Raw genomic sequence first — 72,089 nt, 5'->3', positions numbered from 1 at the left:
AATTAGTTGCTCGTCAACCTACTGCACCTACTTAAAATATTTATTATGAAATTCCCTAAGGTATGATAGAGAAACTACTAGCTAATCCTTATGCAGGAGATGGAACATTACATCCCGATATGCCCCTAATCTATGCGGATGAAGTTTGTGGATTATTTAAGCTTGCAGGTATCCCCGAGGATGTTGTCAAGCAGAAGGTCTTCCCTTTATCTTTGAAGGGGAAGGCATTGGCATGGTATAGGCTATTGGATGATATTGGATCATGGAACTACAACCGATTGAAATTGGAATTTCATCAGAAGTTTTATCCTATGCATCTGGTTCATCGTGATCGGAATCATTTATATAATTTTTGGCCTCGTGAAGGAGAAAGTATTGCTCAAGCTTGGGGAGGCTTTAGTCAATGTTATATTTATGCCCCAATCATGAGCTCTCAAGAGAAATTATTATTCAAAATTTTTATACTCGGCTTTCTCATAATGATCGATCCATGCTTGATACTTCTTGTACTGGTTCCTATATGAAGAAGGATATTGAATTCAAATGGGATTTATTGGAAAGAATTAAAAACAACTTTGAGTATTGGGATCTCGACGAAGGTAGGGAGTCAGGTATAAACCTAAAGTTTGATTGTGTTAAAGCTTTTATAGATACCGATGCTTTTCATGATTTTAGAACTAAATATGGCCTTGACTCTGAGATAGTGGCTTCTTTTTGTGAATCTTTTGCTACTCATGTTTACCTCCATAAGGAGAAGTGGTTTAAATAGTATCCTCCCATTTGAGATAAAGTAGTTGAACCCATTAAAGTTGAAGAATAAACTATTACCTATAATGTTGATCCCATTATTCCTACTGCTTATATTGAGAAACCACCATTCCCTGTTAGAATAAAGGATCATGCTAAAGCTTCAACTGTGGTTAACAAAAGACATATTAGATCACTCAAACCTTCCGAACAAATTAAAGTTGAACCTAGTATTGCAATGGTTAAAGATCTCTTGGCTGATAATGTTGATGGGCATGCTATTTATTTCTGTGATGAAGCTGCTAGAATTGCTAAACCCGATATGAAAGGTAAACATAGACCTGTTGTTGGCATGCCTGTTGTTTTTGTTGAGATCATTGTTATCATGGCTTATGTGATGTGGGTCCTAGTCTAAGTGCAATTCCTTATAACTCATATAAAGAAATTAGGAATGATATTGCACCTGCTGAGATAGAAGATATTGATGTTACGATTAAGCTTGCTAATAGAGATACTATATCACCAATTGGGATTGTTAGAGATGTTGAAGTCTTGTGTGAGAAAATTAAATATCCTACAGATTTTCTTGTTCTTGGTTCCCCACAAGATAATTTTTGTCCCATTATATTTGGTAGACCCTTCTTGAATACTGTTAATGCTAAGATAGATTGCGAGAAAGATACTATTAAAGTTGGTTTAGGGGATATGTCTCATGCTTTTAATTTCTCTAAATTCCGTAGGCAACCCCATGATAAAGAATTGCCTAGTAAGGAAGAAATTATTGGTCTTGCTTCTATTGCCGTGCCTCCTAATGATCCTTTAGAACAATATTTGCTAGACCATGAAAATGATATGTTTATGAATGAAAGAAGGGAAATAGATGAAGTATTCTTTAATCAATGACCTATTTTGAAACACAATTTTCTTGTTGAAATCCTTGGGGATCCTCCTCCACCTAAGGGTGATCCCGTGTTTCAGCTTAAACCATTACCTGATACTCTGAAATATGCTTATCTTGATGAAAAGAAGATATATCCTGTTATTATTAGTGCTAACCTTTCAGAGCATGAAGTAAAAAGAAATTATAAACTCTGAAGAAGCACCGTGCCGCTATTGGATATACTCCTGATGATCTTAAGGGAATTAGTCCCACTCTATGTCAGCATAAAATTAAATTGGGGAAAGATGCTAAACCAGTTGTTGATCATCAACGACGGTTAAATCCTAAGATGAAAGAAGTGGTAAGAAATGAAATACTAAAGCTTCTGGAGGCAGGTATAATTTATCCTATTGCTGATAGTCAATGGGTAAGTCCTGTTCATTGTGTCCCTAAGAAGGGAGGTATTACTATTGTTCCTAATGATAAGAATGAATTTATTCCTCAAAGAATTGTTACAGGTTATAGAATGGTAATTGATTTCCGCAAATTAAATAAAGCTACTAGAAAAGATCATTACCCTCTACCTTTTATTGATCAAATGCTAGAAAGATTATCCAAACATACTCAGTTTTGCTTTCTAGATGATTATTCTGGTTTCTCTCAAATACCTGTGTCAAAAGAGGATCAAGAGAAAACCACTTTTACTTGCTCTTTCGGTACCTTTGATTATAGACGTGTGCCTTTTGGTTTATGCAATGCACCTGCTACCTTTCAAAGATGTATGACGGCTATATTCTCTGACTTTTGTGAAAAGATTGTCGAGGTTTTCATGGATGATTTCTCCATTTAGTGAACTTCCTTTGATGATTGCTTAAGCAACCTTGATCGAGTTTTGCAGAGATGTGAAGAAACTAATCTTGTCTTGAAATAGGAGAAGTGCCACTTTATGGTTAATGAAGGTATTGTCTTGGGGCATAAAATTTCTGGAAGAGGTATTGAAGTTGAAAAAATGCAGTGTCCTAAAGATATCAAAGGTATAAGAAGTTTCCTTGGTCATGCTGGTTTCTATAGGAGATTTATTAAAGACTTCTCTAAAATTTCTAGGCCTCTCACTAATCTCTGGCAAAAAGATGTTCCTTTTGCTTTTGATGATGATTGCGTAGAAGCTTTCGAAATACTTAAGAAAGCCTTGATTTCCGCACCTATTATTCAGCCACCTGATTGGAATCTACCCTTTCAAATTATGTGTGATGCTAGTGATTATGCGGTTGGTGCTATTCTAGGACAAAGGGTTGACAAGAAATTAAGTGTTATTCAGTATGCTAGTAAAACTCTAGACAGTGCCTAGAGAAATTATGCTACCACTGAAAAGGAATTTTTAGCAGTTGTATTTGCATGTGATAAGTTCAGACCTTATATTGTTGATTCCAAACTAACTGTTCACACTGATCGTGCTGCTATTAAACATCCTATGAAAAAGAAAGATGCTAAACCTAGACTTATTAGATTGGTTCTCATGCTACAAGAATTTGATTTGCATATTGTTGATAGAAAGGGAGGTGAAAACCCCGTTGCAGACAACTTGTCTAGGTTAGAATATGTTCTTGATGACCCACTACCTATTGATGATAGCTTTCTTGATGAACAATTAAATTTCATAAATGCCTCTCATAACACTCCATGGTATGCTGATTATGCTAATTACATTGTTGCTAAATTTATTCCACCTAGTTTCACATACCATCAAAAGGAAAAAAAATCTATGATTTAAGACATTACTTTTGGGATGACCCACACCTTTATAAAGAAGGAGTAGATGGTGTTATTAGACGTTGTGTACCTAAGCATGAACATGAAAATATCCTATGCAAGTGCCACTCCGAGTCCTACGGAGGACACCACGCGGGAGATAGAACTGCAAATAAGGTATTGCAATCCGGTTTCTATTGGTCCACTCTCTTTAAGGATGCCCGTAAGTTTGTCTTGTCTTGTCAATGTCAAAGAATTGGTAATATTAGTAGACGTCAGGAAATGCCTATGAACTATTCACTTGTTACTGAACCATTTGATGTTTGGGGCTTTGATTATATGGGACCTTTTCCTTCCTCTAATGGGTATACACATATTTTAGTTGCTGTTGATTACGTTACTATGTGGGTAGAAGCTATTCCAACTAGTAGTGATGATCATAACACTTCTATTAAGATGCTTAAAGAAGTTATTTTTCCGAGGTTTGGAGTCCCTAGATATTTATTGACTGATGTGGTTCACATTTTATTCATGGTGCTTTCCATAAAATGCTTGCTAAGTATGATGTTAATCATAGAATTGCATCTCCATATCATCCTAAGTGTAGTGGTCTAAGAAACTTGATGATGCTTTGTGGGCTTATAGAACGGCTTATAGAATTCCTACGGGTATGTCTCCGTATAAAATGGTTTATGGAAAAGCATGTCACTTGCCTCTTGAGGTAGAACATAAGGCATGCTGGGCTATTAAAGAGATCAATTATGATTTCAAACTTGCCGGAGACAAGAGGTTATTTGACATTAGCTCACTTGATGAATGGAGAACTGAAGCCTATGAGAATGCCAAGTTGTTTAAAGAAAAAGTTAAAATATCGCATGATAGGAGGATTCAAAAGCGTGAGTTTAATGTTGGTGATCATGTTTTGCTATACAACTCTCGTTTAAAATTTTTTGCAGGAAAGCTTCTCTCTAAATGGGAAGGCCCTTACATTATCGAGGAGGTTGCTACCTGTTGAGCATGCAATGGTTTTCCCTTGAAGAGGAAAGGGTGATGCAGCAAAGTAGCGTAAGTATTTCCCTCAGTTTTTGAGAACCAAGGTATCAATCCAGTAGGAGGCCACACGCAAGTCCCTCGTACCTACACAAACAAATAAGAACCTTGCAACCAACGCGATAAAGGGGTTGTCAATCCCTTCACAGCCACTTGCAAAAGTGAGATCTGATAGAGATGATAAGATAATATTTTTGGTATTTTTATGATAAAGATTAAAAGTAAAGATTGCAAAATAAACGGCAACAGAAATAGGTAGTTGACGGGAGATTAATATGATGGAGAATAGACCCGGGGGCCATAGGTTTCACTAGTGGCTTCTCTCAAGATAGCATAAGTATTATGGTGGGTGAACAAATTACTGTCGAGCAATCGACAGAAAAGTGCATAGTTATGAGAATATCTAAGCATGATCATGTATATAGGCATCACGTCCGCGACAAGTAGACCGAAATGATTCTGCATCTACTACTATTACTCCACACATCGACCGCTATCCAGCATGCATCTAGAGTATTAAGTTCATAAGAACAAAGTAACGCATTAGGCAAGATGACATGATGTAGAGGGATAAACTCAAGCAATATGATATAAACCCCATCTTTTTATCCTCGATGGCAACAATACAATACGTGTCGTTTCCCCTACTGTCACTGGGATCGAGCAATGCAAAATTGAACCCAAAGCTAAGCACTTCTCCCATTGCAAGAAAGATCAATCTAGTAGGCCAAACCAAACTGATAATTCGAAGAGACTTGCAAAGATAACAAATCATACATAAAAGAATTCAGAGGAGTTTCAAATATTGTTCATAGATAATCCTGATCATAAACCCACAATTCATCGGATCTCGACAAACACACCACAAAAAGAGTTACATCGAATAGATCTCCAAGAGAATCGAGGAGAACTTTGTATTGAGATCCAAAGAGAGAGAAGAAGCCATCTAGGTAATAACTCTGCACCCAAAGGTCTGAGGTAAACTACTCACACATCATCGGAGAGGCTATGGTGTTGATGTAGAAGCCCTCCGTGATCGATTCCCCCTCCGGCGGAGCACCGGAAAAGGCCCCAAGATGGGACCTCAAGGGTACAGAAGGTTGCGGTGGCGGAAATAGGGTTTCGTGGTGCTCCTGGATGGTTTCGGGGTATATGGGTATATATAGGAGGAAGAAGTAGGTCAGTGGAGCTGCGAGGGCCCCACGAGGGTGGGGGGCGCGCCCAGTGGGGCAGGCGCGCCTCCCTGCCTTGTGGCCTCCTCACTTCTTTCTTGACATCCACTCCAAGTCTCCTGGATCACGTTTGTTCCAAAAATAACGCTCCCGAAGGTTTCATTCTGTTTGGATTCCGTTTGATATTCCTTTTCTGTGAAACACAGAAATAGGCAAAAAACAGCAATTTGCACTGCGCCTTCGGTTAATAGGTTAGTCCCAAAAATAATACAAAAGTGCGTAGTAAAGCCCATTAAACATCCAAAACAGATAATATAATAGCATGGAATAATCAAAAACTATAGATACGTTGCGGACGTATCAAGCATCCTCAAGCTTAATTCCTGCTCGTCCTCGAGTAGGTAAATGATAAAAACAGATTTTTGATGTGGAATGCTATCTAGCATATTCTCAATGTAATTTTCTTTATTGTGGCATGAATGTTCAGATCCGAAAGATTCAAGACAAAAGTTTAATATTGACATAAAAAAATAATACTTCAAGCATACTAACAAAGAAATCATGTCTTCTCAAAATAACATGGCCAAAGAAAGTTATCCCTACAAAATCATATAGTCTGGCTATGCTCTATCTTCATCACACAAAGTATTTAATCATGCACAATCCCGATGACAAGCCAAGCAATTGTTTCATACTTTTGATGTTCTCAAACTTTTTCAATCTTCACGCAATACATGAGCGTGAGCCATGGACATAGCACTATATGTGGAATAGAATGGTGGTTGTGGAGAAGACAAAAAGGAAGGAGAAGATAGTCTCACGTCAACTAGGCATATCAACGGGCTATAGAGGTGCCCATTAATAGATATCAATGTGAGAGAGTAGGGATTGCCATGCAACGGATGCACTAGAGCTATAAGTGTATGAAAGCTCAACAAAAGAAACTAAGTGGGTGTGCATCCAACTCGCTTGCTCACGAAGACCTAGGGCATTTTGAGGAAGCCCATCATTGGAATATACAAGCCAAGTTCTATAATGTAAAATTCCCACTAGTATATGAAAGTGACAAAACAAGAGACTCTCTATCATGAAGATCATGGTGCTACTTTGAAGCACAAGTGTGGCAAAAGGATAGTAACATTGTCCCTTCTCTCTATTTCTCTCATTTTTTGGGCCATTTTTTATGGCCTCTTTTTTTCTTTCTTTTCGTCCGGAGTCTCATCCTGACTTGTGGGGGAATCATAGTCTCCATCATCCTTTCCTCACTTGGGACAATTCTCTAATAATGATGATCATCACACTTTTATTTTCTTACAACTCAATACTTAGAACATAATATGACTCTATGTGAATGCCTCCGGCGGTGTACCGGGATATGCAATGAATCAAGAGTGACATGTATGAAATAATTATGAATGGTGTCTTTGCCACAAATACGATGTCCACTACATGATCATGCAAAACAATATGACAATGATGAAGCGTGTCATAAACGGAACGGTGGTAAGTTGCATGGCAATATATTTTGGAATGGCTATGGAAGTGCCATAATAGGTAGGTATGGTGGCTGTTTTGAGGAAGGTATATGGTGGGTGTATGATACCGGCGAAAGGTGTGCGGTATTAGAGAGGCTAGCAATGGTGGAAGGGTGAGAGTGTGTATAATCCATGGACTCAACATTAGTCATAAGGAACTCACATACTTATTGCAAAAATCTATTAATTATCGAAACGAAGTACTACGCGCATGCTCCTAGGGGATAGATTGGTAGGAAAAGACCATCGCTCGTCCCCGACCGCCACTCATAAGGAAGACAATCAATAAATAAATCATGCTCCGACTTCATCACATAATGGTTCACCATACATGCATGCTACGGGAATCACAAACTTTAGAACAAGTATTTCTCAAATTCACAACTACTCAACTAGCATGACTCTAATATCACCATCTTCATATCTCAAAACAATTATCAAGTATCAAACTTCTCATAGTATTCAATGCACTTTATATGATAGTTTTTATTATACCCATCTTGGATGTTCATCATATCAGGACTAATTTTAGAGCCAAAGCAAACTACCATGCTGTTCTAAGAGACTCTCAAAATAATTTAAGTGAAGCATGAGAGATCTATAATTTCTATAAAATAAAACCACCACCGTGCTCTAAAAGATATAAGTGAAGCACTAGAGCAAAATTATTTAGCTCAAAAGATATAAGTGAAGCACATAGAGTATTCTAATAAATTCCGATCAATGTGTGTCTCTCCCAAAAGGTCTGTACAGCAAGGATGATTGTGGTGAACTAAAAATCAAAGACTCAAATCATACAAGACGCTCCAAGCAAAAGACATATCATGTGGTGAATAAAAATATAGCTCCAAGTAATGTTACCGATGGACGAAGACGAAAGAGGGGATGCCTTCCGGGGCATCCCCAAGCTTAGACTTTTGGTTGTCCTTGGATTTTACCTTGGGGTGCCTTGGGCATCCCCAAGCTTAGGCTCTTGCCAATCCTTGTTCCATAATCCATCAAATCTTTACCCAAAACATGAAAACTTCACAACACAAAACTTAACAGAGAATCTCATGAGCTCCGTTAGTATAAGAAAGCAGACCACCACTTCAAGGTACTGTAATGAACTCATTCTTTATTTATATTAATGTTAAACCTACTGTATTCCAACTTCTCTATGGTTCATAACCTCCGATACTAGCCATAGATTCATCAAAATAAGCAAACAACACACAAAAAACAGAATCTGTCAAAAACAGAACAGTCTGTAGTAATCTGTATCAAACGTATACTTCTGGAACTACAAAAATTCTAAAATAAATTTCTGGACGTGAGGAATTTATCTATTAATCATCTGCAAAAATAATCAACTAAATAGCACTCTCCAGTAAAACTTTGTAGCTAATCTCGTGAGCGCTAAAGTTTCTGTTTTTTACAGCAAGATCAAAAAGACTTCACCCAAGTCTTCCCAAAGGTTCTATTTGGCACAAACACTAATTAAAACATAAAACCACATCTAAACAGTATATAGATGAATTATTTATTACTAAACAGAACCAAAAATCACGAAAAAAAATAAAATTGGCTTGCCTCCCAACAAGCGCTATCGTTTAACGCCCCTAGCTAGTCATAAAGGCAAGGATAGATCTAGGTATTACCATCTTTGGTATGCAATCCATAAGTGGCTCTCATAATAGATTCATAAGGTAATTTAATTTTCTTTCTAGGAAAGTGTTTGATGCCTTTCCTTAACGGAAATTGGAATCTAATATTTCCTTCTTTCATATCAATAATTGCACCAATCGTTCTAAGGAAAGGTCTACCAAGAATAATTGGACATGTAGGATTGCAATCTATATCAAGAACAATGAAATCTACGGGCACATAATTCCTATTTGCAACAATAAGAACATCATTAATTCTTCCCATAGGTTTCTTAATGGTGGAATCCGCAAGGTGCAAGTTTAAAGAACAATCATCAAATTCACGGTGTGACGCCCGGATAATGAAGCTACAGTAAACCCATGTTAATGGTGCCATGTCATCACATTACTGTTGCTAATCCTCACTTGATCCAAATCATTATTCATATTCAAATTCAAAATTTTCAAACATGAAAGCTAAAATGTTCGCAGTGTGGCAAATAATCCCTGGATATTTGTCATGTTGGGAACAACCTCCTTTTGATTCCCAAAGTGCCCCTGGAAATTATTTAGTGGTCCAACAGCATTTAAATTGGCCTTTTCAATTTCTATAAATGGTTAGACATCTCCTTTTGACTCCATACTTTTTTGTTCCATCTCATCATATTGTCTTAGAGTTATGTGCCAAGTTTTGTTCAAAACAAAACTAATTTGTTACTAAATGAAAATGCAACGCCGAGGCTCAAATTAATAAAAAACAAGTTAAAGGCAAGTTATAAATTTTAAAACAAAGAAAACCCCCTCCCCCTAGTGGACCTTGGCCCAGTTGGCCACAGCCGACCAGGCCGGCCCACTCCCAACACCCCCCTGGCCTATAACCCAAACCGAACCCTAGAACCAACCCGACTCCCCCACGATCTCCACCCTCTCCCTCCAGCGCCGTCACAGGAGAGAGCGCTCGACCCCCCCCCCGATCCACTTCCCCACCCCCACGATCCCCTCTCTCTCTCGCACGACCCCCCTGCCCGCTCGATCTGGACGCCCGCCCGCACCCAGGGCGCCCGTCCCCGTCACCGTCGCTGCCGCAGCTCGCCCCGACTCTCGTCCACGCGTCGCCTCGTCCCCTCCGACTAGGGCTCGGCCTCGACGCCGCCGCCGCTCAGAGCCCCCCTAGCCGGAACCATGACGCCGCCGGACCGTCCCCATCGTCCTCCCCAACGGCTCACTCGAGCTCGCTGCCACCTCCCTACGGCTCCGATGTGAGCCGCTGGTCGTTTCCCCCTTTCCTGCTGAAGGAAATATGCCCTAGAGGCAATAATAAAGTATTATATATTTCCTTATATCATGATAAATGTTTATTATTCATGCTAGAATTGTATTAACCGGAAACATAATACATGTGTGAATACATAGACAAACAGAGTGTCACTAGTATGCCCCTACTTGACTAGCTCGTTAATCAAAGATGGTTATGTTTCCTAGCCATAGACATGAGTTGTCATTTGATTAACGGGATCACCTCATTAGGAGAATGACGTGATTGACTAGACCCATTCCGTTAGCTTAGCACCCGATCGTTTAGTATGTTGCTATTGCTTTCTTCATGACTTATACATGTTCCTGTGACTATGAGATTATGCAACTCCCGTTTACCGGAGGAACACTTTGTGTGCTACCAAACGTCACAACGTAAATGGGTGATTATAAAGGTGCTCTACAAGTGTCTCCAAAGGTACTTGTTGGGTTGGCATATTTCGAGATTAGGATTTGTCACTCCGATTGTCGGAGAGGTATCTCTGGGCCCACTCGGTAATGCACATCACTATAAGCCTTGCAAGCATTGTGACTAATGAGTTAGTTGCGGGATGATGTATTACGGAACGAGTAAAGAGACTTGCCGGTAACGAGATTGAACTAGGTATCGAGATACCGACGATCGAATCTCGGGCCAGTAACATACCGATGACAAAGGGAACAACGTATGTTGTTATGCGGTCTGACCGATAAAGATCTTCGTAGAATATGTGGGAGCCAATATGGGCATCCAGGTCCCGCTATTGGTTATTGACCGGAGAGGTGTCTCGGTCATGTCTACATAGTTCTCGAACCCGTAGGGTCCGCACGCTTAACGTTACGATGACAGTTATATTATGAGTTTATATGTTTTGATGTACCGAAGGTTGTTCGGAGTCCCGGATGTGATCGGACATGACGAGGAGTCTCGAAATGGTCGAGACATAAAGATTGATATATTGGACGACTATATTCGGACACCGGAAGTGTTCCGGAGAAGTTTCGGAATAAACCGGAGTGCCGGAGGGTTACCGGAACCCCCCGGGGAAGTATTGGGCCTTAGTGGGCCTTGAGGGGAGAGAGAGGGCAGCAGCCAGGAGGTGGCGCGCCCCCTCCCATGAGGAATCCTAGTTGGACTAGGAGAGGGGGGCGCAGCCCCCTTTCCCTCTCCCTCTCCCTCTCTTTCCTCCCCCCTCTTTTCCTAGTGGGACTAGGAAAGGGGAGTCCTACTCCTACTAGGAGGAGGACTCCCCCCTCTCTCCTTGGCGCGCCTAGGGCAGCCGGCCTCCCCCTTGCTCCTTTATATACGGGGGCAGGGGGGCACCTCTATACACAATTGATATACGATATTTTAGCCGTGTGCGGTGCCCCCCTCCACCATATTACACCTCGATAATACCGTTGCGGAGCTTAGGCGAAGCCCTGCGTCGGTGGAACATCATCATCGTCACCACGCCGTCGTGCTGACGAAACTCTCCCTCAACACTCGGCTGGACCGGAGTTCGAGGGACGTCATCGAGCTGAACGTGTGTAAAACTCGGAGGTGCCGTGCGTTCGGTACTTGATCGGTCGGATCGTGAAGACGTACGACTACATCAACTGCGTTGTGATAACGCTTCCGCTGTCGGTCTACGAGGGTACGTAGACAACACTCTCCCCTCTCGTTGCTATGCATCACCATGATCTTGCGTGTGCGTAGGAATTTTTTTTGAAATTACTACGTTCCCCAACACTGGCATCCGAGCCTGGTTTTATGCGTTGATGCTATGCACGAGTAGAACACAAGTGAGTTGTGGGCGATATAAGTCATACTGCTTACCAGCATGTCATACTTTGGTTCAGCGGTATTGTGAGATGAAGCGGCCTAGACCGACATTACGCGTACGCTTACGCGAGACTGGTTTCACCGTTCGGAGCACTCGTTGCTTAAAGGTGACTGGCGGGTGTCTGTCTCTCTCACTTTAGTTGAACCGTGTGTGGCTACGCCCGGTCCTTGCGAAGGTTAAAACAGCACCAACTTGACAAACTATCGTTGTGGTTTTGATGCGTAGGTAAGAACGGTTCTTGCTAAGCCCGTAGCAGCCACGTAAAACTTGCAATAACAAAGCAGTGGACGTCTAACTTGTTTTTGCGGGGCATGTTGTGATGTGATATGGTCAAGACATGATGTGATATAATTTGTTGTATGAGATGATCATGTTTTGTAACCGAGTTATCGGCAACTGGCAGGAGCCATATGGTTGTCGCTTTATTGTATGAGATGCAATCACCATGTAATAGTTTTACTTTATCACTAAGCAGTAGCGATAGTAGTAAAAGCAATTAGTTGGCGAGACGACAACGATACTACGATGGAGATCAAGGTGTCGCGCCGGTGACGATGGTGATCATGACGGTGCTTCGGAGATGGAGATCACAAGCACGGTGCTTCGGAGATGGAGATCACAAGCACAAGATGATGATGGCCATATCATATCACTTATATTGATTGCATGTGATGTTAATCCTTTATGCATCTTATCTTGCTTTGATTGACGGTAGCATTATAAGATGATCTCTCACTAAAATTTCAAGATAAAAGTGTTCTCCCTGAGTATGCACCGTTGCGAAAGTTCTTCGTGCTGAGACACCACGTGATGATCAGGTGTGATAGGCTCTACGTTCAAATACAACGGGTGCAAAACAGTTGCACACGCGGAATACTCAGGTTAAACTTGACGAGCCTAGCATATGCAGATATGGCCTCAGAACACGGAGACCGAAAGGTCGAGCGTGAATCATATAGTAGATATGATCAACATAGTGATGTTCACCATTGAAACTACTGCATCTCACGTGATGATCGGACATGGTTTAGTTGATTTGGATCACGTAATCACTTAGATGATTAGAGGGATATCTATCTAAGTGGGAGTTCTTAATTAATATGATTAATTGAACTTAAATTTATCATGAACTTAGTACCTGATAGTATGTTGCTTGTCTATGTCAATTGTAGATAAATGCCCCGTGCTGTTGTTCCGTTGAATTTTAATGCGTTCCTTGAGAAAGCTAAGTTGAAAGATGATGGTAGCAATTACACGGACTGGGTCCGTAACTTGAGGATTATCCTCATTGCTGCACAGAAGAATTACGTCCTAGAAGCACCGCTAGGTGCCAGGCCTCCTGCAAGAGCAACGCCAGAAGTTATGAACGTCTGGCAGAGCAAAGCTGATGACTACTCAATAGTTCAGTGTGCCATGCTTTACGGCTTAGAACCGGGTCTTCAACGATGTTTTGAACGTCATGGAGCATATGAGATGTTCCAGGAGTTGAAGTTAATATTTCAAGCAAATGCCCGGATTGAGAGATATGAAGTCTCCAATAAGTTCTATAGCTGCAAGATGGAAGAGAATAGTTCTGTTAGTGAGCATATACTCAGAATGTCTGGGTATAATAATCACTTGATTCAACTGGGAGTTCAACTTCCGGATGATTGCGTCATTGACAGAATTCTTCAATCACTGCCACCAAGCTACAAGAGCTTCGTGATGAACTATAACATGCAAGGGATGGATAAGACAACTCCCGAGATCTTCGCAATGCTAAAGGCAGCGGAGGTAGAAATCAAAAAGGAGCATCAAGTGTTGATGGTCAGTAAAACCACTAGTTTCAAGAAAAAGGGCAAAGGGAAGAAGAAAGGGAACTTCAAGAAGAACAGCAAGCAAGTTGCTGTTCAGGAGAAGAAATCCAAGTCTGGACCTAAGCCTGAAACTGAGTGCTTCTACTGTAAGCAGACTAGTCACTAGAAGCGGAACTGCCCCAAGTATTTGGCGGATAAGAAGGATGGCAAGGTTAACAAAGGTATATGTGATATACATGTTATTGATGTGTACCTTACTAATACTCGCAGTAGCACCTGGGTATTTGATACTGGTTCTGTTGCTAATATTTGCAACTCGAAACAGGGGCTACGGATTAAGCAAAGATTGGCTAAGGACGAGGTGACGATGCGCGTGGGAAATGGTTCCAAAATCGATGTGATCGCCGTCGACACGCTACCTCTACATCTACCTTCGGGATTAGTTTTAGACCTAAATAATTGTTATTTGGTGCCAGCGTTGAGCATGAACATTATATCTGGATCTTGTTTAATGCGAGACGGTTATTCATTTAAATCAGAGAATAATGGTTGTTCTATTTATATGAATAATATCTTTTATGGTCATGCACCCTTGAAGAGTGGTCTATTTTTAATGAATCTCGATAGTAGTGACACGCATATTCATAATGTCGAAGCCAAAAGATGCAGAGTTGATAATGACAGTGCAACTTATTTGTGGCACTGCCTTTTGGGTCATATCGGTGTAAAGCGCATGAAGAAACTCCATACTGGTGGAATTTTGGAATCACTTGATTTTCACTTGGTACTTGCGAACCGTGCCTCATCGGCAAGATGACCAAAACACCGTTCTCCGGAACTATGGAGAGAGCAACAGATTTGATGGAAATCATACATACAGATGTATGTGGTCCGATGAATATTGAGGCTCGTGGCGGATATCGTTATTTTCTCACCTTCACAGATGATTTGAGCAGATATGGGTATATCTACTTAATGAAACATAAGTCTGAAACATTTGAAAAGTTCAAAGAATTTCAGAGTGAAGTAGAAAATCATCGTAACAAGAAAATAAAATTCCTACGATCTGATCGTGGAGGAGAATATTTGAGTTACGAGTTTGGCCTACATTTGAAACAATGCGGAATAGTTTCGCAACTCACGCCACCCGGAACACCACAGCGTACTGGTGTGTCCGAACGTCGTAATCGTACTTTATTAGATATGGTACGATCTATGATGTCTCTTACTGATTTACCGCTATCATTTTGGGGTTATGCTTTAGAGACGGCTGCATTCACTCTATATAGGACGCCATCAAAATCCATTGAGACGACGCCTTATGAACTATGGTTTGGCAAGAAACCAAAGTTGTCGTATCTTAAAGTTTGGGGTTGCGATGCTTATGTGAAGAAACTTCAACCTGATAAGCTCGAACCTAAATCGGAGAAATGTGTCTTCATAGGATACCCAAAGGAGACTGTTGGGTACACCTTCTATCACAGATCCGAAGGCAAGATATTCGTTGCTAAGAATGGATCCTTTCTAGAGAAGGAGTTTCTCTCGAAAGATGTGAGTGGGAGGAAAGTAGAACTTGATGAGGTAACTGTACCTGCTCCCTTATTGGAAAGTAGATCATCGCAGAAATCAGTTTCTGCGACACCTACACCAATTAGTGAGGAAGTTAATGATAATGATCATGAAACTTCAGATCAAGTTATTACAGAACCTCGTAGGTCAACTACATCAAGATCCGCACCAGAGTGGTACGGTAATCCTGTTCTGGAGGTCATGTTACTAGATCATGATGAACCTACGAACTATGAAGAAGCGATGGTGAGCCCAGATTCCGCAAAATGGCTTGAAGCCATGAAATCCAAGATGGGATCCATGTATGAGAACAAAGTATGGACTTTGGTTGACTTGCCCGATGGTCGGCAAGCCATTGAAAATAAATGGATCTTCAAGAAGAAGACTGACGCTGATGGTAATGTTACTGTCTATAAAGCTCGACTTGTTGCGAAAGGTTTTCGACAAGTTCAAGGGATTGACTACGATGAGACCTTCTCACCCGTAGCGATGCTTAAGTCTGTCCGAATCATGTTAGCAATTGCCGCATTATATGATTATGAAATTTGGCAAATGGATGTCAAAACTGCATTCCTGAATGGATTTCTGGAAGAAGAGTTGTATATGATGCAACCAGAAGGTTTTGTCGATCCAAAGGGAGCTAACAAAGTGTGCAAGCTCCAGCGATCCATTTATGGACTGGTGCAAGCCTCCCGGAGTTGGAATAAACGCTTTGATAGTGTGATCAAAGCATTTGGTTTTATACAGACTTTTGGAGAAGCCTGTATTTACAAGAAAGTGAGTGGGAGCTCAGTAGCATTTCTGATATTATATGTGGATGACATATTACTGATTGGAAATGATATAGAATTTCTGGATAGCATAAAGGGATACTTGAATAAGAGTTTTTTAATGAAAGACCTCGGTGAAGCTGCATATATATTAGGCATTAAGATCTATAGAGATAGATCTAGACGCTTAATTGGACTTTCACAAAGCACATACCTTGACAAAGTTTTGAAGAAGTTCAAAATGGATCAAGCAAAGAAAGGGTTCTTGCCTGTACTACAAGGTGTGAGATTGAGTAAGACTCAATGCCCGACCACTGCAGAAGATAGAGATAAGATGAAAGATGTTCCCTATGCTTCAGCCATAGGCTCTATCATGTATGCAATGCTGTGTACCAGACCTGATGTGTGCCTTGCTATAAGTCTAGCAGGGAGGTACTAAAGTAATCCAGGAGTGGATCACTGGACAGCGGTCAAGAACATCCTGAAATACCTGAAAAGGACTAAGGATATGTTTCTCATTTATGGAGGTGACAAAGAGCTCATCATAAATGGTTACGTTGATGCAAGCTTTGACACTGATCCGGACGATTCTAAATCGCAAACCGGATACGTATTTACATTGAACGGTGGAGCTGTAAGTTGGTGCAGTTCTAAGCAAAGTGTCGTGGCGGGATCTACGTGTGAAGCGGAGTATAGCTGCTTCGGAAGCAGCAAATGAAGGAATCTGGATGAAGGAGTTCATATCCGATCTAGGTGTCATACCTAGTGCATCGGGACCAATGAAAATCTTTTGTGACAATACTGGTGCAATTGCCTTAGCAAAGGAGTCCAGATTTCACAAGAGAACCAAGCACATCAAAAGATGCTTCAATTCCATCCGGGATTTAGTCCAGGTGGGAGACATAGAAATTTGGAAGATACATATGGATCTGAATGTTGCAGACCCGTTGACTAAGCCTCTTCCACGAGCAAAACATGATCAGCACCAAGACACCATGGGTGTGAGAATCATTACTGTGTAATCTAGATTATTGACTCTAGTGCAAGTGGGAGACTGAAGGAAATACGCCCTAGAGGCAATAATAAAGTATTATATATTTCCTTATATCATGATAAATGTTTATTATTCATGCTAGAATTGTATTAACCGGAAACATAATACATGTGTGAATACATAGACAAACAGAGTGTCACTAGTATGCCTCTACTTGACTAGCTCGGTAATCAAAGATGGTTATGTTTCCTAGCCATAGACATGAGTTGTCATTTGATTAACGGGATCACCTCATTAGGAGAATGACGTGATTGACTTGACCCATTCCGTTAGCTTAGCACCCGATCGTTTAGTATGTTGCTATTGCTTTCTTCATGACTTATACATGTTCCTGTGACTATGAGATTATGCAACTCCCGTTTACCAGAGGAACACTTTGTGTGCTACCAAATTTCACAACGTAAATGGGTGATTATAAAGGTGCTCTACATGTGTCTCCAAAGGTACTTGTTGGGTTGGCGTATTTCGAGATTAGGATTTGTCACTCCGATTGTCGGAGAGGTATTTCTGGGCCCACTCGGTAATGCACATCACTATAAGACTTGCAAGCATTGTGACTAATGAGTTAGTTGCAGGATGATGTTTTACGGAATGAGTAAAGAGACTTGCCAGTAACGAGATTGAACTAGGTATCGAGATACCGACGATCGAATCTCGGGCAAGTAACATACCGATGACAAAGGGAACAACGTATGTTGATATGCGGTCTGACCGATAAAGATCTTCGTAGAATATGTGGGAGCCAATATGGGCATCCAGGTCCCGCTATTGGTTATTGACCGGAGAGGTGTCTCGGTCATGTCTACATAGTTCTCGAACCCGTAGGGTCCGCACGCTTAACGTTACGATGACAGTTATGTTATGAGTTTATATGTTTTGATGTACCGAAGGTTGTTCGGAGTCCCGGATGTGATCACGGACATGACGAGGAGTCTCGAAATGGTCGAGACATAAAGAGTGATATATTGGACGACTATATTCGGACACCGGAAGTGTTCCGGAGAAGTTTCGGATTAAACCGGAGAGCCGGAGGGTTACCGGAACCCCCCGGGGAAGTATTGGGCCTTAGTGGGCCTTGAGGGGAGAGAGAGGGCAGCAGCCAGGAGGTGGCGCGCCCCCTCCCATGAGGAATCCTAGTTGGACTAGGAGAGGGGGGCGCAGCCCCCTTTCCCTCTCCCTCTCCCTCTCTTTCCTTGCCCCCTCTTTTCCTAGTAGGACTAGGAAAAGGGAGTCCTACTCCTACTAGGAAGAGGACTCCCCCCTCTCTCCTTGGCGCGCCTAGGGCAGCCGGCCTCCCCCTTGCTCCTTTATATACGGGGGCAGGGGGGCACCTCTAAACACACTTGATATACGATATTTTAGCCGTGTGCGGTGCCCCCCTCCACCATATTACACCTCGATAATACCGTTGCGGAGCTTAGGCGAAGCCCTGCGTCGGTGGAACATCATCATCGTCACCACGCCGTCGTGCTGACGAAACTCTCCCTCAACACTCGGCTGGATCGGAGTTCGAGGGACGTCATCGAGCTGAACATGTGTAAAACTCGGAGGTGCCGTGCGTTCGGTACTTGATCGGTCGGATCGTGAAGACGTACGACTACATCAACCGCGTTCTGATAACGCTTCCGCTGTCGGTCTACGAGGGTACGTAGACAACACTCTCCCCTCTCGTTGATATGCATCACCATGATCTTGCGTGTGCGTAGGAAATTTTTTGAAATTACTACGTTCCCCAACACCCGCCTCTTCCCCGTTCCGTGTCTTTTCGTGCATGCCACGACCGCGCCCGTGCCGCGCCGGCCACGCTCGACGCGCGTGCCCGCTTACCGCTGCCCTCCCCGGCGCGCTCACCGCGTCCCCGCAGCCCCCGCGCTTGCCGACGTCGCCCCGTGCAGCAGTCGTGCGTCGTCCTCCCGCTCCACCACAACCGCCTGCCCGTCTCCCCCTAGCGCCGCGCCGCCCCTGCCCTGCAGCCCCGCCGCCGCCGCTGTTGCTTCGCCGCGCCGGCCGCCCCTCCTCGCGCCGCCTACCTGCGCCTCCCCTGCTGGCCTGGGTGTGCGCCCATTCGGGTGTGCGCCCGAACGCCAACGCCCGTTTGGGCATCGCCTGCATCCGTCGCCCGGTAGCCCGCTTGGCCTATGACAGATGGAGCCCACGCCCCAGTAGTTTAAAAAAGGGAGAAATGAAATAAAAATTAGTTAAAAATAATTAATTAATTAATTAACGAGTTGATTAACTTAATTAACCCTGACAATTAGCTTGCTAATTACCTGTTAATTCAACTATGGCAATGACAGCAGGACCCACATGTAAGTTTGACCCTGTCAACAGCCTTGTTGACTGCTGACATCATGCCGATGTCATGATGATGTCATAACCCTGTTTTCCATTTATTTAAATCTGTTAATTCCAAAATGTTTTAAAAACTTTAGAAAATCCTAGGAAATAATCCGTAGCTCGGATGAAAATGTTTTGTACATGAAAGTTGCTCAGAACGACGAGGCGAATCCGAATACGCAGCCCGTTCATCTGCCACACATCCCTAGTATAGAGAACATGCAACTTGCCCCCTCCGTTTCATCTGTTCGAAAAATGCCAAACTTCGGCAAGACTTTCCCGGATGTTATCCCCCTTCGCCGGTATCGTGTAGCATTGCGTTAGAACACCCCTAACGCTGCTTTTTGTCTTGTCATGCATCTGTGTGCTTTGTATTTACTGTTTCTTCCCCCTCTTCTTCTCTGATAGACCCCGAGACCGCTGCCGATGCTGCTGTGATCGACTACGTCGACGACGAACCCTTCTTCCCTTTCAACGAAGCTTCCAGGAAAGCCCCCCCTTGATCATCCCGATATCGCCCATTCCATTCTCTCATGCTTGCATTAGATTTTGTTACTGTAATTGATTGCTCCTATTCTGATGCATAGCCTGCTTTTGTAACCTGCTCATTTTACCTTACCTACTTATCCTAAACTGCTTAGTATAGGTTGGTTAGTGATCCATCTGTGACCCCCACCTTGTCCTTGTTGCCCTGCTTCATCATCGACGACTCGATCAACATGATCGACGACCAGAGCCCGACACCTCACATCACATCACGCCCCTTTTGTTGCTCAACTCTGCAGAGCTACTATCGAGTGCCGAGGGTGATCCCTCATAACGCACTCCTGATGATAATTCTGTAGTGTAGCTATTCGGTCGTGGTCATCGAGGGTGATTTCCTCTTTCACCATTCCCAATACGGCTCTGTCGTTCAACACCTCAAGTGTGAACCTCGAGGGTGGTCCCTCTTACATTCACCTTGATGATTACATTGACTGGAATCCACCGGGGGTGATTCCTCGGGTTTTCCCCTTGATGTCTGAACACACGGTTACCTTGACTTTACTTGAGACCCTTGCGAAAGTCGGGCGGGCCCGGAGAGCACCCGCAAGATGGTTACGAGGCACGGCCGGGCAGGCAGGCCGCCCCCGAGTGGGCTGGGCTAGCCCTTGCCGTATTTCCTCGAGACGGGGCGACGGGGTCACATTATCGTGAGTCTCTGCTCGTCTCCGCAAGCTAATAATACACTATGGTTTGGGTATTTGTTCTGAATTGGCCTTTGGCCTTTACGCACTAACCAGCACACGAGAATAGTTATGGGCCTCGACGTCGTAGTATCAGCCGAAGCTTTGTCAGACGTCCAGTTCAGCATGGCGGCACGCCTGGGCTGGCACCATCCTATAGTGGTGGAGCCTGGACCCGCCCTGCGCGCAACGACCCAGAGTGCACCGGGCGAGGGGCCCAAGAACCCGGAGAGCTTAGGATGTAGACCGGCTGGGACCTCTCTGCTGAGCCTAGGTAGGGCTACGACGTGTTGATCTTTCGAGGCCGGGCATTGACCTAGAAAAGTGTGTCCGGCCAGAGTAATCAAGCATGTTGGAAAATGTGGTGCACCCCTGCAGGGAAGATTATCTATTAATAGCCGTGTCCACGGTAACGGACGTTCAGAGTTACATCCTGATCTTTTACAACTAGAAATGGATACTTGAGATATGTGGCTCCGGGATTGCTTTCTCGCACGGAGTCGAGGAAGGATCTCTAGGCATTAATGTTACAACATGCTTGTTGAATATAAACTGCTATTCTGGCATTCTGCAGTTCAGTCCACAGATACAACCCTTCCATTTGATAGCAATGCATACTTAGTATAGATCTGATGCTTGCGAGTACTTTGGATGAGTACTCACGGTTGCTTTGCTACCCCTTTCCCCCCTTCCTTCTTCTTTCCGGTTGATGCAACCAGATGGTGGATCCCTAGAGCCAGATGCCACCGCCGACGAATACTACCACGTGAAGACCGCCGACGATCAGGAGTAGTTAGGAGGTCCCAGGCAGGAGGCCTTGCCTCTTCGATCGTTGATGTTTGTGTTTGCCTTCTTAAGGCAGTCTTGTCTAACTTTATGTCTGTACTCAGATATTGTTGCTTCCGCTGACTCTTGTGCTTTCGAGCTTCTGTATTCGAGCCCTCGAGGCCCCTAGCTTGTAATATGAAGCTTGTATTATTTTATTTGTGTCTAGAGTTGTGTTGTGATTGTCGGTGTCAAAACCGGCGGATCTCGGGTAGGGGGTCCCGAACTGTGCGTCTAAGGCGGATGGTAACAGGAGGCGAGGGACACGATGTTTACCCAGGTTTGGGCCCTCTTGATGGAGGTAATACCCTACTTCCTGCTTGATTGATCTTGATGATATGAGTATTACAAGAGTTGATCTACCACGAGATTGTAGAGGCTAAACCCTAGAAGCTAGCCTATGGTATGATTGTTGTCGTCCTATGGACTAAACCCTCCGGTTTCTATAGACACCGGAGGGGGCTAGGGTTACACAGAGTTGGTTACAAGGGAGGAGATCTACATATCCGTATTGCCAAGCTTGCCTTCCACGCCAAGGAGAGTCCCATCCGGACACGGGACGAAGTCTTCAATCTTGTATCTTCATAGTCCAACATTCCGGCTAAAGGATATAGTCCGGCTGTCCGAGGACCCCCTAATCCAGGACTCCCTCAGTTGCCCCTGAACCAGGCTTCAATGACGATGAGTCCGGCGCGCAGATTGTCTTCGGCATTGCAAGGCGGGTTCCTCCTCCGAATATTCCATAGAAGATTTTGAACACAAGGATAGTGTCCGGCTCTGCAAAACAAATTCCACATACCACCGAAGAGAGAATAATAATATTTCCACAAATCTAATCTGCTGACACATTCTGCAGCATGACACCACACCACGGCCCGGTCATTATTCGAACCGTTTTTCTCAACCAGCCACTGCACATATTGCGAGGCGCTTTTCTTGGCACGTCTTGTCAAAGAAGAGATCGTGTCCCCCTTATCACGGGATTCTCATCAATACGGGTATGGGTAACCCAACCGCGCCATCAATTACGGCGCTTGGGGAATAAGCGAGTTTACCAGGTAGGTGGGGAGGCGCATAGTTTCTTCCGCCTTTATAAAGAGACAATGATTCATCTTTTTCACCCACGCCCTCCTCCTCTTTGCTCATCCATTCTCGCACACTCGAGCTCCAGCGCCCAAGTTCGCGTTTTCTCCTCAAAACCGCTCCAAGCATGTCCGGAGCGGGAGGCAAGTGGATGGTCTCCTCCGTTACGGAGGAGGACATCACAAAGCTCTGAGGAGCCGGATACCTGGCCGCGGATATCGCGCACTGGCTTCCAGATGCGGGGCAGATCGTCCCTACTCCAGAACCCCATGAGAGGGTGGTTTTTCTTACCCACTTCGTCCGCGGACTGGGATTTCCCCTCCACCCGTTTGTCCGCGGGCTCATGTTCTACTACGGGCTGGACTTTCACGATCTGGCCCCCAATTTCATCCTCAACATCTCGGCGTTTATCATCGTGTGCGAGGCCTTCCTCCGCATCAAGCCCCACTTCGGCCTGTGGCTGAAGACCTTCAACGTTAAACCGAAGGTGGTGGTCGGCCAGCAAGCGGAGTGTGGAGGCGCCATGGAGGGAAAAATGCCCTACGTTACCTGGCTCGAAGGCTCCTATGTGGGGACCATAAAGGGGTGGCAATCGGGGTGGTTCTACATCACCGAGCCGCGCGACACCAACTGGGTGGCGGCCCCCGAATTTCGATCCGGAATCCCCATGCGGCTCACCTCCTGGAAAGAGAAGGGCCTATCCTGGGGTTCCTCGGTAGAGCTGACCGGAATCTAGACCTGCGTCAAAAACATGATGAGCAAGAAAATCAAGCTCACCAACATGGTCCAAGTCATGCTCTTCCGCCGGATCCTCCCGTGTCAAAGACGGGCATTCAATTTGTGGGAGTTTGACCCGGCCGAGCACCAGACGCTGCGAGAGCTCTTGGACACGACGCACAAGGATGTCTGGAAGGTGCTGTTCAAGGGCGCCGAGGTACCTCCTCCCCTTACCGAGGACCGCGGACTCAGCGCAAAGCGCCCTGCCAATCCGGTAAGTCTTTTATATCTCATTAGATGTTCATTTTCCCCAGTTTAACCATGCGCGGGATCTAAGCCTCCACGCCAATTAACAGGATTGGGTAGCGACAGCGGAGCAGATCGATTGTCCAGCCCCCCTGCCCGAAGATCTAGCAGATGCTCTCCTAACGGAGATGCTGGTTCCGACGCCTTATGAGGTGCCGGCGAAGAAGGCCAAGAGGAAGGCCATGGGGACCAGGAAGGGTCTCCGGCGCAAGGTTTTATCGGACTCATCGTCCGAAAACACCGAGGCGCACTCCTCCCACGAAAACAAGGAGGACGAAGAGGAAAGTTCTCCCCCCAGCCGGGGGGGACAAGAAAAGGAAGGCCGCCACATCAGGGGAGGCCGAAGGGTCCAAGAAGGAAGGACCCTCCTCCCGGACTGCTCCACGACGGCCGCTTTCTGCGACGAGGAGTGGTTACCCAGGGACAAGCCCCTGGCGAAGTCGTGAGTATCCGGATACCATAACAATTCTTGTTACGTCTTATTGTACTGTTTCTTATCACACCGCGCACGATTATGCAGCCCATCCCGAGCCCACATCGACGTATCTTGGTCGGATGATTCTTTGGGCCCGTCGGATGTGAACAACGATTCACTCCCGACCGCCTCCTCCCCCCGCCCTACGGACAATGCCGAGGTGTTGTCTCAAAGGGCACTGAACCAAGGGGAGACAGTTCCGGAGGCGCTTCAAGGCGACATTCCAGGCGCTGGGCGCACGAGGGGCAAGACTCCTCTGGGCCCTAACGCCGGGGGCAGTAAGTCTAGCCCCAAGCCGAATACGGCGCCGGAACCTCCAGTGGTTCCGGATTTTGTCAGGCAACCCGTCGCTAAGGGGGGCAAGCCGCCTGTGCTGATGGCCTCTGTTCATCCCGAGGCATCGGACAACTTGCTGGAAGTGCTTCGTGGCGCTTCCATTGACGAAGACCACCGCACCATTATGAGTGGACTGACTGAAGCTTGTGCCAGCCTCCTAACAGGCTTTGAGGTAAGTAACCAGATTATAAGAGAATATTACCGCATAGACAGTAGCCCCTGATGCTCTGTTTGGCGTTCGCGAAGAAAGGCCGAATAGAGGATCAAATAATAACCGCAGGAGTCTAATAGGAATATGTCTATGTGCATATGCAGGCTTCACTGCTAGCCGCTGCCGCACGTACTGCGGAGGTCGCCGCACTGAAGCTGGACCTTGAGCGGTCCAAGGAAGAGCTCGGCCTTACCAAGAGGCAACTCGAAGAGAAGAAAGGTAAGTGATACCCCGTCTGTATATTTAAAAAATTGGTCTTAGAATAATAGGATCGTCATGAATTTTGCTAGGGGCCACGACCGAAGTGGCGGCCTTGGGAGAAGGCGCTATCCGAGGCCGAAGACAAAGCGGCCAAGGAGCACATCGAGCGAGAAAAGCAAGAAGCCCGAGTAGGTGAGGTGCAGCAAGAGCTCCAGGCTCTCACTAAAAAACACGAGTCCTTGGAGCTTGACTCTAAGACGCAAGGGTCCGAGCTTGCGAAGGCCCTCGAAAGCGCACAACATGCCAAGGCCAAAGCCCAAAAGGCCCTCCGGGAAATTGAGGCGGTTAAGAACATAGCGGCGGGTAAGGCTTTCATTATGCAAAGCAAGCATGTGAAAGAAACTTTCTTTTTACTTACTCGAGTTCGGAGCTCTCCAGGAGCGTTCTCAGATCTACCCCGCAGTGTGTCGGATGCCGCGGAGTTCTACCGGGCTGAGGAGGGGAGCTCGACGGAGAAGTTGTTCTGGTCTCAGTATACTCGGACCGAACACCCAATGCCCTTGAACGACCAGCTGAAGCAACTAGTCGAGCCCCACAAGGCGGCCGAGCAGGCCATGAAGGGTCTTATACTCCGGATGTGTCCTGGCGAGCCCCTACCTGATAGCTACTTCGGTTTGGTGAGGCGGCTTGTGAATGCCTGCCCACGGCTTGAAGTCATAAAGCGGTCCGTCTGCATCGAGGGTGCGCGCAGGGCTTTTGCCCGGGCGAAGGTGCACTGGGCGAAGCTGGACACCGAAAAGCTGGTGAGGGAGGGGCCGCCGGAAGGCAAGGAGCATCGCCACCCCGAAAAGTATTATGACAGTGTCCTGAAGGGTGCTTGCCTTGTGGCAGAGGAATGTGCTAAGGATGTAATATTCGAATGAATGTACTCATGTGATCCTGTAATATGAAACGAGTTCATTTGCGCTATGCAACGCTTGTTAATTTAAAATATTACCTTCTGTGCGGCCGTTTATGAAATCTGAGAGTTGGCCAGTCGCCGGCTTCTGCCCCCATGTAACTAGTACTGAGGTGTTCGGGATAAACCTGAGCAATCTTTATCCAAATTTTGGGTCCTTCGAAGGAGGTGTTCAGCACAGCGAACCAGGCAATCGGACTATAAAGCTTTATCACTCTCACTTAGCCATAGAAGTCTACAATTTTAAATTTTGGCGAAGCCCCTAGTATTCGGAAGACCGAATTTGGGGCGCTATATACGCCTAAGTCGGGCAAGGCCGACTCCTCGCCCGAAGCGGAAAAAGTCTTTAAGGACTTGAGACCTCTCGAACAACGACCAGCTCTCGCCTCATCATGACAGTCAGTTTTCGGATTTCTCTACTGAGGTGCTCGTCCGGAAGAACTGGGACACAATCGCCGTAGTTCTCCCAGTGCTACCTTAGCCGATATTGCTTAACGTAAGGTACCAAAACATGGGAGCCGGGCAAACCCAACTATTGACCCAAGACAGGATTCGGAGCTGATGCATATAATGCTATAAGTTCGGGGTGCCGCACTGTCGAAAGTGTTCAGACTTCTCACGCCGTGTTATGGAGTATACTGAAGCCCCTGGCGCACTGGTCGTACCAGAATGTACGGGTGCAAGTTGTCGTAAATAGGCAGACAAGGAAAAGAAAGAAAAAAAGAAAGGGGAATGCAATAATAGGCTAACGCTATGCATTGTTATTAAATAATACGTCAAAGCGTACGGATACAAGTAGTGCAATAAGCAAAAAATAGGACCATTTGACATGTCCTATCCAAGGGCAAGCTGCGTACGGGTATGTAAAACAGGTATTTCGATCGTTATCAGAGACCACCTGGGGATTCCCTTATACGTCAGACCGTCTTGCTTCCTTTGTATTTCCTTACCGCGATGAGTCCAACAATTAAACTGCCGGAAAGGGCTTCCAGAGAGTAAGGTCCTGAAAGTGAGAAAATGATAAAGGTATACAACCCCTGGGGCGGTTGAGCCGCATTGTGGGACGTGCCGTAGTGGTGCCTCCGCCTATGCCCATGGTATCTTGAGTGCATAGTTATGTACGCATGGCAAAGATTTCGCCACTTGACTGGGACTAGGACGGAGGCCGAATTGCTAGTCAAGCTCAAAACGTGCCTGCCGATCCGCCTGCGGGGTACTCCGGACTCGCTTGAAGGTGTCCGGGGTCTTTTTCACCGAATTGGCGGTTTGCCTAATAAGGCTGCCTTGCGCTTCTGCTGCGAGGGCCACAATGGGCTCCTCCGTGCGGAGCGAGCGCTCTGTGTTTCCATTAACTGTTATAACCCCGCATGGTCCTGGCATTTTGAGTTTGAGGTATGCATAATGCGGTACCGCATTGAATCTGGCAAATGCGGTTCGTCCGAGCAGTGCGTGATAGCCGCTGCGAAAGGGGACGATATCGAAGATTAACTCCTCGCTTCGAAAGTTGTCCGGAGATCCAAAGACCACTTCCAGTGTGATTGAGCCCGTGCAACAGGCCTCTACACCTGGGATTACACCTTTAAAGGTGGTTTTGGTGGGTTTGATCCTCGAGGGGTCTATGCCCATTTTGCGCACTGTATCCTGAAAGAGCAGGTTCAGGCTGCTGCCGCCGTCCATAAGGACTCGAGTGAGGTGAAATCCGTCAATGATGGGGTCGAGGACCAATGCGGCAGATCCGCCATGACGGATACTAGTGGGGTGGTCCCTGCGATCGAAGGTGATCGGACAAGAGGACCATGGGTTAAACTTTGGGGCGACTGGCTCCATCGCATAGACATCCCTTTGTGCACGCTTCCGTTCCCTCTTGGGAATATGGGTTGCGTATATCATGTTCACCTTTTTCATTTGTGGAGGGAACCTCTTCTGTCCTCCTGTGTTCGGTAGCCGAGGCTCCTCCTCGTCATCGCTATGCAGCCCCTTGTCCTTGTTTTCGGCATTCAACTTGCCGGCCTGCTTGAACACCCGACATTCTCTGTTGGTGTGATTGGCTGGCTTATCGGGGGTGCCGTGAATTTGACACGAGCGATCGAGTATGCGGTCCAAACTGGACGGGCCCGGATTGCTTCTTTTGAACAGCTTTTTCCGCTGACCGGATTTAGAGCCACCGAATCCGGCATTGACTATCGTGTCTTCGGCGTTATCGCCGTTATTACGGCGCTTGTGTCTGTTACGACGTGGTCTGCCGTTAGTATCTTTGGCATCTCAAGTGCCAGGATTCCTTGATGTGTTGTTGCTGCGAGCCAGCCAGCTATCCTGGCCCGCGCAAAAGCGGGTCATGAGTGTCGTGTGGGCTGCCATGGACTTCGGCTTCTCTTGGCCGAGGTGTCGGGCGAGCCACTCATCCCGGATGTTATGTTTAAATGCCGCTAAGGCCTCGGCATCCGGACAGTCGACGATTTGGTTCTTTTTAGTTAGGAACCGAGTCCATAATTTCCTGGCCGATTCCCTAGGCTGTTGGGTTATGTGGCTCAAGTCATCAGCATCTGGTGGTCGCACATAAGTGCCCTGGAAGTTGTCAAGGAATGCATCTTCCAAATTCTCCCAACTGCCAATGGAGTTTGCTAGCAGGCTATTCAGCCAATGCCGAGCTGGTCCTTTGAGTTTTAGTGGGAGGTACTTGATGGCATGTAGATCGTCACCGCGGGCCATGTGGATGTGGAGGAGGAAATCCTCGATCCATACCGCGGGGTCTGTTGTGCCATCGTATGACTCAATGTTCACGGGTTTGAATCCTTCTGGGAATTCATGATCCATTACTTCATCGGTGAAGCATAGGGGGTGTGCAGCGCCTCTATGCCGGGCTATGTCACGACGCAATTCATACGAGTCTTGTCTGCTGTATTCGGCCCGGCCGGATTTGCTTTTAGTGTATCCGGCATGACGATCATCATCGCGCGTTGGGGCGCGACCCCATGATCCGTAGATCGATCTTGTATGTCCTGCTTTGTTTTCCAATACGTCTCGCAGGTCCCGCGTGTTGCCCCGGGCCTTGGTGTTTTTGTTTGTCTGGCGACGGGGTGCGGGCTGGACTTCGGGCTGATATGCCCCTCTGTCTCGGCCACGAGGTGGCCGATCAGCCGCATCATACGCTGGTAATGTAGGTTCTGATGCTTCCTCCTCGAGTTGGGGTAGCAACCTGCGCTTTGGGTAACTCTTGGTTGGGCGTTCGAGTTCGTATTCCTCGGCCGCAAGGACTTCAGTCCATCTGTCCGCTAGCAGATCTTGATCAGCTCGAAGTTGTTGCTGCTTTTTCTTCAGGCAGTTTGCTGTGGCTATAAGCCGGCGCTTGAAGCGCTCCTGTTCGACGGGATCCTCAGGCACGATAAATTCTTCGTCGCCGAGGCTCACCTCGTCTTCGGAGAGAGGCATGTTATTGTCATCCTCCGATTCTCCGTCTGCTGCCTGTTCCGGAGGGCTAGCTTGTTCATCCTCCCGCTCTAGGTCTGGCTGGAGGGGATTGTCGTCGTCCTCGGCACTATCCGGAGCGTTATTGTCTCTTGTGCTGGTATCGCTGCTTTTGCTATGGCGGGACTTAGAGCGGCGCCGCTGACGTCGGTGCTTGGATTGCTTCTTGGAGGGATTATCATCCGCTGTCTTATCGCCATCGCCTTCTTTGGGGGTGTCCACCATGTATATGTCATATGATGAGGTGGCAGTCCAGCGCCCTGTGGGTGGTGGTTCTTGCTCGTCTCCTGCATCGTCGTCCATGCCGTCGATGTCTTCGGAGCCGAAGTCGAGCATGTCGGTTAAATCGTCGACAGTGGCTACCAAGTGGGTGGTGGATGGGGAGCGAATTTCTTCGTCGTCCGCATCCCATTCTAGCCGGACATAGTTCAGCCAAGGGTCTCCTGACAGGGAGAGAGACCTCAACGAGTTTAGCACGTCGCCGAAGGGCGAGTGCTGAAAGATATCCGCGGAGGTAAACTCCTTGATCGGTGCCCAATCGGATTCGATAGGCACAGACGTAGGCGGCTCGAAGCCCATGGCCGGGGACGAATCCAATGGTTCGGCAACACGGGTCTCGTAGGAGGTGAAGTCAGTATTCGCCTCTATCGCCACTGAGTGTGCGGCCTCCGTGGCGGGGTCCATCCACCCGTCCTCATATGGCGCAATTTGTTCCGGATTGAGGGCCGGAGTAGTTGCAGGTGTGATCTCCCGAACACTGTCCGAGGGCAGAGCTAAGTCATGCTCGTCGTGATTGTGCGGCGCACCTGACATGGGCTCGAATCCGTCGAAGATCAAGTCTCCGCGGGTGTCGGCAGTATAGTTCAAGTTTCCAAACCTGACCTGATGGTCAGGGGTGTAGCTGTCGATCTGGTCCAGATGGCCAAGCGAGTTGGCCCGCAGTACGAAGCCGCCGAATACGAAGATCTGTCCGGGCAGGAAAACCTCACCCTGGATCGCATCGTTGCCAATGATCGAAGGAGCCATCGAGCCTTACGGTGATGGCATAGTGGAACTCTCAATGAAAGCACCAATGTCGGTGTCAAAACCAGCGGATCTCGGGTAGGGGGTCCCGAACTGTGCGTCTAAGGTGGATGGTAACAGGAGGCGGGGGACACGATGTTTACCCAGGTTCGGGCCCTCTCGATGGAGGTAATACCCTACTTCCTGCTTGATTGATCTTGATGATATGAGTATTACAAGAGTTGATCTACCACGAGATCGTAGAGGCTAAACCCTAGAAGCTAGCCTATGGTATGATTCTTGTCGTCCTACGGACTAAACCCTCTAGTTTATATAGACACCGGAGGGGGCTAGGGTTACACAGAGTCAGTTACAAGGGAGGATATCCACATATCCGTATTGCCAAGCTTGCCTTCCACGCGAAGGAGAGTCCCATCCGGACACGGGATGAAGTATTCAATCTTGTATCTACATAGTCTAACAGTCCGGCTAAAGGATATAGTCCGGCTGTCCGAGGACCCCCTAATCCAGGACTCCCTCAGTGATATCTTCCCATGAGTCCCTGATCTTGATCGTACACATTTGCGTGTATGATTAGTGTACGGTCGAATCAGGGGCGTCACAAGTTGGCATCAGAGCCGATTGCCTGTAGGAACCCCCCTTTCCAACTCCTTGGCCGAAGTTGAGTCTAGTCTTTGAAAAACTTTTACTAACATGGATGTGCGGCTTATGGGCCCACATCGCCATTGGGTGGTATTAGGATATTTTATTCCTCGTCTATACTCTGGGAATCTGATCTCTCTTCTATTCGGGTTAAATGATTTTATTAACTCTAAACTCTAGGTTCTCGTAAATACTTTCTTCCGGAGAGCCCCTCACAGCAGATGATTGCTTGGTGCACCAGAAGATTCTGAAGATACTCTCTGCTGTTTTCCCGAGACCCTTGTACCCTTCGCCGTTGCGATCCTTACCACCGATAAATCCTTATGAGTAACTACCTACATTGTCCTTCATACATTCATCCCCAGTTGCTCTGGTTATTGCAAGATGCCCCGAAGTACTCTCTGTTGTCCTGAGAATCCGTTGAGCCCACTACCATGCAGTTCTTTGCCACATGAATACCCCTACGGATAACTACTCGCGCTTGCCGAGTATCCGTTCATCCACAGTTGTTCATGTGTTTCACAAATTTCTTTGGAATGCTATTCGATCTTCCGAAAATCCTCAGTAGCCTATTACTCTTGTTCATCCTTATCTGCTTGCATTATGGTTACTTCCATATGTCTAGCAATACTCATTAGCATCCCTTGTCCTCATAATTTCGAGCATTTGATTCGATTTGTTTGTGAATGCTGGCGATCATCAATCCTATATAAAATTCTTCCCTTGGTTCAGACGTCACTCCGGACATGAGCTGGTGCTCGGCGAATCAAGCCTTGGTTGATTGTCGATCTATGTCTATTCAACTTACTTGTCTTTGATCAGAGCCTTGCTTCTGATCCCCCAATCTGGAATTCGTAATTCCATTACATTTGAGCTTTGAATTAGTCAATTGTTTCTATAATCCGATCTCCTTGCATGCTTTCTTCTTCTGGGTGAGTATCGATACTCACATTAGGTCCCTTGTGGGCCGCAAGGTCCTTTGTTGGATTTCATCCGACAACGTCCTTCATATTCAGTAACCTTGTGAGTTTTACCTCGGATACATAATGCCGTTGGTAAATTGTATTCCCTGCTTTTGTCAACCATGCTCTGCATTCGATCTTGAGTTATTTATTCCTAAAGTTTGTGGTATATGTTCCTATGATACCCCAGGGGGTTGAACCTACGCCTTCCCTAATCCATGTGAACTCGAAAGTTATGTGGGTTATACTCTACTGGCTTTTCATCAGGTAAGATTTCAATGCTACAACTTCTTCGAAAGCTAGAAGTGAATGGAAAGTTGTGCATTAGAGAAGTGGGAGTCGACCTTGAACCTTTGTGTTCATGCCCATGGACCCGATGTGGAACTTATCATTGGATCTTCTAGTAATAATAATAATCCCCTTGTGATAAGTTCATCTTGTATCTATGCTTGGTCCTTTGCAACCGTGGTTCCGGCCATATTTTTCTTCTTTGATACCATTTCTCGGACAAGTTAAAGTACTTGTCTTTTGCAGATCTTTTCATCTAACTAACCTCTATCTGGTTCTACCTTCGAGTATTACCCTCTGGTATCTCGAAAATATCACCGAACTACATAACTTCTTATGAGTTCTTCATCAATTGTTAATTCTCGCCGATTCAAATTTTCCATGGGTTATGAGTTTTTAGACACTCGAGAACGCCGATAACTTATTCGAGTCTACACTTTCCTTTCCATTGTTTTGCTTAACCTTTCTTGTAACCTAATATACCTGAGCAGTGATAATTCCCTGCTTATGTAACACCTCGGTGTACAAACTCTGTCAGTAAGACCTTGTTACTATTGTTGATGACATTTTGGTAGCCACCGATGGACGAGAACTTTGCGTATTGGTCTGCCTCGTTTAACGAGCAGGAAAATGTTTCTCTTCGTCCCTCGCCCTTGGCACCAAAGTTGTTGCCAACATAACTGATAGTCTATGCTCTGACATGCCTTGCTATCAGCGCCGTTCCTACTTTTAACCCACATGGTGGGCCCATAACCCACAGTACCACAGGATCGAAACCTGACTCTCCTATACATCCCTGTTTTCTATGTTATCCCTCACGCTTGACTTTGTATGTAATTCGCGAGCCACCTTCCTTGTGATTTGTTCTGTTATCAGATGCAATACTTATTCTCGATGCTCTGAACCCCTTTCACCCTCTGTTTCAGGCAACGAACGATTGACTACCCAGTTGAAGCTTCTTATTGCACCTCCTTACCTTGCTCTCGACGTCTTTCTTAAATTTTGACTCGAGAGATGCCTCCGTGCCACGTTCAGTAACATAGCCCCCAGGTACCTATCTTGTGTTGAGCTCCGTCCTTCCCGAGTCCCCCCCCTTACTCCAACCCTTAAATCTCGGGACGAGATTTCTTGTAGTGGAGGAGAATTGGTGACGCCCGGATAATGAAGCTACAGTAAACCCCTATTAATGGTGCCACGTCATCACATTACTGTTGCTAATCCTCACTTGATCCAAATCATTGTTCATATTCAAATTCAAAGTTTTCAAACATGAAAAGCTAAAATGTTTGCAGTGTGGCAAATAATCCCTGGATATTTGTCATGTTGGGAACAACCTCCTTTGGATTCCCAAAGTGCTCCTGGAAATTATTTAGTGGTCCAACAACATTTAAAATTGGCCTTTTCAATTTCTATAAATGGTTAGACATCTCCTTTTGACCCCATAATTTTTTGTTCCATCTCATCATATTGTGTTAGAGTTATGTGCCAAGTTTTGTTCAAAACAAAACTCATTTGTTACTAAAAGAAAATGCAATGCCGAGGCTAAATAATAAACAGAAAGTTAAAGCAAGTTATAAAACTTAAAACAAAGAAAACCCCCTCCCCCTAGTGGACCTTGGCCCAGTTGGCCACAGCCGACCAGGCCGGCCCACTCCCCACACCCCCTGGCCTATAACCCCAACCGAACCCTAGAACCAGCCCCACTCCCCCACGATCTCCACCCTCTCCCTCCAGCGCTGTCACAGGAGAGAGCACTCGACCCCCCCGATCCACTTCCCCACCCCCATGATCCCCTCTCTCTCTCTCTCACACACACACGACCCCCTGCCCCGCTCGATCTAGACGCCCGCCCGCACCCAGGGCGCCCGTCCCTGTCACCGTCGCTGCCGCTGCTCGCCCCGACGCTCGTCCACGTGTCGCCCCGTCCCCTCCGACTGGGGCTCGGCCTCGACGCCGCCGCCTCTCAGAGCCCCCCTCCCCGGAACCATGACACCGCCGGACCGTCCCCGTCGTCCTCCCCAACGGCTCCCTCGAGCTCGCTGCCACCTGCCTACGGCTCCGATGTGAGCCGCTGGTCGTTTTCCCCTCTTTCCCGCCTCTTCCCCCTTCCGTGTCTTGCGCCGTTGGACGTCGTTCGTGCACGCCTCCACCACGCCCGTGCCGCGCCGGCCACGCTCGACGCGCGTGCCCTCTTACCGTTGCCCTCCCTGGCGCGCTCACCGCGTCCCCGCAGCCCCCGCGCTCGCTGACGTCGCCCCGTGCAACCGCCCCGCATCGTCCTCCCGCTCCACCAAAACCGCCTGTCCGTCTCTCCCTAGCCCCGCGCCGCCCCTACCCTGCAGCCCCGCCGCCGCAACTGTTGCTTCGCCACGCCGGCCACCCCTCCTCTCGCCGCCTACCGGCGCCTCCCCTGCTGGCCTGGGCGTGCGCCCGTTCGGGTGCGCCCCCGAACGCCAGCGCCCGTTTGGGCATCGCCTGCATCCGCCGCCTGGTAGCCCGCTTGGCCTATGACAGATGGAGCCCACGCCCCAGTAGTTCAAAAAAGGGAGACAAAGAAAAAAATAGTTAAAAATAGTTAAATATTAATTAATTAATTAATTAATTAACGGGTTGATTAACTCAATTAAACCTGACAATTAACTTGCTAATTACCTGTTAATTAAACTATGGCAATGACAGCAGGACCCACATGTAAGTTTGGCCTAGTCAACAGCCTTGTTGACTGCTGACATCATGACGATCTCATGATGATGTCATAATCCTATTTTCCATTTATTTAAATCTGTTAATTCCAAAATGTTTTAAAAACTTTAGAAAATCATAGGAAATAATCCGTAGCTCGGATGAAAATGTTTTGTACATGAAAGTTGCTCAGAACGACGAGGCGAATCCGAGCAGTCCGTTCGTATGCCACACATCCCTAGCAAAGCGAACATGCAATTTTCCCCTTCGTTTCATCTGTCCGAAAAATGCCAAACTTCGGGAAAAACTTTCTCGGATGTTATCCCCCTTCGCCGGTATCGTGTAGCATTGCGTTAGAACACCCCTAGCGCTGTTTTTTGTCATGTCATGCATCTGTGTGCTTTTGTATTTACTGTTTCTTCCCCCTCTTCTTCTTCGATAGACCCTGAGACCGCTGCCGATGCCGCTGTGATCGACTACGTCGATGACGAACCCTTCTTCCCTTTCAGCGAAGCTTCCAGGCAAGCCCCCCCTTTGATCATCCCGATATCGCCCATTCCATTCTCTCATGCTTGCGTTAGATTTTGCTACTGTAATTGATTGCTCCTATTCTGATGCATAGCCTGCTTTTGTAACCTGCTCATAGTACCTTACCTGCTTATCCTAAACTGCTTAGTAGAGGTTGGTTAGTGATCCATCTGTGACCCCCACCTTGTCCTTGTTTCCCCTGCTTCATCATCGACGACTCGATCAACATGATCGACGACCAGAGACCGACACCTCACATCCCATCACGCCCCTTTTGTTGCTCAACTCTGCAGAGCTACTATCGAGTGCCGAGGGTGATCCCTCATAACGCACTCCTAATGATAATTCTGTAGTGTAGCTATTCGTCCAGGGTCATCGAGGGCGATTTCCTCTTTCACCATTCCCGATACGGCTCTGTCATTCAACACCTCAAGTGTGAACCTCGAGGGTAGCCCCTCTTACGTTCACCTTGATGATTACATTGAGTGGAATCCACCGGGGGTGATTCCTCGGGTTTTCCCCTTGATGTCTGGACACACGGTTACCTTGACTTTACTTGAGACCCTTGGGAAAGTCGGGCGGGCCTGGAGAGCACCCGCAAGATGGTTACGAGGCACGGCCGGGCAGGCAGGCCGCCCCCGAGTGGGCTGGGCTAGCCCTTGCCGTATTTCCTTGAGACGGGGCGACGAGGTCACATTATCGTGAGTCTCTGCTCGTCTCCGAAGCTAATAATACACTATGGTTTGGGTATTTGTTCTGAATTGGCCTATGGCCTTTACGCACTACCACCACACGAGAATAGTTATGGGCCTCGACGTCGTAGTATCAGCCCAAGCTTTGTCAGACGTCCAGTTCAGCATGGCGGTACGGCTGGGCCGGCACTATCCTGTAGTGGTGGAGCCTGGACCCGCCCTGCGTGCAACGACCTGGAGTGCACCGGGCGAGGGGCCCAAGAACCCGGAGTGCTTAGGATGTAAAACGGCTGGGACCTCTCTGCTGAGCCTAGATAGGGCTACGACGTGTTGATCTTCCGAGGCCGGGCATTGACCCAGAAAAGTGTGTCCGGCCAGAGTAATCAAGCGTGTTGGAAAACGTGGTGCACCCCTGCAGGTAAGATTATCTATTAATAGCCGTGTCCACGGTAATGGACGTTCAGACTTATATCCTTATCTTTTACAACTAGAAATGGATACTTGAGATATGTGGCTCCGGGATTGCTTTCTCGCAGGGAGTCGAGGAAGGATCTCTGGGCATTAATGTTACAACATGCTTGTTAAATATAAACTGCTATTATTTATTCTTCTACATGCTGCGAGATGCTTGGAGCTGCTTGAAGATGCTAGTCTTCGATAGGCTAGGCCTTCCCGCTCTATTCTGGCATTCTGTAGTTCAGTCCACAGATACAACCCTTCCATTTGATAGCAATGCATACTTAGTATAGATCTGATGCTTGCCAGTACTTTGGATGAGTACTCACAGTTGCTTTGCTACCCCTTTCCCCCCTTCCTTCTTCTTTCCGGTTGATGCAACCAGATGGTGGATCCCTAGAGCAAGATGCCACCGCCGACGAATACTACCACGTGAAGACCGCCAACGACCAGGAGTAGTTAGGAGGTCCCAGGCAGGAGGCCTTGCCTCTTCGATCGTTGATGTTTGTGTTTGCCTTCTTAAGGCAGTCTTGTCTAACTTTATGTCTGTACTCAGATATTGTTGCTTCCGCTGACTCTTGTGCTTTCGAGCTTCTGTATTCGAGCGCTCGAGGCCCCTGGCTTGTAATATGAAGCTTGTATTATTTTATTTGTGTCTAGAGTTGTGTTGTGATATATTCCCGTGAGTCCCTAATCTTGATCGTACACATTTGCGTGTATGATTAGTGTACGGTCGAATCGGGGGCATCACACACGGAAACCTAACATATCACACAAAATTTTTGGAATCGTGGAAACACTAGCACCTATGATCTTCAATTTTAATTTTAATAGTAGGTTCCCACTCATCATAAAGTTTTCTAGGGATAGAAACTTCTAATTCAAGCTTTTCTTCATAGGATTGCATTAAAGCTTCAACGATATGTTTGGTAAAAGCCTTATTTTGACTATAAGCATGCGGAGAATTTAGCACAGATTGCAACAAGGAAATACAATCTATTAAAGAACAATTATCATAATTAAATTCCTTGAAATCCAAAATAGTGGGTTCATTGCTATGTAAAGTTTTGACCTCTTCAATCCCACTTTTACCAATTTTGGCATCAAGATATAAAAACTCCGAATCATTGGGACGCCTTTTAACTAAAGTTGACTCATCTCCAGTCCCATCATTATCAAGATTCATATTGCAAAACAAAGATTTAATAGGAGACACATCAATCACTTTTAGATCTTCATCCTTATTATCATGAAGACTAGAAGAACGCGCTTTTACCAAAGCAATCTTTCTTAGCACGCATCCTAGCGGTTCTTTCTTTGCACTCATCAATGGAAAATTCTCATGGCTTTGAGAGACTCATTGATATCATGCTTAGGAGGAATAGATCTAAGTTTCAAAGAATCAACATCAAGAGAAATTCTATCCACGTTCCTAGCCAACTCATCAATCTTAGGCAATTTTTGTTCAAGCAAAGCATTAAAATTATTTTGAGAAATCATAAATTCTTTACTAGTCCCAAAATCAGAGGGCATCTTATTAAAATTTCCATAAGAGTTGTTGTAGGAATTATCATAATTATTAGAGGAATTACTAGGATACGGCCTAGGATTAAAGTTTCCTCTATAAGTGTTGTTACCAAAATTGTTCCTACCAACAAAATTAACATCCATAGATTCATTATTATTCTCAATCAAAGTAGACAAAGGCATATCATTGGGATCAGAAGAAACACTCTTATTAGCAAACAATTTCATAAGTTCATCCATCTTTCTACTCAAAACATTAATCTCTTCAATTGCATGCACCTTTTTACTAGTAGATCTTTCAGTGTGCCATTGAGAATAATTAACCATAATATTATCTAGGAGTTTAGTAGCTTCTCCTAAAGTGATTTCCATAAAAGTGCCTCCCGAGGCCGAATCTAAAAGATTTCTAGAAGCAAAATTCAATCCGGCATAAATTTTTTGTATGATCATCCATAAGTTCAAACCATGTGTAGGGCAATTACGTATCATTAATTTCATCCTCTCCCAAGCTTGTGCAACATGTTCATGATCAAGTTGCTTAAAATTCATAATATCGTTTCTAAGAGAGATGATCTTAGCGGGAGTATAATACTTAGAGATAAAATCATCTTTGCACTTATTCCATGAATCAATACTATTTTTAGGCAAAGACGAAAACCAAGTTTTAGCACGATCTGTAAGCGAAAAAGGAAATAGTTTCAATTTAACAATATCATTATCCACATCTTTCTTCTTTTGCATATCACACAAATCAACAAAGTTGTTTAGATGGGTAGCGGCATCTTCACTAGGAAGGCCGGCGAATTGATCTTTCATGACAAGATTCAACAAGGCAGCATTGATTTCACAAGATTCAGCATCGGTAATAGGAGCAATCGGAGTGCTAAGAAAATCATTGTTGTTGGTATTGGAAAAGTCACACAATTTAGTATTATCTTGAGCCATCGTGACAAGCAAGCAATCCAACACACAAGCAAACAAGAAGCAAGCGAAAAAGAGGCGAACGGAAAGAGAGGGCGAATAAAACGGCAAGGGTGAAGTGGGGAAGAGGAAAACGAGAGGAAAATGGCAAATAATGTAATGCGAGGGATAAGAGTTTGTGATGGGTACTTGGTATGTCTTGACTTGTGTGTAGACTCCCCGGCAACGGCCCCAGAAATCCTTCTTGCTACCTCTTGAGCATGCGTCGGTTTTCCCTTGAAGAGGAAAGGGTGATGCAGCAAAGTAGCGTAAGTATTTCGCTCAGTTTTTGAGAACGAAGGTATCAATCCAGTAGGAGGCCACACGCAAGTCCCTCGTACCTACACAAACAAATAAGAACCTTGCAACCAACGCAATAAAGGGGTTGTCAATCCCTTCACGGCCACTTGCAAAAGTGAGATCTGATAGAAATGATAAGATAATATTTTTGGTATTTTTATGATAAAGATTAAAAGTAAAGATTGCAAAATAAACGGCGACAGAAATAGGTAGTTGACGGGAGATTAATATGATGGAGAATAGACCCGGGGGCCATAGGTTTCACTAGTGGCTTCTCTCAAGATAGCAAAAGTATTACGGTGGGTGAACAAATTACTGTCGAGCAATTGATAGAAAAGTGCATAGTTATGAGAATATCTAGGCATGATCATGTATATAGGCATCACATCCGCGACAAGTAGACCGAAACAATTCTGCATCTACTACTATTACTCCACACATCGACCGCTATCCAGCATGCATCTAGAGTATTAAGTTCATAAGAACAAAGTAACGCATTAGGCAAGATGACATGATGTAGAGGGATAAACTCAAGCAATATGATACAAACCCCATCTTTTTATCCTCGATGGCAACAATACAATACGTGTCGTTTCCCCTACTGCCTCTGGGATCGAGCAACGCAAGATTAAACTCAAAGCTAAGCACTTCTCCAATTGCAAGAAAGATCAATCTAGTAGGCCAAACCAAACCGATAATTCGAAGAGACTAGCAAAGATAACAAATCATACATAAAAGAATTCAGAGGAGATTCAAATATTGTTCATAGATAATCTTGATCATAAACCCACTATTCATCGTATCTCGACAAACACACCGCAAAAAGAGTTACATCGAATAGATCTCCAAGAGAATTGTTGAGGATATAGACCTTAGAGTCACCCGCCAGGAGGGGCCGGGTTACTCGTATGGTCGTTGCCAGAAGCCCGGAGCCAAGCTTGAAGACGATGGGCCAGAGATGGGCTAAGACCCGGATACGGCTTAAGGCCCGTAGTTACAATCATTATTATGGTAGAACTTGTAGTGTAAGGCAAGTATAGTTGAGAGTCCGAGCCGGACACTCTTATGAGCCGGCCGGGACTCTAAGGGCTGCGGGGCGTCAGCCTCCCTATATAAAGGGACGACCCGGCAGCGGTTTAGAAACGACAACAATCTCATCGAGAGCCGGGCATAGCTGTTTAGCTCCCTGGTGATCGTAACCCTAATCAATACCACCTCAAACTGGGCGTAGGCTTTTACCTTCACCGTAAGGGGCCGAACCAGTATAAACCCTCGTGTTCCTTGTCCCATACAACCCCTTCAAGCTTCCTAGTTGCGATGGCTCCACGACTAAGTCCTAGCTCGAGGACATCTGCCGTGACAATTCCACGACAGTTGGCGCCCACCGTGGGATGAGACTACGGAGAATGAGCCGGCGATGAAATTTAAATCGGCGGATGAGACTAAACTTGTTCATTTTGTTCCAGGTGACTCATCCCAGCAGTTTAGCATCAGTGCAAATCTGGATCCAAAATAGGAAAGCGCGCTCATCGAGTTCATCCGTGAGAATAGGGACATCTTCGCATGGAAACCTTCTGACATGCCAGGTGTACCTAGAGAACTCGCTGAGCATACTCTCAATGTTGATCCGAAATTTAAGCCGGACAGACAGTTCCTTCGGCGGTTTAATGAAGAGAGGCGGAAAGCTATTGGTGAAGAGGTGGCCCGGCTCTTGGCAGCCGGGTTTATCGTTGAAGTCTTTCACCCAGAGTGGTTAGCTAACCCGGTGCTCGTACTCAAGAAGAACGGCACCTGGCGGATGTGTGTGGACTACACGGACTTGAACAAGGTGTGTCCGGCTGACCCTTTTGCCCTCCCCCGTATTGATCAAATCATTGATGCTACGGCAGGTTGTGCACGTTTAAGTTTCTTGGATGCTTATTCCGGTTATCATCAGATTAAGATGGCAGTTAAGGACCAGGAGAAGACGGCGTTTATCACTCCCTTTGGAGCCTTCTGCTATGTGTCTATGCCCTTTGGACTCAAATGTGCATAGGCAACTTACCAGCGTTGTGTACAGAACTGTCTTCATAAACAGATTGGGCGCAATGTTCACGCTTACGTGGACGATATTGTGGTTAAGTCCATAAAAGAGGAAACCCTGATAGTTGATTTAAGGGAAACCTTTGATAATCTCCGGGTCTATAAGATGATGCTTAACCCAGCCAAGTGTGTCTTTGGTGTTCCTGCAGGCAAACTCTTGGGCTTCTTGGTTTCTGACAGAGGCATTGAGGCTAACCCGGAGAAGATCAAGGCCATCACCTCCCTGGCTAAGCCGGCGTGTATAAATGATGTTCAGCGCTTGGCGGGTCGCATCGCTGCTTTAAGCTGGTTTATAAGCCGTTTGGGTGAGAAGGCCATGCCCTTATATCAGTTGATGAAGAAGACTGATAACTTTGTCTGGAATGATGCAGCTAATACCGCCTTTGAGGATTTGAAGAAGCAGCTGGCAGAGCCCCTAGTCCTTGTTGCTCCGGTTGATAAGGAGCCCTTACTGCTGTATGTGGCGGCAAGCGCACGAGCCGTCAGTGTGGCTATTGTGGTGGAGCGCAAGGAGGAGGGTAAGGAGCATCCGGTTCAGCGGCCGGTTTATTATGTCAGCGAAGTGCTCATTGAGTCCAAGCAGCGGTACCCGCATTGGCAGAAGCTGGTATATGGTGTGTTCATGGCGAGCTGGAAACTTAAGCATTATTTTCAGGGTCATCCCATCACTGTGGTCAGTTCTGCCCCCCTTGGTGATATCATTCAAAACAGAGAGGCCACAGGGAGAATTGCTAAGTGGGCTATAGAACTTGGACCTCATGGTCTCAAATATGTGCCACGCACTGCTGTTAAATCTCGGGCCTTGGTGGATTTCATCAATGATTGGACAGAGTCACAAGTGCCTGAGCAAAAGCCGGATAACACATATTGGACTATTCACTTCGATGGGTCCAGGCAGTTGGAGGGCTCGGGGGCTGGCGTTGTATTGGCGTCCCCTAAAGGTGACAAGTTCCATTATGTGCTACAGTTGATGTTTCCTTGCACTAACAACGCGGCTGAGTACGAGGCTTTGCTCCATGGTCTTCGGATGGCTAAGGAGATGAGCTTGAGCCGGGTAAGGTGCTTTGGTGACTCAGACTTGGTGGCTCAACAAGTATCAGGCAAGTGGGATTCTAAAGATCCTCTGATGGCGGCTTATCGCCGCGAGGTTGATGCAATTGCTGGGCACTTTCAGGGCTACCAAGTAGAGCACATTGATCGCAGGAAGAACGAGGCGGCTGATGCTCTAAGCCGGCTAGGCTCTCAGCGAAAGCCGGTGCCTCCTAACACTTTCCTGGACGTCCTGTATAACCCTTCGGTTAAGTTGCCTACAGAGGAAGATTTGGCTGTCCCTGACCCGGAGGCACGACTGGTGGCGGCTCTTCATGTCATACCAGACTGGACAATGCCATATCTGGCTTATATGACCCGGGGCGAGTTGCCTGAGGATGAGACTTTGGCCAGGTAAATAACCCGGCGGGCTAAGTCAATGATCGTTATCGATGGCGAATTGCATCATCGCAGTGTCACGGGAGCGTTTCAGTGTTGTGTCTCCCCTGAGGAGGGTCAAGAGATTTTGCGTGAGATCCATGAAGGGGATTGTGGCCATCATGCCGGCTCAAAGTCCCTTGTGGCCAAGGCTATCCGTCATGGTTTTTATTGGCTGACGGCTCATGCTGATGCAGAGGACTTGGTCAGCAAATGTGATGGTTGCCAGAGGTTTTCACGACGGGCTCATGTGCCGGCTCAGGAGCTGAGGATGATCCCAATCACTTGGCCCTTTGCGGTCTGGGGGCTTGATATGGTTGGGCCTTTTAAAAGGTCCAAGGATAAGAAGACCCACCTCTTGGTGGCAGTTGATAAATTCACAAAGTGGGTGGAAGCTGAGCCAGTTAGCAAGTGCGATGCAGCCACGGCGGTTCAATTTATGAAAAAGGTGATTTTCCGCTTTGGTTTTCCGCACAGCATTATAACTGACAATGGCACCAATCTCTCCAAAGGCGCCATGGAAGAGTTTTGTCAACGAGAGCATATCCGACTTGATGTTTCTTCAGTGGCTCATCCTCAATCCAATGGTCAAGCTGAGAGAGCTAATCAGGAGATTCTGAAGGGCATCAAGCCCCGGCTTTTGGTCCCTTTGCAACGGACGCCGGGTTGTTGGGTGGAGGAGTTGCCCTCCGTGTTATGGAGCATCAACACTACTCCTAACAGGTCTACAAGCTTCACGCCTTTCTTCATGGTTTATGGAGCAGAAGCAGTCCTCCCCAGTGACATCCGTCATGACTCACCTCGCGTGGCGGCTTATGTGGAGACGGATAATGAACAGGCGCGCCAAGATGCTCTTGACTTGTTGGATGAACAGCGTGATGTGGCGGCAGCCCGTTCAGCGATTTACCAACAAGACCTGCGCCGTTATCATAGCCGCCGGGTCAAATCCCGGGTCTTCCAGGAAGGCGACCTCGTGCTCCGGCTCATCCAGGATCAAACAGATGCTCACAAGTTATCCCCACCTTGGGAAGGGCCCTTTGTGGTCAGCAAGAACTTGCACAACGGGTCATATTACCTCATTGATATTCGGGAGCACAAAGATTCACGTAAGTCGGAGGAGGAGACCCGTCAGCCGTGGAACATAGCTTAGCTTTGGCCTTACTACACTTGAGCCACCGGCTCTCGTGGTGTATATATTTCTCTCAGCCATGTATATATTATGATAAGCAATAAAGCAGGACCTCTGTCCTTTTTTCTACTCCAAATATGCGCGTGTTGTTTTTATTACAAGATTACATGATGACTTAAAGGAGGATCCGGCTTATGATCGTATTCGAATCTAGCCATAAAAAGTAAGGTTACTTGGGGGCTTCCTGTTCAAACATGGGTCGTATCCGAACCAAAGAGAACATAGCTGTCAATACCCATTTGATTGGCAAAGTGCCGAGCTCATTGGGAGGTTACCTTTGGTCATATTTGAATCATAGGTTAAACCCCTCTGGGAACCGACGTGGATCGTATTCGAATCAGCATCGTTAAACAATTCTAAAAATCACTAGGGGGCATCCTGTTCAAACATAGGTCGTATTCGAACCAAAGAGAACATAGCTGTCGGTACCCTCTTGATTGGCATCGCCACACCCACTGGGGGCTATGTGATCGTATCCGAATCTTAGCTTAACCCCTTTGGCACGGGTCTCTGGTCGAATTCGAACCGGAAGCCCCTAAGTTCCTCTGCTTTATCAAAAGTTTACTCTGGTTATGTCAAGGTGTGTACGGCCGGGTCTCACTTTACCGGCTTAACTTTGGTTTACAGTGTTCGTTGAACGCCATGGGTGTCGTTACGACAGGTAAATCGGAGTTAAGATACCAACCTTGTTACCCGGGTTATCTAAACCGGAAGTATGCTTACAGGCCGCTAAGTGTATTATTACGGCTGTGTTAAGGATATAATTGAGGACCAGTCTTTTTTGATTCATATTCCGGGTTATCTATCCAAAACACCTGATTCTCCGGGCGGTAAGCTGCCTTGAGACTTGTGATTTGCCTTTCTATGCAGGTTATTTAAGGGCACCTCTTTGAGGTTGAGGAAAACAAAGGGATGGTTATAACCCGGAGAAATATCAAAGAGACAACTTCAAAAGACTTTCGCATTCAATACGTGCGCGATGGCACGGCAGACATGAACTGTTGCACCTATTCTATTACAAAAACTCATCAAGTTTAAGACGGGTGGAACATTGTTTGGTAAACCGCCAGCCGAGTCACGATGCCCACTGAGTTGAAGTCTCCGGCTCGTTCCTGTCTTCTCCTCCGGCTGATCACAACACCTGGAAGGTTGATGACTTCCAGTCGATGCCGCTAAGAGCTTCGAATTGGGCTTCCTCGTCAATTAACCCGGCCGGGTCAATCTCCGGGGCGAAGGTGCGCTGATGAGCCGGAGGGATCAGGTTGAGGGCTTCATAGCGAGGGGTTGGAATCCTCTGATTCTCCGCATCATAACCCGGCTGGTACTTGGTCAGATCCGTGTCGTTCCCGATAAGGGTGGCCACGGGGCGTACAGCCTTCACGCATGCTGCGAAGTCCTTCTGGTCGAAAGCTGAGCCGTCCTCCTTCAGACTTGGGTAGCCAAGGGCGATGTCCGCCGGGTCTAACTCCGGCAGGAATGCCTTGGCCCGGCTCAGCGCGGCGATCGCTCCGGCTCTCGCAGAGGCCCGTCGCAGCTCTTGGATCCGCTGAGGCAGAACGGCGAGCTGACGCAGGACTTCTGCCAGGTGAGTCGGCACCTCGTTGGATAGGGCCACCACAGCTAAGGCGCGCTGTGACCCGGTGTAGAGCTGCTCCACCAGGGTGTACACGGCCTTTAGCTTGGTGACCACACTCTGGTTGAGGTTGGCACTTCTGGGGCCTGTTTAACAGAATCAAGTCAGTCGGTGACAAGGATGAATCATGAGATATAAACATTCTGACACTGATGAAAGCCGGTGAGGCGACTTACCGAAGATGGCGGCCACCATTTGGGAAACCTGGCGCTTTAGGCCGGAGAGCTCGGCGGTCTTCTCAGAGAGAGCCTTCTCCGCCTGTTCCGCCCGGGTCACCAGTGCGGCCTTCTCTTCGGCCCAGGCTTTTCGCTCAGCATCAAACTCGGTCTTCAACTTTTCTTGAGTGGCGATGCTGGATACAAACTTGGCGTTTGCCTTCCGGGTTTCCATTTCTTGCATCTTCAGCCGGCTCTTGAGATCCGCAAGGTCCGCCTCCAGCTTCTTGCTCACAGCCTGCATAAATTTCCGGGTTATTAACAGTCATTATATAAGTCCCAAGCGTTTTCCAAGCAAAGAGACTTGGCACTTGGGGGCTAATGCATATTGAACGTATCTATCTACATACTGCCGGTTCAATTGAGTAAGCCGGAACCTAAGTCTACAACATATTCAAATCATAAGTCGTCGACTTGGGGGCTAGCATGGCAAAGGTAACTATGCAGTAAGCAAGAAGGTAGCAGAAGGGTACCTCAGATTTTTGCTGGATTTGGTTTACCATGGCAACCTCGGCGTCCCGGCTCTTGTGTACTTGGCTGATGTAGCCAGAGACGAGCTCTCCAATGCTCAAGTTGCTGTAGTTGGAGAGGTCCAGATTCGCCCGGTGGGGCTGCAGTAACTCCCCCTTAGCGGAGCACTTGGCCAACACGGTCGGTCTCCCCGGCTCAACATACTCCGTCCGGGTGATTACCACGTCCGGGTCGTCTGCTGGTGGAGCTGAGCCGGAGGCCTCCGGGTTAACCGAAGCTTTGGTCGTTGCCTTGGTAGTTGGGGCGGTGGCTTCAGGTGCCGTGTCCATTGGAGTGGTGGCTTCGGGGGTGGAGGTAGCTGGCGGTTCTTGGACTGTCACCGCCGGCTCAGGCAAATCCGGCACTCCGGCCGACTTGGTTTTCTTCACCCTCTTGGTGAGCTTTGCTTGGGCACTGAAAGAACAACAAAGGTTAGTACAAACAATATGAGTAAAAATCAGAATAACTTGACGTGATTATCGTTACCCGGGCGCGGTCTTGAAAGCCGGCAGATTCGACTGCATGGAGTCGCCCGAAGAGGGGGAGGTCTCCTGATAATTGGAGTCAGAAGAGTTGAGTGGCTGACGGATAACACCCGCCAACGGGTGAAAAGGGTATATGTGGGAAAAAACCTCAGTTCGGCGCTTCCTTGTTGCGTCGGGTAACCCGGCGGAGAGATCGGTGTCCTTGTTTGTCCGGGTGTGACGCCGGCTTTCGTGAACCTGTCTCTTCAAAAGAAATTGAGGGTCTTGATGAGCTAAAGGATGTGAAAAGCTTACTTTCCGGGTTACCCTTCGGACTTTCAGCGGCGGCAAGGGCTCCGAGTCGGAGGAAAGTGACATTACCTCTTCAACTACCGGGTTACTTGCGCCGGTGTCATCCTGTCAATGAGCAAGTATTGATAAGACGGACAGCAACAAACAGTGAATATATTAAGGACTTAAATGCTCAGGAGTTTCCTCTGACTCGGAGCTGTCGCTTAATTGCATCAGCTCCGACGCAGTAGGCCTGCTTCCTTTTTTGCGAGGGGCGGCTTTCTTGGCGGCTTTCTTCGCCTTCCTGGCTTTCTTGGCCGCTTCATGGTCATATTTGACCCGCCAGAACTTATCATCAGCCTGAAAGATACAATGGTGAATTCTTAAAACGGTTCAGATGAAGGTTATATGCAGAAGAAGGATAAAAGTTAAAGTCAGCGGCTTACCGCTGGGGCTGGGTTGGTCTTGCAGAAGGGGGCTAACCCGGTCCTTCCGCAGTCTGCCAAGCTCTCGTTTAAAAGAGCCTTGGTCTCTTCCTCTGCAACATCTTCTGGAAGATCATTGCGGCTGTGCCTCTGCGGGTCATCCTTTCGCTCTGTGTACTCACACATTAAGCCGGGGCGGCGACTCAATGGGATCACCCGCCATGAGATCCAGACCCGGACCAGGTCGATTCTGTTCAGACCGTTGCCCAGGAGGGCTTTGATTTTGTTGATCGTGGGGAGCAGAGGCTGGTGCTCCGCTTGAGTCAGCTTGTCCGACAGAGGGTGAGTCGGCTCCAGACGTGTTGGGCGAAATCCGGGCAGCGGGCTTTCGTCAGCCGGGGATGTATCTTGGCAGTAGAACCAAGTCATGTTCCAGTCCTTGGGGTGACTCGGCGGCTCTGCGTAAGGGAAGAGACAGTCCCTACGCCGCTAGATGGAGATGCCACCTAACTCCAGACTTGGTCCATTGGCGCACTCATTCTGGCGGTTTAAGTAAAAAAGCTCTCTGAAGAGCAGCAGACTAGGCTCTTCTCCAAGGTAAACCTCGCAGAAGACTTGAAAATTGCAGATGTTGGATACTGAGTTGGGTCCTATATCTTGAGGCCGCAAGTCGAAGAAGTTGAGCACGTCCCTAAAAAACTTTGAGCCGGGCGGTGCGAAGCCCCGGCTCATATGATCTGCGAAAATCACTACCTCCCCGTCCTTTGGCCGTGGTCTCTCTTCTGACGGGTCAGGGGCACGGTAGGACATGACTTCTTTCTTAGGCAGATATCCGGACTTAACAAAATTGGCTAGGGTCTCGTTGGTGACGTTGGACCTCATCCAGTTGCAAGTGATGGGAGCCTTGGGAGGCATGGTGAAAGTTGGCGGTCTATGACAAAAAGGAAAATGTCCGGGTTAATTATAAGCTGGAGATCTACAGTTCAAAACTAAGGTGGCGGCTTATGAAGGGGACTAATGATATATACTCAGGTACAGTGGGTTATTTAAGCCGCAGGGGCATTCAGAATAAGTTGATTATCTACGGCCTTATCATAGTTAAGCCGGAGGAATCTACGAAGCAGGGTTTTCTTTAAACCGGAGGATTCTACAGCGCGTGGTTTCTTTAAACCGGAATTATAAGCCGCCAAGATTCAATGGTTGCAGTTTTTACTAAGTGTGGTAAAACAGGTTTCACATACTGCAGTAACTTTTTTGGATCAAAATGGTCGGTCCAAAGAAAATTTTCTGGACCTAAAAAACGGGCACAGGGGATGTTCTTGAGCTCGAACGAAGCATTCATGCAGTAGAAAGGGATCTACAGGCATTTTAAATCAGTCCTAAACAACTGCCGCACTGGTTCTATACAAGACTAAAGATCAAACAAGGGCAGTGACTAGGAGAACTACCGAAGCTTGTGGCAATGGCGATGAACACGAAGAACACGGACGAACCCTACGGTAGATCTATCCTACAGGACAAGCAAGACTTACCGGAGCTGGAGAGCCGCGGAGGTTGTCACGTTTCTCTGGTCTGTTCAGGGTGATGCAGCGGCCTGAGCTGGTGACGACGAGGAGACCCGCGGTGGCGACGGCGGCGGAGCTCGAGCAGCACGGGGCAGTGAGAGGAGGAAGATGACAGAGAAGGGAGCGTGAGAAGAGCCCGTCGGGCCGGCCTATTTATAAGGCAGGGTCATAAGTGGGCGCGAGATTCAAGGAGACCACGACGTGGTTATCTCCCCACGAAACGCCTCGATTTTCGGGATGACAGTAAAGAGAAAGATCCGTTGCGGATCTGGCGGAGTAAAAACGGACTTAATGGAGGATGACGTCACGGCGGATTATCCGGAGTCCAGAGGATGACGTCACGCCGGGTTATGGCCTTCACACGAATGGTAAGCCGGAGATTTTTCTGTCAGAAGAGTTGAAGATTGACATGAGCCGGCTCAAATCAATCTGGGGCCTAATGTTGAGGATATAGACCTTAGAGTCACCCGCCAGGAGGGGCCGGGTTACTCGTATGGTCGTTGCCAGAAGCCCGGAGCCAAGCTTGAAGACGATGGGCCAGAGATGGGCTAAGACCCGGATATGGCTTAAGGCCCGTAGTTACAATCATTACTATGGTAGAACTTGTAGTGTAAGGCAAGTAAAGTTGAGAGTCCGAGCCGGACACTCTTATGAGCCGGCCGGGACTCTAAGGGCTGCTGGGCGTCAGCCTCCCTATATAAAGGGACGACCCGGCAGCGGTTTAGGGACAAGAACAATCTCATCGAGAGCCGGGCATAGCAGTTTAGCTCCCTGGTGATCGTAACCCTAATCAATACCACCTCAAACTGGACGTAGGCTTTTACCTTCACCGTAAGGGGCCGAACCAGTATAAACCCTCGTGTTCCTTGTCCCGCATTAACCCCTTCAAGCTTCCTAGTTGCGATGGCTCCACGACTAAGTCCTAGCTCGAGGACATCTGCCGTGACAATTCCACGACAAGAATCGGGGAGAACTTTGTATTTAGATCCAAAGAGAGAGAAGAAGCCATCTAGGTAATAACTATGGACCCGAAGGTCTGAGGTAAACTACTCACACATCATCGGAGAGGCTATGGTGTTGATGTAGATACCCTCCGTGATCGATTCCCCCTCCGGCGGAGCGCTGGAAAAGGCCCCAAGATGGGACCTCACGGGTACAGAAGGTTGCGGTGGTGGAAATAGGGTTTCGTGTTGCTCCTGGATGGTTTCGGGGTATATGGGTATATATAGGAGGAAGAAGTAGGTCGGTGGAGCTGCAAGGGGCCCACGAGGGTGGGGGGCGCACCTCCCTGCCTCGTGGCCTCCTCGCTTCTTTCTTGACGTCCACTCCAAGTCTCCTGGATCACTTTTGTTCCAAAAATAATTCTCCCGAAGGTTTCATTCCGTTTGGACTCTGTTTGATATTCCTTTTTTGCGAAACACCGAAATAGGAAAAAAACAGCAATTTGCACTAGGCCTTCGGTTAATAGGTTAGTCCCAAAAATAATATAAAAGTGCTTAGTAAAGCCCATTAAACATCCAAAACAGATAATATAATAGCATGGAACAATCAAAAATTATAGATACGTTGGAGACATATCAGAGGTCTATCGTTTCGGTGCCATAGAAATTAACAATGCCGAAGGCAAAAATCTGAAGGTGGTAAACAGTCAAAGACTCAAACATTATATCTCAGGTACTCCCATAAATGTTGAGACCAATATAATTGATACCATAACCCCGGAGGAGTACGTAAGGGACACTTTCCAGAAAATTTTAGATTCTGAAAAGGAATAGGTATGTGGTACGGTAAGTAAATCGACTCCAAGACGTTTCCAATGTTAAATTTTCTCCGTTTTGGAATATTTAAAAAAATTAGTAAAATGAAAAGTAGTCTGAAAGAGACAAGAGGCCACCACAAGGGTGGAGGGCGTGCCCCCCGACCTTGTGGCCACCTGTGTGCCCTCCGGATTCTGTTTTCTTGCAGAATACTTCTTATGGTGAGTAAAAATTCATTATATAATCTCCTGAAGGTTTTGACCACCGTACCATGCAAAAATCCCCTATTCTCGTTTTGAGTTGTTCCTGCTGCAGATTTGGAGCGAGATGTCTTCGGAAGAGTCAGCAAATTGAGTATGAAGCTGGCCTATTGACCCAGATTTTCTAGAAGAAGGGAATGATAAGGAATTAAGGATGATCAGGTGCCAGCTTACAAGAATTATTAACCCGGAGCACAATCTGTCAAATTTGTTCTTGTGTTTGTTTTAAGATCAGTTTAACATGGATAAATCCAAATTAAACTGGGGGCTAATGTTGAGGATATACCCCGCGGTATGACCCGGCCGGAGATATGACCCGACTGGGACTTGGTGACTCATTGGTAAGCCGGCGGACAATTATAGCCGGCAGACAGTGGTAAGCCGGCAGACAGTGGTAGGCTGGCTGGCATTTATAACCCGGTAGACAGTTATGACCTGGAAGACAGTTATGACCCGGCAGACAGAGTCACCTGGGGTTAAGAAGCCCAAGACGTCAATAAGCCCGAGACATTAAGAAGCCCAAGACGTTAAGAAGCCCATGGTGAGACGTCAGAATAGGTTAAGTCCCAATCCGAGTTAGACTCTACATGTAACCCGCCCCTTCAACTTATATAAGGGGGGGGCAGGGCACCCCAACAGGAGAGGTTGAATAATCTCTAGGGCTAGACACAATGAGAAGAGAGCCGGCTTATACGGTGACTCCCTCGTGATGATAATGAGACCTAGCCACAAACAACATGTAGGATTGTTACCGGATGATGTTTCCCAGGGCTCGAAGCTGTCTAAACCCTTGTCTTGTGTTGCGTCTCTTGATTCCAATCAACCCCTCTCAAGCTACCGCATAGATGCGTTGGCCTCACGACTAAGTCCTCACATTAGGACATCTGCCATGACAAATCCACGACACTCGGGGAGAGTCGGGTATCTCACCCGGCACCAGGCCCAAGAGCATATAGTGATGTTGACCAGTTTGGGCCAGCAACGGAGGAAGAGATGGAGGCTGACTTGAAAAGAGTGGATGCCATGGATGAGGATCAAGAAGTTACCTCTCGTCTTCAAACCAGATTCATGCTAGAGGAACTTCAGAGCTCAGCAATACAAAATTCGGTTATTCCTCCCAATGCTAGATTTCTCTCTTATGAAAATATGAAAAAGAGTGTTGCTTTTCTCCCATAGCAAGGAACATCCATGGGTGGATGGAGCTCTAGCCATCACGGGTAAACTTCGCAAGGAAGTGATGGATCTTAAGCAGCAAATTAATAAGCTCGAGGAAGAGAATCGTATCCTAAGGGGCATCATCGCCAAGAATATTACATCACCACCTCTGAAAAAAGAGATCTAAATACATGGGTATGGGCACTCCCCTTGGCAACTGCCAAGCTTGGGGGAGTGCCCCGGTATCGTATCACGATCACATCTTTATCTTTATCATTTTTCTTAGTTCGATCCTTTTGGTTATATCTTGATCTAGTGGAATAAATTTTTACTATGATCTAGCTTTGAGTTTTGCTTTATGTTCCCTCTTTGTAATCGAGTGTGTGAGATATATAATAAAGAGTAGTTTTGAGATAAGGGCTTTGCTTTCTTGCTATGATCTTGAGGGAATTAAATAAGAGAAAGAATAAAAAGAATAAAAAGATCATATATTGATCTTATGGAGAGTAATGACTTCACATATAAAGAGTATGATGAATAAAACTTGTTGAGTGTTGACAAGCATAGTTTCGGTCATTGTTGCGATTAATAGGATGTAATAATGTAACATTTCAATTTTCAATTTGGATGTTAATCAGTAGGTCATCATATGCATCCATGATTCTTGCATTTTGAATTGGTTTTATTTGGACATTTTGATCCTAGAGACCTTAAGCAACTCAAGGACCATTTGAGAGAGTTGGAGGTTTACATAAAATCCATTTTGAATTTTTCAAAATTGGTAAATTCGATCAAAGTGATTTTTATTTGAAAATTATTTTTCTGATTATTTCAAAATAAATAAAATAATGAGAGAAGATAATATGACTTCTTCAAAACATAGGAAATAATGGAAATTTAATTTTGAACAAAAATATTTATTTTATTTGAATTTTTATTTGAGGTTTTATTCGAGTAAATTAGGGAAAAATTGCATTTTAGCCCGGAAAAATATTCATGTTGTCCTAAATATTAGGAGAAGACCGTGAAAATTATTTTTGGGATTTTTAGGATTTGTATTTATTTTATTTTGATTTCTCTTTCTTCGCGGCGAAATTGTGTTTTAAAAAAAATCCTGGGTCGGCCCGGCCGCAGCCAGGCCACGGCCGAGCTTGCAACCGCCACCGTTGCCGCCGTCTCCGAGCCGGACTCCGCCAGGAGTCCGAGCCACCGCCGCCTCGGCCGCCCTGTAACGCCCATGATGCGACTATATCTCCCACGTGTCCAGGCGCGACTTAGAGGCATAACCGCATAGTGGTTTTGTCGCAAGAAGGGTCATCTTCACACAATCCCATGTAATGAACAAGAATGGGATAAAGAGTTGGTTTACAATCGCCACTTCACACAATACATAAATATAATTCATACATCATCCAAAATACATACATATAGACCGACTACGGTCAAAATCCAGATGAAAATAAGACAACCCCAAATCCTAGATCCCCGATCGTCCCAACTGGGCTCCACTACTGATCATCAGGAAAAGACACATAGTAACGACCACGTTCCTCATCGAACTCCCACTTGAGATCGATCCCATCATCTGCACTGGCATCGTCGGCACCTGCAACTGTTTTGGTAGAATCTGTGAGTCACGAGGACTCGGCAATCTCACACTCGCGAGATCAAGACTATTTAAGCTTATAGGAAAGGATGGTGTAAAGAGGTGGAGCTGCAGCAGCAATAAGCATATATGGTGGCTAACTTGCGCAAATGAGAGCGAGAAGAGAAGCAACGGAATGGTCGTCATCTAGCAATGACCAAGAAGTGATCCTGAACTCCTACTTACGTCATTCGTAACTCAGACCGCGTTCACTTCCCGGACTCCGCCGAGAAGAGACCATCACGGCTACACACACGGTAGATGTATTTTAACTGGGTCAAGTGACAAGTTCTCTACAACCGGACATTAACAAATTCCCATCTGCCTCATAACCGCGGGCACGGCTTTCGAAAGATATTACCCTGCAGGGGTGTCCCAACTTAGCCCATCATAAGCTCTCACGGTCAACGAAGGATAAACCTTCTCCCGGAAAGACCCGATCAGTCTCGGAATCCCGGTTTACAAGACATTTCGACAATGGTAAAACAGACCAGCAAAGCCGCCCGAATGTGCCGACAAATCCCGATAGGAGCTGCACATATCTCGTTCTCAGGGCACATCGGATGAGCAGTCCGTACAACTAAAACCAATCCTCGAGTTTCCCCAAGGTGGCGCTGCAAAGGGCTCTAGTTTGGGCCAGCACTCAGAGGAACACTGGCCCGGGGGTTTAAAATAAAGATGACCCTCGGGCTCTAGAAAACCCGGGGGAAAAAGGCTTAGGTGGCAAATGGTAAAACCAAGGTTGGGCCTTGCTGGAGGAGTTTTATGCAAGGTGAACTGTCAAGGGGGTCCCATAAATCACCCGACCGCGTAAGGAACGCAAACTCAAGGAACATAATACCGGTATGACAGTAACTAGGGCGGCAAGAGTGGAACAAAACACCAGGCATAAGGCCGAGCCTTCCACCCTTACCAAAATATATAGATGCATTAATTAAATAAGATATATTGTGATATCCCAACATATCCATGTTCCGACATGGAACAAACTTCAACTTCACCTGCAACTAGCAACGCTATAAGAAGGGCTGAGCAAAAGCGGTAACATAGCCAAACAACGGTTTGCTAGGAAAGGATGGTTAGGGGGCTGAGATGGCAATATGGGAGGCATGATATAGCAAGTGATAGGTAGCGCAGCATGGCAATCGAGCGAACAACTAGCAAAGCAAAGATAGAAGTGATTTCGAGGGGTGGTCATCTTACCTGCAAGGTTCTCAGAGTTGTCGAAAGCTTGATCCTCGTAAGCATACTCAACAGGTTCCTCGTTCACGAACTCGTCTCCCGACTCTACCCAAGACAAGAACACAAGCAATGGAACCACAATCAATCACGAGGAATGCACAAGCAACATGATGCAAAACATGTATGATATGCGAGATATGATATGCGATGCATATGCGTGCTCCAGAAGGAAAATGATGAACAAGGGAGTAACTTGGCAAACCAATCATGCCACTGGAAAGATGAGATGATTTTGGTCCAAATCGATATAAAGATCACCGGAAACGGATGCACGGTTTGCAAATGGCAAGCATAACAAGAATGACACGAAATTGCGATTAACAGCATGACAACACTTAAAATGCAACAAGCAACAATGCTACAGCACTCCAACGTAGCAACAAAGCATATGGCAGTAATCTAAAGGAGATGCTTGACAAAAGATGAACACTGAGCTACGGCTAGATCACAACATATCATGCTCAAAAAAGCATGGCAAAAGTGCAAAAGATAACAGGTTCACAGACTTGGTGAAATTACTGGAGATGGCAGAAAACAGCATCAGGTAGCAATGTTCAGAGCACAAAAACAACATTTTACATGAACTTAACATGGCACAACAAGGCATGGCAGTATTCTACTAAATGTATATGACAAAAGTCCCTTACTGACCATAAGCCAAAAAGGACAAGAAGATATGATGGCAAGCATGTAAACATAGCAAGTTTCGTTATCAGGTTTCAGACTTAGCAGAAAACAGAGCATGGCAGAAACAATAATATGAAGGCCTCTTGGTGAGCTTGATGCACTCACCACAAAGCAATGCATGACAAAACAGGCATACCTACTGTAAGATGGCAAGATTATGAAGCTAACCATGGCAAGAACAAATACATAGCATGTATGTATCAACTACAACAAGCTTGGCAAAAATGAATATCATGTTAAGAATCTGCCAGAAATATTTTATAGCAAAAGTAGAGCAAGATTGAGTCATGCTATGGCACTCCATAATTGCAAACAAGTGCACGAATTGATCAATTACAAATATATCTACAAATCATCCTTCTTGAACATCTCCAAAATATGCAGGGATCTCTCTGTAGCATCAAGTTTACAAGGCACCAAAATAACAGCAGACAAAGACTTAAAGAAATTAGTCCCTAAAATCAGAAACATTACGGGGCCTAGTTTGCATGCTTGTGCTAGTTACCACAGAGATCACAAAAATACATGGCATAATCCACTGGAAAGATGGCATGGCATACAACAAAACACATGTAGAGCTCATGCCCATAAGATGCACAGATTAAATGATACAAAAATAACAAATCTCCAAGTTCTGATAAGAACCAGCAGATAACAGCAAATAGCCCTCTTGCAACAGAGATTTGGGCATCAAGATGGCCTCTAATGAACATGGTGCAATTGAACAAAATGAATAGCATCACGAGGCGAATAATTTGACATATTACACGCGTGAAAGGAAGCTATATTCAGAGAGTTATGCAATGATGAACAGGGGCACATGCGGTGAAAATATCATGACTTAGGAAAAAACGGGGTACGGGAAAAAGTCAACGCACGTAGCAACCTCGATCGGATCTGGCCGGGGCAGTGGAGTTCGAGCTCGTGCTCGTCGGCGACGAAGGAGGGGAAGGCGAGGCGGCGGCCTGAGCGGGAGGACGGCGCGGAGGAGAGGGCGCCGGACGGGGAGGCGGCAGCATCCGGGGCGCGGCGGCGTCCGGCGATGCTGGCGGCGCTGAGGCGGCGGGGCGGCGATGCAGGCGGCGGCCACGGCGGAGGCCGGGCGGCGGCCTCGGGAGCCCGGTCGCGCGCGGGCGGGCCCAGCCTCGGGGCCCGGCAGGCCGGGGCCGCGGTGGCTTGCCACGTGGCGCGCGCCGATAGGCTGGGGGCGGCGGCGGCGATATGTCCGGCGGGGTACGGACGCGTTCGGCGGCGCGGAGGGATTTTTCTAGGGTTTCGTCTGCGTTTGTTTTCGGGAGGGCTCACATATAAAAAGGTAGAGGGAGTTAGGAGGCTCCAAATGAGGTGCGGTTTTCGCCCACACGATCGTGATCGAACGACCTACAGCATGGAAGAGAGTTTGGTGGGTTTTGGACTGGTTTTGAGGGGGTTTTTGCTGCAACACACAAATGGACATTGCGGATGCCCGGTTAACCGTTGGAGTACCAAACGACCTCCAAATGGAACGAAACTTGACCGGTGGTCTACCGGTGGTATACCAAGGCCACTTGACAAGCCTCGGTCCATTCCGAGAACGTTTGACACCCGCACATGAAAGAAAACACGAGGGGTGCACCGGAGGAGATGGGAGCGCCGGATTGCAAAACAGACAACGGGGAAAATGCTCGGATACATGAGACGAACACGTATGCAAATGCAATGCACATGATGACATGATATGGAATGCATGACATGAACAAAATGCAAAACGAAAGACAAAACCCGACCACGGAGGGAATATCATAACACATAGCCGAAAATGGCAAGAGTTGGAGTTACAAATATGGAAAGTTACATCCGGGGTGTTACACGCCCCTTGCACCAAGTCGCCCCCAGGCTTTATAAGCCGAGGCCCCGGGCCCTCTCCACCCTCTCGATTCCCTCTGTCCAGATAAACAACTTGAACATGATTTTGGAAATTTAAAATTTGGTTTCAAGCAGATTTGTTTTCAAACTTCTTTTGATCGTAGTTTGAGTTTCATATCTCCGATTCGATTGATTCTTTTTGCAGATCGAAGCTCTTCACTTGAACTTTCTGTTTAGATTCTTTTTGTTTTGTTTTACCTTTGCATCTTATGCTTGAGTGCTTACGTATGCTATTGTTTGTTCACGATAGAGTTTCGGGAGTGCGAGGCTTGCTACTACGAATCTCTAGGGTTTTCTGATCATCAGCAAGGCAAGTAACACGTTGATCATATCCCTTTATTACCCAGTTTTTATGCATTAGTTTCAACCCTCAAACATTGCATGAGTAGGATGTTATAAACATGTGGGTACTGGGAAGTAGTTGATGAGGTAGGAACCTACTGTCTTCTATTCAAACCCTGGGTGTTACTACGTTATGCTTACACTGCTATGCCATGCTCGTAGACTTGGATTGGTTTGTGAGACTCATGAAAGATGTGAGAGTTGTTTATACCTAAGGGTTAACTTAAGGTGGCTACTTTAATACACATCTGGGTGGATTATTTTTGGGCACCTGGGGAATCGAGTGTTGTCCAAGGAGATCCCGAGGTATCCGTGTGATCATCCTATGGTTCGCCACTCGGGCTCAAACGGATCATAAGATTATTCATGCTAGAAACTTCCGTGTGCAGCCACAAGCCATTATGGGCGCTGGCATAGTTGAGTAAGTTGTGGGAATCCTTTCCATGATGGGCTAGCAGATGTAAGGGATTGTAGGTGTACCGGCCTATCTATCGGTTAAGGGGACCTCTTCGGAAAGACTGTGTCTCGGTCATCCATTTCTCAAACATCATGTAGTGCGAGAAATACAACGGAGGACATCGAGCCTTGTGGGGAAAAGTGCGCAAACCTCTGCAGAGTGTATAAACTAGTCATGGTTAGCTGTGTCCCCGGTTATGGACATCTTGAGTATCTGGTACTTGAATTATTGATTTGACCTCATCATGTTGCTTAAATTAATTTGTTGGGTTATTAATGTTAATTTGGGATTGAGTTGGGGTTACCTTCTCAATATTTTGAACAAACTTTTTAGTTAAATAAAATATATTCCTTTGCTGTAGGGAAAATTAGCTTTATGCAAATGATAACCGTAGAGCCTCCACCAGCCAAATATGCATGTAGTGATAGTTGTTATTTGTTCAATACTCTATGGTGTTATCTTGCCAGCATATTCCATGTGCTTACCTACACGGCTGCAACGTATCATGTTGCAGAATTTTCAGACGAAGAGTAAGGTGCGCTAGGCCGTTGTCGTGCACTCAGTATTGCCGTGGAGTTGGATGGACTCATTTACCTTCGATGCTTCCACAGTTATCTTATTTAGATGGCCTTCAGCCATATTATTGTAATAAGTACTCTTTCTGAGACACTCGATGTAATAAGTGTGTGAGTGAACTCTGTTATAAATCCTTGAGTAATGTGTGTGTCAGCAATACCGATCCAGGGATGACACTTAAGCACAGAGATTTGACCATCCGAGGTCGGGTCGCTACAAGATGGTATCGGAGCACACGCTGACTATAGGACGCGACCACTAGGAAAAGCCACAGGATACTCTTCTCTACTCATTTCTAACTCTTCTCCATTTCTACTCTATAGATGGAGGACCCAAGGAAGAAGTTCACTCAACTAGATGATGACACCCCTTTTGGACGACACTTGAAGGAAGTCACTAGATACCTGAGCATCGGAATACAAAGCTTCACCAGGACCTACACCGCCACTCTACCAGAAGAGGAGCGCTGGATGATACGAGTTCATGTTCCAGGAAGGACGTTCGCGCCAGTTACCGAGCCCATCGAGTTTTCCTTTGATGCACCAATCTGGAGTCTGGGAAAGAGCATGGCCGCCCACATCGCCATTGGACGCATCGACGAGGTATACAACCAGGATCTTAAGGACACCATCTACCAGATATGTGGACGCCGAGATGAGCAATGGGAGATGATTTGCACCAGGAAGGATAAGTTAATTGCAGCCTACATACAGGAGTTGAATCAGCACATTCATCGTCAGGAGAACCAAATGTGGGCCAACATGATAGACATGAAGAAGGTGATGACCCCGAACATGGATCTGGAGGAAGAACTCAAGTCTAAGCGCGATGGTTATGAAGAAGAAATTGCAGTACTACTGGAGAAGAATGAAGATCTGAAGAAGAAGCTAGGAATATTCATGGGTGATCCTGAACCTGGAGTGGACATTCCTTCAGAGGATTGCATCATACTAGACGACACAGACTCCGACCCCGACAGCGATGATGATTATGAAGACGAAGTGCAGCATATATTATGGAGTCTTCCACCGATCAAAATTTCTAGTCGACCACCATATTACCATTAGTATCCTCCCATGTATATAGTAATAGTTCGTGAGATTTTGTAACGGTAGTTTAGTTCGATTGTATGATCTTGTTTGAATTGAGTGGTGTGAAATTAATGTGTTTGTCTCATGTGCATATGGGTAGTGATTTCTCTTTAGACCTCACTCCATTCTGTTCTCACCCCTCTAAACCTATCAGATGCCTCCGAGACGTGACCCCGGATTTGTCTTCCCATCGGAGCTCACTCTGTTGATCCAACAGCAGAATGCCTTGATGCAGTTGCTAGTCTAGAACCAAGGCAACAACAACAACAACCCACCGCCACCACCTCAAGTGGACAACTTAGCCCATTTTCTAAGGTTGAATCTGGCGGTGTTTTCTAGTAGCACCGAGCCGATTGTTGCTGATGACTGGCTCCGCAAGATTGGAAGGGAGCTGACCACCGCAGGTTGCACAGATGCTGAGAAGGTGCACTTTGCCGCACATCAACTGGATGGACCCGCAGCCTCATGGTGGGAGAATTACACCGCCAATTCCCCCATGGCCAATGTCACTTGGGACAAGTTTCAGCAAGCATTCCGCACTGCACATGTCTCAGCTGGAGCTATGAGCATGAAGAAGCATGAGTTTCGCAACTTACGCTAGGAAAACTGTACTGTGGCACAATACGTGGATGAGTTCAGCAAGTTAACTCGCTATGCCCCAGATGATGTGGCCACAGATGCCGCAAAGCAGGAGACGTGAGTATGCAGTTGATAGTGGCAACATTCGCCAACTACCAGGAGTTGGTAGATAGGGCCCTCATGATTGAAGGAAAGCAGCAACAGATTGAGAACCGCAAACGGAAGTTATGGACAAGGGAAGTACAACTCTAGAGCTCAGCAGAAGCCTCGTTTTACCCCGAACTCGGGAGGACATACCCATCATAACCATGGAGGCTATACTCACAATGGAGGGAGTTCACACAACCATAGTGGCCCTAAGAATGGGAATGGGAATGGAGGAAACAACAGTCAGAGCCGTTCCAACCCGGCAACACCCGGCAAAAAGGATTTGAGCCATGTTACTTGTTACAAGTGCGGGAAGACCGGACACTACACCAATGATTGTTCTGAGCTGATGAATGGTAACGGCAATGGAAGCTGAGGGAAGAACCCAAACCCTTTCACCAGAGGGCAGGTGAACCATGTCAACGTGGAGGAAGTTGAAGAGCAGCCAGATCCAATTATTGGTAAGTTTTTGATTAAGTCATTTACAGCTATTGTTCTTTTTGACACTGGTGCATTGCATTCATACATATCAAGGGGATTTGTGGATAAGTTTAAGTTGCCCACCATAGCTCTTAAGACACCTATGTTAGTAAGCTCACCAGGAGCGGAGTATATGGCTAGCAGAGGATGTTTTCAGCTGCCATTGACCATAGGTAGCACTACAAAAAAAAGACACATCCGTGACATTTTGGGCCGAACGAATTTTTTTTCTATCATACTTATAACACTTCTATGACGATAATTGTGACAAAACCAGGTATCATCATAGATGTGGTGGGCTCCTACTTCTATGACAAAAAATCATGAGAGAAAATGGGCTTTTCGTCCTGGGCGGGCCGGAGACGCAGCTGCATGACATTCTTTGGGCCATCCATCACGGAGAAAACCGTGGTAGAAGCGAGGGCGAGGAAAATATCGGGGGAGTTCCCGATTACGGTGGGTGGTCGGGGGCCGAGCGATGCGCGTTTCTCTCGTACGTACGCGCGTGTGTGCGAGGCGTTGCGCTCTAACTAAACCCGAGCGAGGCGTTGGGCTCTAACTGAACCCGAGCAATTGCACTGCAGGCTACGCGTTACTGAACCCGAGCGACCGATCGATCCCTTGCTGTTAACTGAACCCAAGTGATTCCTTCGCTACTGCTGCTAACTGAAGCCGATCGAACACTGCTGCCTCCTTCCCTTGATGAATAGTGAGCATTGTTGGGGGGTTTGGATGAACAGTTCCCGGTGGGGGTTGGATGAACAGGACCCCGTGGTAGTATGTAGAGGCCGTTGCCGCTGGATGAACAGTACCCCAATCGATCGAGCCGGTGGATGAACAGGACCCCGTGCTGGGCTGGATGAACAGGATCCCGTGGAGGGCTGGTAGCCGGTGGAGGGCTGGTTGAACAGTAGCCGATGGAGGGCTGGATGAACAGTAGCCCTTGGAGGGGTGGTTGAACAGGACCCCCGTGGAGAGGACTGGTTGAACAGTAGCCGGTGGAGGCTGGATGAATAGGAGCCCATGGATGAACAGTCGCAGGTGGAGGCTGGAGGAGGTCGACGGTGGATGAACAGTAGCCCGTGGAGGCTGGAGGAGGTCGACGGTGGATGAACAGTAGCCCATGGAGTCCCGTTTTGCGGTACGCCACACCCCTCCCGATGAACAGGACCGCCGTTTCGACCGTAGCGCTCCAACACAAGTCCGTTTCCTCCGTTTTGCGGTATGCCACACCCTTCCCGGTCAACAGGACCCCGTTTCAACCATAGGAGGTCCAACAGAAGTCCGTTTCCTCCGTTTTGCGGTACGCCAGACCCCTCCCGATGAATAGGATCCCGTTTCGACCGTGGCCGGTCGAACACAAGGCCGTTTCCTCCGTTCTGTGGTACGCCAGGCCTCGTTTCCATCACCTGTTCTGTCCAAGCCGGTTGGCTCCCAATGAACAACACGCATTTCGTTGCCTCCCGATGAACACGACGCATTCTGTTGCCTCACCATGAACACGATGACGACGCAGTTTCTCCGTTCTGACCCAGCCATGTACACGAGCCCTGGTCGTACGTATGCACGAGTAGGCATTCGAGACCCCGCCCGTATGTACGTACATGGCCGTATTTTATTTCTTGCACCCTGGCCGCTGTACGTACGTGTACATGCTACGTGTGCGCCTCTACTATGACACGTGTGCGCCTCTACTACGACACGTGCCCTTCCTTACACGGCCACGGTTCATCGCTGTAGCCTGCAGATAGACCGATCGACCAGTATGTACGTACACGTTCGCGACCAGAATGACAATGCTACGTACGCTTCGACCGAGTGGGTCCTGACTGTCAAGTACTTCCTTGCATGCGAAGATGTAGGTGGTGGGTCCCAGCAGTCAGGGGGGCGAATAAAATTTGTTTGCCCGTAATATGGACGCACTTCCTTGCATGCGAAGATGTAGCTGCTGGGTCTCAGCAGTTAGGGGGAAACGTTTTTTTTTTCGTGAAATACGGTGGCCCCTCGGGTGGGTCCCCGATGTCAGGTGGATGAATCATTATTTTCCGCATAATAAGGAGGCACTTCCTTGCTGCGGCCACGGACCCAGCTGTCAGCCTCTCCACGTACAGTACTCTTCCGATGGAAGTCGTTCCTTGACCATGTTGACCACGCCGCGCCGAGAGCACTAGGGCGGTGGACGACGGCGAGGCCTAGGAAGGGGACGACGCAGAGCCGGGGAAGATGCAGCAGTGGATGCCCACGCGGAGAGGAGTACGAGGGTTCACCGGTTCGGCTTCGGTGTGAGGCTGCCGTCGCCGTAGAATAACAGGAGGTGTGGGTGAGTGGAGGGATGGCCTGGCCAGCGGTGGGAGTAGTAGGGGGCGGTGAGGCCTCCGTGGCAGCACAGCCGGCCATGGGAGGCACGAGCAGGCGGCACGACCGGCGCTACTTTGGGCGGCTGGAGCGAGAAGACCAGAGGTTGAAGAAGCACTACGGCCGTTGGATGGACATCGTATGTTCACTGGAGCTAGAATCGTTCATATTGACTAAGTTGACAAAGCCCTCTATCCCCTTCAACTTAGTGGGCCTAAGTCAGCCTCCCACTATGTTGGGTCCCAGCTAGCAGGGGGAGTATTCATTTTTTGTGCGTAATAAGGAGGCACTTCCTTGCGTGCGAAGATATAGCTGGTGGGTCTGACCTGTCATCGGGGGGAACGTTTTTTCGCGATATACAGAGGCCCTTCCGGTGAGTCCTAGATGTCAGGTGGAGGAATCATTATTTTGCACAGAATAAGGAGGCACTTCCTTGTGTGCGGCCGTGGACCCAGCTGTCAGCCTCTCCACGTACAGTCCACTTCCGATGGATGTCGTTCGTTGACCACGTTGACCACGCCGCGCCGAGAGCCACAAGGGCGATGGACGACAGTGAGGCCTAGGAAGGGAACACACGGAGCCGGGGAAGACTCGGCAGTGGTTGCCCACACGGTGGGGAGTACGAGGGTTTACCGGTCCGGCTGCCATTGCCGGAAAATAACAGGACGTGTGGGTGAGTAGAGGAATGGCCTGCCAGCAATGGAGTAGGGTGGGGCGATGCGGCCTGTGCGGCAGCACAGCAGGCCACGGGAGGCAGGAGCAGGCAGTCCCACCGGCGCCGGTTTTGGCGGCTGGAGCAAGAAGATCAGATATTGAAGAGGCAGCACGGCCGTTGGATTAACATCCAATGGTCACTTCTGCTAGAATCGTTTGTGGACTAAGTTGGCAAAGCCTTTCGTACACGTCAACCTAGTAGACCCACAAGCCAGCCCCCAAATCTGTCCCAAACAGCATACAACCCAAAATTTCTAGCCAGATTCAAATTAATTTAAAAACTAAACATACCTTAATTTAAGTCCAATGAAGTTTTACCCGCACAAAAACAATGAAATTTAAAATATCAAAATCCGAAAGAAAAAAGTATTTTCGAACTAATTGCCTGTTTGCTGTATTATTTCATTTTATAGCCCATTTATTATTACTTATAGCCCATTTCTTATTACTTATAGCCCATTTTCTGGGCAAAATGCATCCCTCCTCGTCTTGAAAGATTTCCGGCCTAGCAGGGCGTAGAAAAGCAAGTAGGCCTACGTTGGTTATCTGCAAAAAACAAAATAGCTGGGCTAGCCATTTTCCAAATGGAAAAAACAAACTGGGCTGGTCATGTGCTAAACATATGAAATAAAAGCCTGGGCTAGATGGGCCACAGCTCCCGCACAACCCACTTCCCTTCTCCGTCCCGAAAAAACAAAATTACTGCGCACGCTGCTGGGTCCCTACTGTCATCCTCACCATGCACAGTCATATCCTTATTCCTCTTGGTTGTTGACCATGTTGACAACACCGAAGGGTGGCGCTACGGCGAGCGAACCAAGGTGGAGGACGATGGTGAGGCCTCGGACGGGAACAAATAGGAGCCGGGGAAGATGCGCAGAGTTTTAGGGTGCGATGTGGCCAGCATGCATGCGCGGCAGCACAGCCAGCCGTGGGAGGCGGGAGCAGGCGTCCTGCCGGCGCTGGTTTGGCTTTGGTGGCTGGAGGAAGAAGAGACTGAAGAAACACGACAGACGTTGAATGTCAATCCAATGGTCAAGGTTGGCACAATCGTTTGTTGACTAAGCCAACACCAAGTATCATACTTTTTATATATAGGAAGAAAAGGAAAACTGGGCTCGTTCGCCAGGTAACATTCCCGAAACTGTGACCGTTCGATCTTGCATCGCAACTAAAACTGCGAGGAAAATGCGTTCATCTGCCCTCCTCCTCCCAGGGAACGTTCGCCATATAAGTGACTAGCACCCATGGTATTCAACCGAGAGGCCTTGGGTTCGAGTCCCAGGAACTCTTAATTTTTCCCTCCTTCCTTCCTATCAAAAAAGAAAGAAAATCAAAGACTTGAGAAGGCGTACAGAACAAGCTAGTGTACCAGGAAAGAGATGTTGCTGAGTTTTAGAAAAAAGATAGAGGTGCTCCTATAGCTTGTTCGAATCCAAACCTAGACTATGACTATATACGGTGCTATGCTACTCTGCAACTAATGAAACTGACATATCCAACATTCACTTCTCCTCTTCTCTACTTACTCCGCCTAGCTTCAGAAGCTCTGGCCACAACAACCATGTCCGCTGGCTGCTCGTCCACCCACTCTTCAGTAGGGAGCAACCAGATATGCGCCAGGTCGCCACCCGTACCATCGCCTATGGGTCTCATCACACCCCCGCCGACACACGCACCGCAACCAGTTGCTCATCGCAACCCGCTGCCGTTGGTGTGGTGCCACTGCTGCAAATCACGCAGAGTCATCCGTCGCGTCTCAACCACAATCCTCAACCCTGGCCGAGTCTTCTGCAAATGCCCGAATCATGGGGTAATAATATGTTTAAGTGTTGTTCTGCTGCTTTCAGTTGCTGATTTTTTTAATAGTTTGGTTGATGATCTTCCAATTTGATTCGTGCAGAAAAGGGAAGATTCGTGTGATTTGTATTTCTGGGAAGTTGTTGATGTGGGGGAATGCAACTATGCCGATTATTTGGTTAGCCGAGGAATTCCAATACCAGCAGGTTGGGGTGTTGGACAAGTAATTGAAGGAAAGGCAGAAGAGGAAGATGCAGAGCAGAAGGTTAAAGATGCAGTTCCTCTGATCATGGCCAAGCAACAGCTGCTGAACGGCCTTAACAGCAATGAGGAGATGAAAGAGCTTGTGAATATAATGGGCAAAATTGATGTGCTCTGTAGGATGATTGTCTCTTTATTTGCAGTGTATGTAGCACTCGTGGTGTATTCAGTGGCTATGACATGAGCACTTTGCTGAAACTAGTAATGAATGAAACCTGTGTAGCAGGCTGGGCGTAGTGTTGTGAACATCTAATGATTTCTATTAAAGGAAATAGGGGGGTATCCCCTTTTGCTCATAAATAAATAAATAGCAGAGGCCCTTTTGGTAATAAATAAATAAAATTAGCAGAGGCCCTGTCGGGTCAGCTTTGTTCCCATTCGAAGACGTCAAGCAAATTGCTGTCCAATATCAAACTATGTCATCAAATTCAAGTTTCACAGCCAAATATGAGTACAACTAAACAACAATATCATCATTTTTTACTCGTCATACAATCACCAAACACAAAACAACATACATAACAAGTGATGTTCTCACAGGAAAATACTAAACAACACGTTCATCAGGTTTCAGTTGTCATAGCAAGCACAATTTCACATAGTAGATAAAAAACGTCTTCTGACAGGAAAATACGACACAAGCAATCTAATCATCATCCGCAGCAGCAGCGTCAACATCTTCGCCATGGGTATCAGTCTGAATCATAATTCCCCAGAGTGTCATCTTCTTCTTCATCCTCAATGTCCTCGAACGTTGGCTTCTTCTTGATCAACGCTTGTACGTCCACTGCATGACAGGCAATCTTTTCGCCAGCGTCATTGACGTGATGGTTCTCAAAGATATTAGGAACATCTGTGGAATCTTGTACATCAGGAGCAGTGTAATAATCATCTTATTGTGCAACTTCACTAAACGAATTCCTCTGCTCAAACCTTTGCAATACTCTCCAGTCATCGCTACGCGCAAATGTGTCTTCCAAGAAAAATATCTGTGTTGCTTGATTTACCAAAATAATAGGCTCGTTGGTCTGGTATGCTGCCTTGATATTGATGGATTTGAAATAATCATCAGCTCTGGGTTTTGCGATCCTAGAAAACAGGTTATACCAATGACAGCACAACAGAACCACACATCGATGATCCTCGAAACTTGAGATATACTGCAACTGAACAATGTCTGTTATGTTAGCATACATTTCAGTTGTCTCTCTGTCGTACGTATCCGTGCTCATGATGGCACTGTTTTGTGTCTTCCTGCCTTCATCGCGTGCAAGGGTGTTGTAGCGCACATCTCCAACAACGCAAGATTCATAATGTCTTACCCGAGTATCAGGACCCATTGCTAGTGCGTAAAGGGCATCATCAACTGCCTGCCCATCCTCCCGCATCTTCTTAACCTATGTTTAGAAAATAGACAAGCTGATCATCTTATGTACTCAATATATTAAAAAAAACTAAAAGTGCAATGCAATAGCTTACCTGGCTCTTGAACCATTTCGCAAATCCTGCCGTAACCAGTTTGTCAATGTTTCTTTGATTTTGCGGCAGTAACTCGTTTTTGTAGATGCTGCACAACATAGTGATCGCGTCAAACATCTAAATATATAAGAATGTGCTGCAAGTTTAGTAGATTACGATGTATAAGCTGAAGTACTTAGCACTTACTTGATATAAGGTAGTATCTCAGGACAGTTATTCAACACATACCAAACCATTTGTCCAAATCTTTAGGTTTGTCCTCTTGTCGACTCTTCCCTGTTACTCGAACAGAATAATCGAAAACATTGAGCCCGGGATTATCTTCACCCACCTCTTTGCTAAGCTGATCAGTTGTTTTAATGTATTTTGAGCAGAATGTCAACGCTTCTGTAGCAATGTAGGCCTCTGCAATGGAACCCTCAGGTCTAGCTCTGTTCCTGACATAGCCCTTGAAAGTGCCTAGCCGCCTTTCAATAGGGTACATCCAGCTTACTGTACTGGACCTCTAAGTAGTGCCTCATCAGGTAGATGAACAGCCAAATGCACCATCACATCAAAGAAGGCTGGAGGATATATCTTCTTAAGGTCGCATAGGATAGTTGGTATCTTGTCTCTAAAACACTCCAAAGCATCTATCCTGATATTTCTACTGCAGAGTTCCCTGAAGAATTGTCCCAACTCTGCAACTGCTCTGTATAAGACAGGGCGGCCCAATCCTCTAAGGATAACAGGTAAAACCCTTTGAAGTAGGACGTGGCAGTCATGAGTTTTCAACCCTTGTCCCTTGTTTCCATCTGCACTCACTCTCCTTTCAGGGTTGGAAGCAAATCCATGTGGGAATCTCACACGTGACAGGACCTCGCAGAATTCTTTTCTTTTTACCTTGTCCAAGACGTACACAGCTGGTGCCATATCCCGTTGTTTACCTTCATCTTGCACCTGCAAATCCTTTCTGATACCCAGATGTGTCAAATCAATCCTAGGTTTTAAGGTATCTTTCGTCTTGCCTTCAATATTAAGAAGTGTGCCGACAATGCTGTCACATATATTTTTCTCGATGTGCATCACATCAAGATTATGCCGCAGATCAAAATCTTTCCAATACTCCAAGTCCCACAAAGTGGACCTGTGGGTAAACAATAATCTCTCTTCTTCCTTGCCACGCTTCCTTTTCCCGCTACCATTACCAGGATGGTTTCCTGGTGTAATATGCCTGACCTTCTCTAATTCCACTTGCAACTCATCGGCGGTGAGCCTCTTTGGCGCATCACAGTTTTCATGCTTTGCATTGAACACATGTCTTAGGTATTTTGTAGGACACAACTTGTCCTTGGCAAGGAAACGGCGGTGTCCAATGTAACAGATCTTGCTATGTATTGTGTATGACAGCGGATTCCCGTCACAGCGAACACATCCATTGTAACCATGTGTCGTTCGCCCTGACATAGTGCCCAAAGCCGGATAATCATGGATCCACCAAATTATAATAGCACGCAGAAAGAAATCAGCTGGTGGGCTGCTATATAGGTCTCGAGTGAGAACACCCTTCCATAGCTGTTGAAGTTCCTCCACAAGAGGCTCCATGAATAAATCAAAATCCTATCCAGGACTTTTTGGACCTGGGATGAGCAAGGCAATCATGTAGTTTGATTCTTTGGTGCAGACATTTGGAGGCATGTTGTAAGGGATAACAAGCACTGGCCACATGCTATATGTGGCGCTCTGGTGGCCAAATGTGTTAAATCCATCTGAAGCTAAGCCAAGTCTAATGTTTCTCGGGTCAGCAGCAAACTTTTTGTGTTTCTGTTTGAAGCTTTGCCACTCACTACCATGAGATGGATGGCTCATTACATTCCGATCTCTGTACTCCTGGTTCCTAGAATGCCACAGTACGTCCTCTCTTGTTTTAGCATCATGAAACAACCTCTGGAATCTTGGTGTAATTGGAAAATGTCTCAGAACATTATGACGAACCCTCTTCACAGCATCGCCATCTTGATGATTTGCATTTCGGGCATTCACTTAAGTTGGCATAATCCTTCCGGAACAGAACACAATTATTCTTACAAACATGGATCATATCATATCCAATTCCAACTGCATGAAGGAAATTCTTCATTTTACTGTAGGTGTGTGGCAGCTCAGACGCATCTGGGAAAGATTTGCGGAAAGCAGCCAACATCGCATCGAATGATTTGTTGGTCATCCGCTCAGATGTCTTCACCTGAAGAAACGTGACCATAGCTGAGAATACTGGCAACTTCTTTCCTGGGGTGACAGCCACGTTGCATTGTTCCAACACGCGGGCCCACCTGTCGGTGTTCTGGGATCGGGGGTACCCAGACATGCCTGCCTGCGGCCCACGGTGTGGCTCCACTCGCGGCCCAGTACGACCCATCTTCACCAGCTATCACTCAAGACCAACGCGAGAGGCCCAGCCTCGTGAGGGGGACGACACAAGACCTCCTCGGGAGTGGCCTCGTCAGGCTGGCTCGCGTGGGTCGGAGAGATCAAGGCGGGGCAAAACTCGTGAGGTTCCAATGACGCAAGCCATGACGACCAAGGCTAGGCGGGCGCAGCGCGCACAGTGTCCTCGCTTCCTCTTTGGTGCTAAGGAGGCAAGCGCAGGCGATGAGTACCGAGGCATCAGGAAAAGGTTTCCTTATCGGTGCAACGAGACCAAGACCAGCAGGACGGCAAGACGGAGGTCACCGTGGAGCCCAAGACGGCGTCACCACCTGTCACATCCCTAGTTCTGGTAATGCTTAGTGCTAGCATCCTGTGTTGCATCATGTTTAAGTTTCAACTAAACTTGAAATGGGGAATGACAAACACTAGCACCAAAATTAAATCAACTAGGTTAAACCAAAAATTGTATTCAGTGAACCCAAAATGCCTTCATCGATGTTTGATAATTTTGGCAAGGCTTTGAGTCCAAACCAAAAATAGTGAACATTTTGGAGGAATTATTTGGACTCTGAATTTAAAAGAATATTCTATTTGAATTTGATAATATATTCAAATATATATAGGATATATTTTCAAATGCTCTGTGATAATTTATGTGCCTCTGGAAAAGTCCATGAAGCAATATAAAAATACTCAGAGTATGTTTTGGCATTGTATGAATTCTGTTTGAATTCAAAACAGTGGCAAAAGATTAAATAAAAGAAAAACAGAAGTAACATAAAACAGAACCAAAGACCTGTAGCTTACCTGGCCTAGCAGCACCTGGCCGAGCACTGTAGCACGGCCCAGCCTAACAGACGTCGTCTTCGACCTCTGCCAGTAGGCAGAGGCGTGTCGAACGCGCGCGCGCCCGAGCTCCACCTCTTGCTTCCACCTCCTGCTTCCCCTTCGCCCTGTCCTCGCGCCACCGATACGGCCACGAACCCCCTCACTCTCTGGTTCTCTCTCCCCCTCACTCCTCTGCTTCCCCTCCTGATGGCCGAGCACTGCCGTCGCCGCCGTTCGCCGTAGCCGTAGCCACCGCATCCCCCTCGACCTCTCTCCTTGCCCTGGAGCTCCGCCTCATCGCCTGCATCGTCCTTGACGAGTCAAGCAACAAGGGACGTGCCGTAACGCCGCCATCGACGTCGTCTTCATCTCCGGCCGCCCGAGATCGCTGTCGCTGCCCCGACCCCTCTAGCCCTTCCCCAAGCCCTCTGAGCTTCCCCACGTGACCGCTGTGAGCTCCCGCTCCGAACCCCTCTCTTCCCCGCCTCTTTTGTGCCGCGTAGCCATAGTTTCACCGGAGCCGATAGCTCCTCACCGCCGGCCATGCAGCCACCGCGGCTACGGCCGCGCAAGCTCGCCTCCGAGCACGTCAATGCACTCAGGGAGTCTCCAGGAGCTCGAGTCATCCGCCCGTTAGGCCTGCCCTGCACCGTAGCCGCAGCCCCGTGCACCGCCGAAATCCTTCCGCCGCCGCGAGCTTGATTCCGGCAAGCTTGGGCCGTCCTAGCCCCTCCCGTCTGCCCTAGCAGATGCGCGTGAACGCCAGCTCGCCGTAGAGCCAAACCCCGCTGCAAACCGTCGCCTGTAGTGTGG

This window comes from Triticum aestivum, chromosome 1D, assembly GCF_018294505.1.
Source record: "Triticum aestivum cultivar Chinese Spring chromosome 1D, IWGSC CS RefSeq v2.1, whole genome shotgun sequence".
NCBI classification, from domain to species: domain Eukaryota; kingdom Viridiplantae; phylum Streptophyta; class Magnoliopsida; order Poales; family Poaceae; genus Triticum; species Triticum aestivum.
This window is presented reverse-complemented; position numbering follows the sequence as displayed.